The sequence below is a fragment of the Aegilops tauschii genome, chromosome 5, assembly GCF_002575655.3.
Source record: "Aegilops tauschii subsp. strangulata cultivar AL8/78 chromosome 5, Aet v6.0, whole genome shotgun sequence".
In the NCBI taxonomy this organism is placed as follows: domain Eukaryota; kingdom Viridiplantae; phylum Streptophyta; class Magnoliopsida; order Poales; family Poaceae; genus Aegilops; species Aegilops tauschii.
Window position 1 is genome coordinate 60,759,735 of NC_053039.3, and position 72,089 is coordinate 60,831,823.

The window sequence follows — 72,089 nt, forward strand, 5'->3', positions numbered from 1 at the left end:
GAGTGTTCCCTTTCAAGACACTGCATATCTGTTCTGTTATAGGGCTTTGTTAGATATGCTGATTTACTGAGTATTATTCTGTTGTAGATTGTTGCATCTTCTGGTTGTGAGTAGACCCAAGAGTTAACATGGTACAGTATCTTCTCGAAAGATGAGGTATTCCTTCATAAAAGAAAGGATGTTGGAGAAGTTATTATTGAAGAGGAATTCAGTTTCATGTGATTCTCAAGAGCTAAAATGGAACAAGAAGTGCATGCCTCTCATGCCAACACTAACTAATCAGGTGGCATATGCAAAATTTTCAGCATACTACATTCAGATATGACATTTGAATGTAAAAACTGGCAATTCTATATAGTAGACAGTTTCTAAGAATTCTGCATTAGAGGCTTGTAGCTTCAATTCTTCAATCAGTCAGTTTCAATTTGTTGTTTTATAACTAATAGTAAGCGTGCACATGCAACGCACGTATCATAATTTATAAAAAAAATCCATTTTAAATCTTATTTTTAGTGAGCTTTTTTTACAGGGCCATTGAAATATGTCTCATGCCCAATGAGAGCGTGCGTGTAATACACGATCCACATACATGTTTTCGCAAAAAAAATTCACGATCACATAAATTTATTATAATTTCTTACCTAATTTCTTTTAAAACAACAACCAAACAACATTATGTACTATGCCCTCTGTAATAGAAAAATGTCTCATATTAACGTACATAGGTAATATTTATCCAGGAGATCCTCCTCCGCCTTCATGTATTTTTAGAGGGATAATAAAATATTCGATTGCTTTTAGAGAGATAAAAATAATTAATTGAGTCTCAACTGAAAAATGAAAAATATATTCATGTAATAAAATTTAGAAAACATAAATCCAAATAAAAGAGGTGATTTTTTTTCTCGAATACGCATAGCATGCGTATCTTGCATTTTAGAGAGAAATGTTGGGGAACGTAGTAATTTCAAAAAAATTCTACGCACACGCAAGATCATGGTGATGCATAGCAACGAGAGGGGAGAGTGTTGTCCACGTACCCTCGTAGACCGAAAGCGGAAGCGTTAGCACAACGCGGTTGATGTAGTCATACGTCTCCACGATCCGACCGATCAAGTACCGAACGCACGGCACCTCCGAGTTCAGCACACGTTCAGCCCGATGACGTCCCTCGAACTCCGATCCAACCGAGTGTTGTGGGAGAGTTTCGTCAGCACAACGGCGTGGTGACGATGATGATGTTCTACCGACGCAGGGTTTCGCCTAAGCACAGCTACAGTATTATCGACGTGGACAATGGTGGAGGGGGGCACCGCACACGGCTAAAAGATCAAACGATCAGTTGTTGTGTCTTTGGGGTGCCCCCTGCCCCCGTATATAAAGGAGCAAGGGGGAGGCGGCCGGCCTAGGAGGAGGGCGCGCCAAGGGGGGAGTCCTACTCCCACCGGGAGTAGGACTCCTCCTTTCCTTGTTGGAGTAGGAGAAGGGAAGGGAGAAGGAGAAGGAAGGAAGGGGGCGCCCCCCTCCCTAGTCCAATTCGGACTAGTCCATGGGGAGGGGTGCGGCCACCCTTTGGGGCCTTTCTCTCCTTTCCCGTATGGCCCATTAAGGCCCAATACGAATTCCCGTAACTCTTCGGTACTCCGAAAAATACCCGAATCACTCGGAACCTTTCCGATGTCCGAATATAGTCGTCCAATATATTGATCTTTACGTCTCGACCATTTCGAGACTCCTCGTCATGTCCCTGATCACATCCGGGACTTCGAACTCCTTCGGTACAGCAAAACACATAAACTCATAATATAACCGTCATCTAACTTTAAGCGTGCGGACCCTACGGGTTTGAGAACTATGTAGACATGACCGAGACACGTCTCCGGTCAATAACCAATAGCGGAACCTGGATGCTCATATTGGCTCCCACATATTCTACGAAGATCTTTATCGGTCAGACCACATAACAACATACATTGTTCCCTTTGTCATCGGTATGTTACTTGCCCGAGATTCGATCGTCGGTATCTCAATACCTAGTTCAATCTCGTTACCGGCAAGTCTCTTTACTCGTTCCGTAATACATCATCCCACAACTAACTCGTTGGTTGCAATGCTTGCAAGACTTAAGTGATGTGCATTACCGAGTGGGCCCAGAGATACCTCTCCGACAATCGGAGTGACAAATCCTAATCTCGAAATACGCCAACCCAACAAGTACCTTCGGAGACACCTGTAGAGCACCTTTATAATCACCCAGTTACGTAATGACGTTTGGTAGCACACAAAGTGTTCCTCCGGTAAACGAGAGTTGCATAATCTCATAGTCATAGGAACATGTATAAGTCATGAAGAAAGCAATAGCAGAATACTAAACGATCGTGTGCTAAGCTAACGGAATGGGTCAAGTCAATCACATCATTCTCCTAATGATATGATCCCGTTAATCAAATGACAACTCATGTCTATGGCTAGGAAACATAACCATCTTTGATCAACGAGCTAGTCAAGTAGAGGCATACTACTGACACTCTGTTTGTCTATGTATTCACACATGTATCATGTTTCCGGTTAATACAATTCTAGCATGAATAATAAACATTTATCATGATATAAGGAAATAAATAATAACTTTATTATTGCCTCTAGGGCATATTTCCTTCAGTCTCCCACTTGCACTAGAGTCAATAATCTAGTTCACATCGCCATGTGATCTAACATCAATAGTTCACATCACCATGTGATTAACACCCATAGTTCACATCGTCATGTGCCCAACACCCAAAGGGTTTACCAGAGTCAATAATCTAGTTCACATCGCTATGTGATTAACCCCCAAAGAGTACTAAGGTGTGATCATGTTTTGCTTGTGAGATAATTTTAGTCAACGGGTCTGTCACATTCAGATCCGTAAGTATTTTGCAAATTTCTATGTCTACAATGCTCTGCACAGAGCTACTCTAGATAATTGCTCCCACTTTCAATATGTATCTAGACCGAGACTTAGAGTCATCTAGATTAGTGTCAAACTTGCATCGACGTAACCCTTTACGACGAACTTTTTGTCACTTCCATAATCGAGAAACATATCCTTATTCCACTAAGGATAATTTTGACCGCTGTCCAGTGATCTACTCCTAGATCACTATTGTACTCCCTTGCCAAAATCAGTGTAGGGTATACAATAGATCTGGTACACAGCATGGCATACTTTATAGAACCTATGGCCGAGGCATAGGGAATGACTTTCATTCTCTTTCTATCTTCTGCCGTGGTCGGGCTTTGAGTCTTACTCAATTTCACACCTTGTAACACAGGCAAGAACTCTTTCTTTGACTGTTCCATTTTGAACTACTTCAAAATATTGTTAAGGTATGTACTCATTGAAAAAACTTATCAAGCGTCTTGATCTATCTCTATAGATCTTGATGCTCAATATGTAAGCAGCTTCACCGAGGTCTTTCTTTGAAAAACTCCTTTCAAACACTCATTTATGCTTTGCAGAATAAGTCTACGTTATTTCTGATCAACAATATGTCATTCACATATACTTATCAGAAATGTTGTAGTGCTCCCACTCACTTTCTTGTAAATACAGGCTTCACCGCAAGTCTGTATAAAACTATATCCTTTGATCAACTTATCAAAGCGTATATTCCAACTCCGAGATGCTTGCACCAGTCCATAGATGGATCCCTGGAGCTTGCATATTTTGTTAGCACCTTTCGGATTGACAAAACCTTCTGGTTGCATCATATACAACTCTTCTTTAATAAATCCATTAAGGAATGCAGTTTTGTTTATCCATTTTCCAGATTTCATAAAATGCGGCAATTGCTAACATGATTCGGGCAGACTTAAGCATAGATACGAGTGAGAAACTCTCATCGTAGTCAACACCTTGAACTTGTCGAAAACCTTTTTGCGACAATTCTAGCTTTGTAGATAGTAACACTACTATCAGCGTCCGTCTTCCTCTTGAAGATCCATTTATTTTCTATGACTTGCCGATCACCGGGCAAATCAACCAAAGTCCACACTTTGTTCTCATACATGGATCGCATCTCAGATTTCATGGCCTCAAGCCATTTTGCGGAATCTGGGCTCATCATCGCTTCCTCATAGTTCGTAGGTTCGTCATGGTCAAGTAACATGACCTCCAGAACTGGATTACCGTACCACTCTGGTGCGAATTTCATTCTGGTTGACCTACGAGGTTCGGTAGTAACTTGATCTGAAGTTACATGATCATCATCATTAGCTTCCTCACTAATTGGTGTAGGAGTCACAGGAACAGATTTCTATGATGAACTACTTTCCAATAAGGAAGCAGGTACAGTTACCTCATCAAGTTCTACTTTCCTCCCACTCACTTCTTTCGAGAGAAACTCCTTCTCTAGAAAGGATCCATTCTTAGCAACGAATATCTTGCCTTCGGATCTGTGATAGAAGGTGTACCCAACTGTCTCCTTTGGGTATCCTATGAAGACACATTTCTCCGATTTGGGTTTGAACTTATCAGGATGAAACTTTTTCACATAAGCATCGCAACCCCAAACTTTAAGAAACGACAGCTTAGGTTTCTCGCCAAACCACAGTTCATACGGTGTCATCTCCACAGATTTAGATGGTGCCCTATTTAATGTGAACGTAGCTGTCTCTAATGCATAACCCCAAAACGATAGTGGTAGATCGGTAAGAGACATCATAGATCGCACCATATCTAATAAAGTACGGTTATGATGTTCTGACACACCATTACACTATGGTGTTCCAGGTGGTGTGAGTAGTGAAACTATTTCACATTGTTTTAACTGAAGGCCAAACTCGTTAACTCAAATATTTTACCTCTGCGATCATATCGTAGAAACTTTTATTTTCTTGTTACGATGATTCTCCACTTCACTCTGAAATTCTTTGAACTTTTCAAATGTTTCAGACATGTGTTTCATCAAGTAGATATACCTATATCTGCTCAAATCACCTGTGAAGGTCAGAAAATAACGATACTTGCCGCGAGCCTTAACACTCATCGGACTGCATACATCAGTATGTATTATTTCCAATAAGTCAGTTGCTCGCTCCATTGTTCCGGAGAACGGCGTTTTAGTCATCTTGCCCATGAGGCATGGTTCGTAAGCATCAAGTGATTCATAATCAAGTGATTCCAAAAATCCATCAGCATGGAGTTTCTTCACGCGCTTTACACCAATATGACCTAAACGGCAGTGCCACAAACAAGTTGCACTATCATTATTAACTTTGCATCTTTTGGCTTCAATATTATGAATATGTGTATCACTACGATCGAGATCCAACGAACCATTTTCATTGGGTGTGTAACCATAGAAGGTTTTATTCATGTAAACAGAACAACAATTATTCTCTAACTTACATGAATAACCGTATTGCAATAAACATGATCAAATCATATTCATGCTCAACGCAAACACCAAATAACATTTATTTAGGTTCAACACTAATCCCGAAAGTATAGGGACTGTGCGATGATGATCATATCAATCTTGGAACTGCTTTCAACACACATCGTCACTTCACCCTTAACTAGTTTCTGTTCATTCTGCAACTCCCGTTTCGAGTTACTACTCTTAGCAACTGAACCAGTATCAAATACCAAGGGGTTGCTATAAACACTAGTAAAGTACACATCAATAACATGTATATCAAATATATTTTTGTTCACTTTGCCATCCTTCTTATCTGCCAAATACTTGGGGCAGTCCCGCTTCCAGTGACCAGTCCCTTTGTAGTAGAAGCACTTAGTCTCAAGCTTAGGTCCAGACTTGGGTTTTTCACTTGAGCAGCAACTTGCCTGCCGTTCTTCTTGAAGTTCCCCATCTTCCCTTTGCCCTTTTTCTTGAAACTAGTGATCTTGTCAACCATCAACACTTTGATGTTTTTCTTTGATTTCTACCTTCGCCGATTTTAGCATCGCGAAGAGCTTGGGAATTGTTTTCATCATCCCTTGCATATTATAGTTCATCACGAAGTTCTAGTAACTTGGTGATAGTGACTAGAGAACTTTGTCAATTACTATCTTATCTGGAAGATTAACTCCCACTTGATTCAAGCAATTGTAGTACCCAGACAATCTGAGCACATGCTCACTGGTTGAGCTATTCTCCTCCATCTTGTAGGCAAAGTAGAGGTCTCATACCTCTCGACACGGGCATGAGTATGAAATACCAATTTCAACTCTTGGAACATCTTATATGCTCCGTGGCGTTCAAAACATTTTTGAAGTCCCGGTTCTAAGCCGTAAAGCATGGTGCACTTAACTATCAAGTAGTCATCATACCGAGCTTTTGTCAAAACGTTCATAACGTCTGTATCTGCTCCTGCAATAGGTCTGTCATCTAGCGGTGCATCAAGGACATAATTCTTCTGTGCAGCAATGAGGATAAACCTCAGATCACGGATCCAATCTGCATCATTGCTACTAACATCTTTCAACTTAGTTTTCTCTAGGAACATATAAAACTAAACGGGGAGCAACATCGCGAGCTATTGATCTACAACATAGATATGCTAATACTACCAGGACTAAGTTCATGATAAATTAAAGTTCAATTAATCATATTACTTAAGAACTCCCACTTAGATAGACATCCCTCTAATCCTCTAAGTGATCACGTGATCCATATCAACTAAACCATGTCCGATCATCACGTGAGATGGAGTAGTTTCAACGGTGAACATCACTATGTTGATCATATCTACTATATGATTCATGCTCGACCTTTCGGTCTCCGTGTTCCGAGGCCATATCTATTATATGCTAGGCTCGTCAAGCTTAACCTGAGTATTCCGCGTGTGCAACTGTTTTGCACCCGTTGTATTTGAATGTAGAGCCTATCACACCCGATCATCACGTGGTGTCTCAGCACGAAGAACTTTCGCAATGGTGCATACTCAGGGAGAACACTTATACGTTGATAATTTAGTGAGGGATCATCTTATAATGCTACCGTCAATCAAAGCAAGATAAGATGCATAAAAGATAAACATCACATGCAATCAATATAAGTGATATGATATGGCCATCATCATCTTGTGCTTGTGATCTCCATCTCCGAAGCACCGTCATGATCACCATCGTCACCGGCGCGACACCTTGATCTCCATCGTAGCATCATTGTCGTCTCGCCAATCTTATGCTTCTACGACTATCGCTACCGCTTAGTGACAAAGTAAAGCATTACAGGGCGATTGCATTGCATACAATAAAGCGACAACCATATGGCTCCTGCCAGTTGCCGATAACTCGGTTACAAAACATGATCATCTCATATAATAAATTTAGCATCATGTCTTGACCATATCACATCACAACATGCCCTGCAAAAACAAGTTAGACGTCCTCTACTTTGTTGTTGCAAATTTTACGTGGCTGCTACGGGCTGAGCAAGGACCGTTCTTACCTACGCATCAAAACCACAACGATAGTTTGTCAAGTTGGTGCTGTTTTAACCTTCGCAAGGACCGGGTGTAGCCACACTCGATTCAACTAAAGTTGGAGAAACTGACACCCGCTAGTCACCTGTGTGCATAGCACGGCGGTAAAACCAGTCTCGCATAAGCATACGCGTAATGTCGGTCCGGGCCGCTTCATCCAACAATACCGCCGAACCAAAGTGTGACATGCTGGTAAGCAGTATGACTTATATCGCCCACAACTCACTTGTGTTTTACTCGTGCATATGATATCTACGCATAAAACCAGGCTCGGATGCCACTGTTGGGGAACGTAGTAATTTCAAAAAAATTCTACGCACACGCAAGATCATGGTGATGCATAGCAACGACAGGGGAGAGTGTTGTCCACGTACCCTCGTAGACCGAAAGCGGAAGCGTTAGCACAACGCGGTTGATGCAGTCGTACGTCTTCACGATCCGACCGATCAAGTACCGAACGCACGCCACCTCCGAGTTCAGCACACGTTCAGCCCGATGACGTCCCTCGAACTCCGATCCAGCCGAGTGTTGTGGGAGAGTTTCGTCAGCACGACGGCGTGGTGATGATGATGATGTTCTACCGATGCACGGCTTCGCCTAAGCACCGCTACAGTATTATCGACGTGGACTATGATGGAGGGGGGCACCGCACACGGCTAAAAGATCAAACGATCAATTGTTGTGTCTTTGGGGTGCCCCCTGCCCCCGTATATAAAGGAGCAAGGGGGGAGGCGGCCAGCCTAGGAGGAGGGCGCGCCAAGGGGGGAGTTCTACTCCCACCGGGAGTAGGACTCCTCCTTTCCTTGTTGGAGTAGGAGAAGGGAAGGGAGAAGGAGAAGGAAGGAAGGGGGCGCCCCCCTCCCTAGTCCAATTCGGACTAGTCCATGGGGAGGGGTGCGGCCACCCTTTGGGGCCTTTCTCTCCTTCCCCGTATGGCCCATTAAGGCCCAATACGAATTCCCGTAACTCTCCGGTACTCCGAAAAATACCCGAATCACTCGGAACCTTTCCGATGTCCGAATATAGTCGTCAAATATATCGATCTTTACGTCTCGACCATTTCGAGACTCCTGGTCATGTCCCTGATCTCATCTGGGACTCGGAACTCCTTCGGTACATCAAAACACATAAACTCATAATATAACCGTCATCTAACTTTAAGCGTGCGGACCCTACGGGTTTGAGAACTATGTAGACATGACCGAGACACGTCTCCGGTCAATAACCAATAGCGGAACCTGGATGCTCATATTGGCTCCCACATATTCTACGAAGATCTTTATCGGTCAGACCGCATAACAACATACGTTGTTCCCTTTGTCATCGGTATGTTACTTGCCCGAGATTCGATCGTCGGTATCTCAATACCTAGTTCAATCTCGTTACCGGCAAGTCTCTTTACTCGTTCCGTAATACATCATCCCGCAACTAACTCATTAGTTGCAATGCTTGCAAGGCTTAAGTGATGTGCATTACCGAGTGGGCCCAGAGATACCTCTCCGACAATCGGAGTGACAAATCCTAATCTCGAAATACGCCAACCCAACAAGTACCTTCGGAGACACCTGTAGAGCACCTCTATAATCACCCAGTTACGTTGTGACGTTTGGTAGCACACAAAGTGTTCCTCCGGTAAATGGGAGTTGCATAATCTCATAGTCATAGGAACATGTATAAGTCATGAAGAAAGCAATAGCAGAATACTAAACGATCGTGTGCTAAGCTAACGGAATGTGTCAAGTCAATCACATCATTCTCCTAATGATATGATCCCGTTAATCAAATGACAACTCATGTCTATGGCTAGGAAACATAACCATCTTTGATCAACGAGCTAGTCAAGTAGATGCATACTACTGACACTCTGTTTGTCTATGTATTCACACATGTATCATGTTTCCGGTTAATACAATTCTAGCATGAATAATAAACATTTATCATGATATAAGGAAATAAATAATAACTTTATTATTGCCTCTAGGGCATATTTCCTTCAAGAAAAGGGTACAAGAACCCTCCACCGAAGTTGTTACAACACACCCATGCCACCGAGGGTGTTACAAAACACCCACGCCACCGTACACTATTCTAGCCCTACGTCTCGTCCATTGCCCACATGTGAATCTGCCCGAAGAAGTGCTCCATGTCTTTCCTTATGAGGCCCGCCGTCCTCCGGGCTCTACCCTCCGTAAGGCACCTACCAACTAGCCTATTGAGCGAAGGGGAATCCCCGTCGAAAACGATCCTGTTGCGATGCTTCTATAGCTCCCAAAGAGCAAGTATGATGATGGCCCTCATGTCCTTATCCGGCGTGTCCTCTATATTCTTGTTGAGCAACCACTCCGGTAACGTGTCGTCTGGTCCTGGAGTCCACCCTGGCTTGCCCAACGCCGTGCATATCTGGAACCAAAAAGCTCTAGAGAAAGCACAGTGCAACATGATATGATTCATCGTTTCCTCTTCCTGGTCGCAAAGCGGGCAAGCGTCCTGGTGCGGCAGCCCCCTCCTAGCCAACCAGTCGGAGGTCCAACAGCGGTTGCGAACAGTGAGCCACAGGAAGAAGCGACACTGCAGCGGTGCCCGGTTCTTCCATGTCACCATCGCCGTCGGAGCCACTTCCCTGCCCATGAACTTGGCAGCATACGCTGAGCGGGCAGAGTATCTCCCACTGCGCTCCCACGCCCAAGTGATCACATCTGGCACTCCCTCCCGGAGTTGCACCGCGTCGACTCTTGCCCACAGTTCCATGAATTCCCCAAGCATAGGCCCGTCCATGTCGGGGCCAACCTCGTGTGCCCATGATAAGCTTGTTATCGCGTCGTTAACGTGCAGCAGCTTGCGAATGCGTTTGGGGATTCAGGAATGAATGTTGGGGGCGATCTCCTCAATTCTGTAGCCATCAAGCCACCGGTCCTCCCAAAACAAAGCACCGCTGCCGTCTCCGATTGTCGTGTGCATTGCCGCATTGCACAGCTGCCTGGACGCTTTCGGTATTGGTAGCGTGAACTCGCTCCACGGCCTCGAGTCGTCGGTCCGAGCCAGCCATGGCCACCTGGCCTGCATGGCCGTGTTCATCCACCTGATATCCGGCACTCCAAGGCCTCCAGCCCACTTAGGGGCACAGACCACGGGCCATGCCACCGCACAGTTGCCCCCTTTCGCCTCCGCTTTACCACACCACAGGAAGCCACGTAAGATTTTGTTGATAGCTTTGATCATCTTGGCCGGAAGCTCGAAAGCTAGCATCGCATGAATTGGCATTGCCGACAGAACTGATTTGACGAGGAGTAGCCGGCCGCTCTTCGGAAGCACTGATGCTCGCCATGTGGGTAAGCTTGTCGCGATGTGATCCACTAATCCTTGAAGCTGCGCCGCTGATTGCTGGCGGATGGTCAACGGGAGGCCTAGATATTTGATCGGGAACCGCCCAATGGAGCAGGGAAGGACGCTAGTGACCATGTCCATCTGATCTTGCGTGCATCTGATCAGGAGTGCTGCGCTCTTCGTCAGGTTGACGCAAAGGCCCGAAGCAACAACAAATATGTATAGGATCAATGAGCACGCCCGCAAGTCCATCCGGTGGGGTTTAAGAAAAAGCATGACGTCGTCCGCAAAGATGAAGACTCTGGTCCGCAGGCCAGTCGGTGCCAAAGGCGCGAGCAAGTGCATCTCTGATGCTCGCTGAAAGAGGCGATGCAATGGCTCCATGACAAGGAGGAAAAGCATGGGCGATATCGGGTTGCCTTGCCTTAGACCACACTTGTTGTAAATAGGCTTAGCCGGCACCCCATTCAGCATGATCCGCGTGGATGAAGTAGCGAGGAGTCCACAAATCCAGCCTATCCACAAAAGAGGTGATTTTGTTGAAAAATAAACATGCTAATATCACTCAACTTAGTGTAAGTCAACTGAAATCTAACTACACATTTACAAATACTCCCTTCGTCTCAAAATTCTTGTCTTAAATTTGTTCTTATACGGATGTTCCTACTCACATTTTAGTGTTAGATACGTTCGTATGTAGATAAATCTAAAACAAGAATTTTGGGACGGAGGAAGTACTTTAATTTTGGATATGATTCATTCGTTGCCTACCTAGCAGCTACTAGCTTGGTTTCTGATTCAAGAACGCAACCGCTAATTAGCCGGTAAAAAACTCAGCCGAGCGCTAGGCATTGGGCATCAGACGAACGGCTGGGCTGGATTGATTGGACTTTTGGTAATTTTCTGGCCCATATCGATGGACAGGGAGCCGGTTCCCTCAGTTAGGCCCCTCACACCGTCACCTACCGAGAACATATCTGGTGATACGGCTTGTTAGGTGATACGATGCTCCAGTGAATCCTTGACCATTAGATCGCCTTCAATGCGATCTGATGAATGCGCATGTGTAGCCAGCTCCTCCACTTTGAAATATGTGAAAAACCCCTGGACCATGTTCTTAATTGAGGGTGAGACCTTTTTCCATTATCGGTCAAGCAGCCTCACTTTCGTTGACGGTAGGAAAAAGGTCTCTGTTTCAAAAAAACATATTTGCGGGTGAATCCCTATTTCAATGTCCAAACACACAATCAAGCCCGAAAATTCAACAAAATAAATTAACTATTATTTTGTTAGTTTGTCGACGAATAATAAAAGCACTGGTTTGATTTGTTAAATCCATGAATTTCATACTGTATTGGTTTATTTTATTTTATTTTGAATTATGATCTATAAAAGTACTATTAAAAGATGAACTTGTTTATTATTTGCAGTTGGTCATCACAAATTTAATATCTGTTCTAGCCTGTACAACATAAAATTCTGGAGTAGCTAGAAAGAAAACTGACCTATATACATTATATTTGCTTCCAATAAAGCTATTTGAGTTTTGTAGAGAGCATGCAAATAAACTTTTTGGCATTTATCTTAAAGAGGAACCAAATCTATTTGAGTGAATCTCGTCGTCAAGTAAAATGTACGTATGCTGCTAAATAAAAATAGGCAAATTTGAGGAATTGCAAAGAAAATATCTCCTGATTGCTTCAGCCTTGCGCTCAATTAAGAATATAATTCAGGGTGGTTTTTGAACATTTCGTGGTGGAGCAGCTGGTCATACGTGTGCATGCATCATGTCCCTTCGAGCATGATCCAACGGCTCATAACACACTGGAGCATCGTATCACCTAGGTGGTCGTATCACTAGATACGTTCTCGTCGCGTAACTTCCCACCGCTTCACCTCAAATAAAAAATCCCACCGCCCCTCGCATTTCTCCCCATCGTTCCCCATTCTTCTTGGTCGCCAGCTCCCTTTCCACCTCGTCAGGCCACCCCCTCCCCTTCGTCCCCACCGCCAGCAAGAGGTTCGCAACCACTGCTCTTCCTCGCCTTTTCGTCGAATCCGGTCGCCCAAGTGGCCGACGAGGTCCCCGAGCTCGGCATGCTCGCGAGCATCCCAGCGCTAGGCTTCGTGGGAGGCGCGAGACTTCCATGCCTCTTCTCTTCCCCGTCCTTCTTCGGATCCGCTGGCCGAAGTGCCCAAGGATGCGCTCGAGCTCCGCATGCTCAGGGCATCTCCAATGCTGGGCGCTTGGAGAGGCGCCAGGGATTTTTTCCTGCTGATATCCCGGTCGATGGGCAGTTGGAGCTGTCAAATCCTGGCATCGGAGGCCAGCGGGCGCAAAAGGTTGCGTCGGACGCTTCCTTCCTTTTCTCCCTCGCATGCGCCGCATAGTCAGTTTAATTAGCGTACAATTAGCGTCCATGGTTAGCATCTGGCGTTGGAAGGTCAGGTTCTTAGATTTTTCTAATTTAATACTATTATTTTGTTTCCTTCGTAAGCGCCTGGTCAGGCGCCTGGCATTGTAGATGCCCTCACGGGCGACCCAGCGCGAGGGCCTGCAACAAGACAACAAGGAGCGGGCGTGGGTGAGCAAAAATATCTGGGCACAGTTCGATGCCTCCACTGGTATGAGCAATGTTATTGTGAAATGAATTCTCATTTCTCTATTGACCATCAGGATTAATTCTGATTTGATCTTAGTCCTTAGACATTACTTCATGTCAACTCTCTGTATTATCCAATCTTTTCAATTAAATTTTAGTTAGTACTGTGCAGTTTACCGTGTGCTAATGTACAAACGTAATTTCAATTAGGTGTGCCTCTGTTTGATGTGCTATTCAAGATCCCTCTACAATTGTGTTATTCAAGATACAATGGCACTCGATGATGCTTGCTAAGAAGGTCTGCAATATGCAATGGACTGTTGCTTGCCAGATGACTGGAAGATGGGTACTTCATCCTCTCCTTTTTTGTTCAATTGAAGCAAGATAAATAAGATTCTTGCATTGTAATAAAGGTGGCAGAACCCCTCGACCTAACCCCTCCCGCGACACCCGCGTTGCCTCCCCCGGCGGCGGCGGGGGAACCCTAGCCGCGCCGCCGTGGCCCCCTCCGCACCTCGCCCCACCTCCTCGCCGCCGCCTGAGGCGGCCGCCGGGCAAGCGCGGGGCGCCATGGATGGTAGCGGCGGGGCCTCGGCTTCCTTGCCTGCGTGGCGAGTCCCGGATCTGGAGCGGCGGCTCCTTTGGCGAGGCACGGCAGGCTCTGGCCAGCAGCCGTGTGGGTGGATCTGGCGTCCTCGCCGCGCGGGCGGCAGGATCCCCGTAGTCGTTGGCGCCTGGTGCCGGCTTCTGTGGCGGCCGGTGCGCGCGATCTGGCGCCTCCCCTCCTCCCCCGTTCGGCGTGCAGACCAGCCTGGTTGGGCCGCGCCTCCCTTGGTCGCTGGTTCTGTACAGGAGACACTGCTGGTGGCGTTGATCTAGTTCGGGCGAAATCCCTGGCCGGCCATGACCGGTCGCGCCGACGGCGCCGCCTGAGCGCGCGGTTCTCCTCCTTGGAGGCGTCGGTATGGACTGATCTCCTCACTTCCCGTTCCCCTAGGTCTCCCGGGTGAGCCCTAACTTTGTTGGGCGGCGGCGGCGCTCATGGCGCCCACTAGTGCAGAACCGGCCTTTATCACCGGTTCGTAAGGGCCTTTAGTGCCGGTTCTGTAACCGGCACTATGGAGTGGAGACTAAAGGCCCTCCCTTTAGTACCGGTTTGGCACGAACCGGCGCTAACGTGCCACCACGTGGCACGAGCCAAGCCCGGGTGCGTGTAGGACATTAGTACCGGTTGGTAACACCAACCGGTACTAAATGTTTGGGTGTGTTTTGGTTTTAATTTTTATTTTTCCTTTAGTTTTGTGTTTCAATTTAATTTAGTGATTGTTTTACATTATAATGAGTTGTTAAATCATTAGGTGAAAGTACCGCAGATTAGTTTCGACTAGATGCATGTGGATCCTAGCTAAGTTTCGACTAAAGGCCCCCCTTTAGTGATCTAAGTAATATGGATATGGCATATACTTGATCACTTAGCTAGGATCCATCCAGTTGAAACTAATATGTGTTTTTTTCATAAATGATATAATAACTCATTATCATCATCATATTATAAGCGTTCATAACACCACAAAAGCAAATCACTCTTTGAGATTAAGTTCAGGACGAAGAACACGGACACGCATGAGAGGACAACAAGTACTAAGAGCATGATAACTAGCTAAATCACTCCTGCTGCTCTCTCACAGGTAAAATAGCATAGAACATGTATAGCTCTCCTGATTCATCATATTGGAGCATGCAGATGAACCTGTCTCCTAATCGTGGGCTGCGCTTCTGATTGCTGCCCCCTAGTACTTCTCTGCGATCGTTAGCAATTTTGCTCCAATCTTTCACTATTAAGCATTCATCGCTTTCAGAAATCCTGAATGCACTCATGTGCACTGTAGGATATCTTGACCACAATTGACATGCGACCTTTAGTCTCGATCCACTGAGGCACAACTGTCATCGGGAGTCCCTTTTGAAGAACATCGTATAGTAATTAATACACTTAGCAATGAAAGTTTAGCTTGAAAAATAATTTATGCAAAAGATGCAGTGGGGACTAATAGTAAAAATCTTACCATCTTTCCTAAATACATGTGACCGTAGTTCAATACGATCACTATTGGTCGCACGTTTTGAGTACTAAGATTTTCAAATTCAGGAAAATGATTTCTCTTAACAGCATCAAGATCCTCAAGCCATGAAACATAATGACTTATCTCCTGGCAGTTTAGTTCAGCTCCGGGACAGTAGTAGGTCCTGTCTACCAAGCGCCGGACATGTTTGCTTGAATGGAAATAAGTTGTCAATAGAAATTAGTTGTGAACTATTTTTGAATAAACAATATCAAAGACATAAATATGGTTGAGAAACTCACATAATGGTAGAACTGGAGGCGTCTGCACATCGACCCAGATGTCTCTATTACCTTCAATATCATCTTTCGGACGAATATCAAAGGTGATAACCATATCAGGCTCAAATGCATAAGCCTTGCATAGTGCTTGCCAAGTTTTGCATTCAAAATAGGTGTACGTGTCTGCATTGTATAATTTGACGTTGAAAGTATAACCATGCTCGGTCTTCAGGTAAACTCTCTTTACCTCCATAGTTTCCATAGCACTGAAACCTATCTTATCCAAGACAAAAATTCTTGCATGGCAGGGGATGCGCTAGTAGAATAGTGAAAATTTAAAATTATAAGTTGAAGCAAATGAAGCATATATAAGTCATGCTTAATTACGAAAAAAGACTTGTCGTTGTGACTTACTATATCCACTTCGAAAGTCTCATCCAGCTTGATGCTGAAGCGCCTATCATCAACAAGAAAATTTCTGTCGCACAGGCCGCGCTGGTCTTCACATAATTCGCACTTAATGAAATCTTTTTCGTCGTCAGACGACATTTCCTATGTTCATATAGGGGAAACATTAAACACGTACTAGTTCTATTAATTCAACTAATTCAACTACTTCTATTAGTTCAACTAGTTCTATTAATTCAACTAATTCAACTAAGCATTTAATAAAAATAAACGTGTTCTATTAATTTTCTTACTAAAATAAAGTAGCTAGTTCCATATAGTAATATTTTAATTAGATCATCAAATCTCAGATATCTAAATTTTCTTACTAAAAATAAACTAGTTCTATTAATTCAACTAATTCAACTAAGAATTTACTAAAAATAAACTAGTTCTATTTTTTTACTAAAATATATAAAGTAGCTATATATAGTAATATTTTAATTAGATCATCAAATCTCATATACCTAAATTTTCTTACTAAAAATAAACTAATTCTACTAATTCAACTAGTTCAACTAAGCATTTACTAAAAATAAACTAGTTATATTAATTCAACTAGTTTAAATAATCTCATATACCTAAATTTTCTTACTAAAAATAAACTTGTTCTATTAATTTTCATACTAAAAATAAACTAGTTATATTAATTCAACTAGTTCAAATCTCATATATATACCTAATTAATATCTAGCTAATTCATCTAAAATTGACATTAATATTTACCATCTTTTCCATATAATTCATCTAACATTAACATTCTAACATACTTATCTACATAATTTATCTAACATTAATCTAAACAACAGAAAACAGAAAATAAGTAAAAACAATATGTGTGTGTGTGTGTCTGTGTGTGTATGTGTGTGTGTATGTGTGTGTGTACGAGCGGGGGGCGGCGGCATACGGGCGGCGGCGCGAGACGGCGATGCGACGGGGACGGCGCGACGACGAGCGGCAGGCCGGGGGCGACGGCGCGATCGAGACGGCGACGTGGTACGGGGCGGCGGCGACGGGTGACGGCGACGACGGGCGGTGACGGCGACGATGGGCGGTGAGGGCGGCGGCGATGTCGCGCGAAGTAGTTGGAGAAGAAGTGGTGGTCGATGAAACTGAATTTTTCGTAAGTGCCATATATATAGGAGGGGCATTTAGTACCGGTTGGAGCCACCAACCGGTACTAAAGGCCAATTTTGGCCAGGTCAAGCGGCGGGAAACTGCCCCTTTAGTATCGGTTCGTGGCTCCAACCGGTACTAAAGGCCCCCCTTTAGTACCGGTTGGAGCCATGACCCGGTACTAAAGGTGTGCGCTGGTGCAGGAGCGGTGCGGGCAAGTTTAGTCCCACCTCGCTAGCCGAGGGGCGCCCGCACCAGTTTAAAAGCCCCCGGCGCGGCTGCTGTCTCGAACTCCTCTCTATAGCAGGCTTCTGGGCCTAACTCTGGCGCGCTGCCCGTTGAGCCTGCTGGCCCTTCTGGGCCTGTATTTGCAAACCCTAGGGTTGGCAGGCCCAGCAGGCAGCGCCCCAACATTGAAGTGCCTGTGTAACAGATGAGTTCTCGTCTGAAACCCTGATACTCCGAAAGAGATTGTTTAATTTGTACACGAGGTGCGTCTAGTTTCGCCGTGACGCTCTCTACTCTTTTGCACATGCTATGCAGGCGAAATGATGATACCATGCCAAGTTCCAACATTTTCAGAGTTCATTTTGTAGTGATTTTCAATTTCACCGTCATTTAGCTCTCTAAACAAATCGGTAAATGACTGAAAAACAGCAAATGATGTCAGAACGTGTTGGAAATTGATGACGTCGCTTTGAATGATGCATACTGAACGCAAAAATAGGCTGGAGTTCAAATAAGTTTAAAAAACATTGAAGTGCCTGTGTAACAGATGAGTTCTCGTCTGAAACCCTGATACTCCGAAAGAGATTGTCCAGTTTGTACACGAGGTGCGTCCAATTTTCGCCGTGAACCTCTCTACTCTTTTGCACATGCTATGCGGGCGAAATGATGATACCATGCCAAGTTCCAACATTTTCAGAGTTCATTTTGTCGTGATTTTCAATTTCACCGTCATTTAGCTGTCTAAACAAATCGGTAAATGACTGAAAAAAGCAAATGATGTCAGAACGTGTTGGAAATTGATAACGTCGCTTTGAATGATGCATACTGAACGCAAAAATAGGCTGGAGTTCAAATAAGTTTAAAAAACATTGAAGTGCCCGTGTAACAGATGAGTTCTCGTCCGAAACCCTGATACTCCGAAAGAGATTGTCCAGTTTGTACACGAGGTGCGTCCAGTTTTCGCCGTGACCCTCTTTACTCTTTTGCACATGCTATGCGGGCGAAATGATGATACCATGCCAAGTTCCAACATTTTCAGAGTTCATTTTGTAGTGATTTTCAATTTCACCGTCATTTAGCTCTCTAAACAAATCGGTAAATGACTGAAAAACAGCAAATGATGTAAGAACGTGTTGGAAATTGATGACGTCGCTTTGAATGATGCATACTGAATGCAAAAATAGGCTGGAGTTCAAATAAGTTTAAAAACATTGAAGTGCCCGTGTAACAGATGAGTTCTCGTCCGAAACCCTGATACTCCGAAAGAGATTGTCCAGTTTGTACACGAGGTGCGTCCAGTTTTCGCCGTGACCCTCTCTACTCTTTTGCACATGCTATGCGGGCGAAATGATGATACCATGCCAAGTTCCAACATTTTCAGAGTTCATTTTGTCGTGATTTTCAATTTCACCGTCATTTAGCTCTTTAAACAAATCGGTAAATGACTGAAAAGCTGCAAATGATGTCAGAGCGTGTTGGAAATTGATGACGTCGCTTTGAATGATGCAAACTGACTGCAAAAATAGGCAGGAGTTCAAATAAGTTTAAAAAACATTGAAGTGCCCGTGTAACAGATGAGTTCTCGTCCGAAACCCTGATACTCCGAAAGAGATTGTCCAGTTTGTACACGAGGTGCGTCCAGCTTTCGCCGTGACCCTCTCTACTCTTTTGCACATGCTATGCGGGCGAAATGATGATACCATGCCAAGTTCCAACATTTTCAGAGTTCATTTTGTAGTGATTTTCAATTTCACCGTCATTTCGCTCTCTAAACAAATCGGTAAATGACTGAAAAACAGCAAATGATGTAAGAACGTGTTGGAAATTGATGACGTCGCTTTGAATAATGCATACTGAATGCAAAAATAGGCTGGAGTTCAAATAAGTTTAAAAACATTGAAGTGCCCGTGTAACAGATGAGTTCTCGTCCGAAACCCTGATACTCCGAAAGAGATTGTCCAGTTTGTACACGAGGTGCGTCCAATTTTCGCCGTGACCCTCTCTACTCTTTTGCACATGCTATGCGGGCGAAATGATGATACCATGCCAAGTTCCAACATTTTCAGAGTTCATTTTTTCGTGATTTTTAATTTCACCATCATTTAGCTCTCTAAACAAATCGGTAAATGACTGAAAAGAAGCAAATGATGTCAGAACGTGTTGGAAATTGATGACGTCGCTTTGAATGATGCATACTGAACGCAAAAATAGGCAGGAGTTCAAATAAGTTTGAAAAACATTGAAGTGCCCGTGTAACAGATGAGTTCTCGTCCGAAACCCTGATACTCCGAAAGAGATTGTGCAGTTTGTACACGAGGTGCGTCCAGTTTTCGCCGTGACCCTCTCTACTCTTTTGCACATGCTATGCGGGCGAAATGATGATACCATGCCAAGTTCCAACATTTTCAGAGTTCATTTTGTAGTGATTTTCAATTTCACCGTCATTTAGCTGTCTAAACAAATCGGTAAATGACTGAAAAACAACAATGATGTCAGAACGTGTTGGAAACTGATGACGTCGCTTTGAATGATGCATACTGAATGCAAAAATAGGCTGGAGTTCAAATATGTTTAAAAAACATTGAAGTGCCCGTGTAATAGATGAGTTCTCGTCCGAAACCCTGATACTCCGAAAGAGATTGTCCAGTTTGTACACGAGGTGCGTCCAGTTTTCGCCGTGACCCTCTCTACTCTTTTGCACATGCTATGCGGGCGAAATGATGATACCATGCCAAGTTCGAACATTTTCAGAGTTCATTTTGTAGTGATTTTCAATTTCACCGTCATTTAGCTCCCGAAACAAATCCGTAAATGACTGAAAACAGCAAATGATATCAGAACGTGTTGGAAATTGATAACGTCGCTTTGAATGAGGCATACTGAACGCAAAAATAGGCTGGGGTTCAAATAAGTTTAAAAAACATTGAAGTGCCCGTGTAACAGATGAGTTCTCGTCCGAAACCCTGATACTCCGAAAGAGATTGTCCAGTTTGTACACGAGGTGCGTCCAGTTTTCGCCGTGACCCTCTCTACTCTTATGCACATGCTATGCGGGCGAAATGATGATACCATGCCAAGTTCCAACATTTTCAGAGTTTATTTTGTAGTGATTTTCAATTTCACCGTCATTTAGCTTTCTAAACAAATCGGTAAATGACTGAAACACAGCAAATGATGTCAGAACGTGTTGGAAATTGATGACGTCGCTTTGAATGATGCATACTGAACGCAAAATAGGCTGGAGTTCAAATAAGTTTAAAAATCATTGAAGTGCCCGTGTAACAGATGAGTTCTCGTCCGAAACCCTGATACTCCGAAAGAGATTGTCCAGTTTGTACACGAGGTGCGTCCAGTTTTCGCCGTAACTTCTCTACTCTTTTGCACATGCTATGCGGGAGAAATGATGATACCATGCCAAGTTCCAACATTTTCAGAGTTCATTTTGTAGTGATTTTCAATTTCACCGTCATTTAGCTCTCTAAACAAATCGGTAAATGACTGAAAAAAGAAAATGATGTCAGAACGTGTTGGAAATTGATGACGTCGCTTTGAATGATGCATGCTCAACGCAAAAATAGGCTGGAGTTCAAATAAGTTTAAAAAACATTGAAGTGCCCGTGTAACAGATGAGTTCTCGTCCGAAACCCTGATACTCCGAAAGAGATTGTCCAGTTTGTACACGAGGTGCGTCCAGTTTTCGCCGTGACCCTCTCTACTCTTTTGCACATGCTATGCGGGCGAAATGATGATACCATGCCAAGTTCCAACATTTTCAGAGTTCATTTTGTAGTGATTTTCAATTTCACCGTCATTTAGCTCTCTAAACAAATCGGTAAATGACTGAAAAACAGAAAATGATGTAAGAACGTGTTGGAAATTGATGACGTCGCTTTGAATGATGCATACTGAATGCAAAAATAGGCTGGAGTTCAAATAAGTTTAAAAACATTGAAGTGCCCGTGTAACAGATGAGTTCTCGTCCGAAACCCTGATACTCCGAAAGAGATTGTCCAGTTTGTACACGAGGTGCGTCCAGTTTTCGCCGTGACCGTCTCTACTCTTTTGCACATGCTACGCGGGTGAAATGATGATACCATGCCAAGTTCCAACATTTTCAGAGTTCATTTTTTCGTGATTTTCAATTTCACCGTCATTTAGCTCTCTAAACAAATCGGTAAATGACTGAAAAAAAGCAAATGATGTCAGAACGTGTTGGAAATTGATAACGTCGCTTTGAATGATGCATACTGAACGCAAAAAAAGGCTGGAGTTCAAATAAGTTTAAAAAACATTGAAGTGCCCGTGTAACAGATGAGTTCTCGTCCGAAACCCTGATACTCCGAAAGAGATTGTCCAGTTTGTACACGAGGTGCGTCCAGTTTTCGCCGTGACCCTCTTTACTCTTTTGCACATGCTATGCGGGCGAAATGATGATACCATGCCAAGTTCCAACATTTTCAGAGTTCATTTTGTAGTGATTTTCAATTTCACCGTCATTTAGCTCTCTAAACAAATCGGTAAATGACTGAAAAACAGCAAGTGATGTAAGAACGTGTTGGAAATTGATGACGTCGCTTTGAATGATGCATACTGAATGCAAAAATAGGCTGGAGTTCAAATAAGTTTAAAAACATTGAAGTGCCCGTGTAACAGATGAGTTCTCGTCCGAAACCCTGATACTCCGAAAGAGATTGTCCAGTTTGTACACGAGGTGCGTCCAGTTTTCGCCGTGACCCTCTCTACTCTTTTGCACATGCTATGCGGGCGAAATGATGATACCATGCCAAGTTCCAACATATTCAGAGTTCATTTTGTCGTGATTTTCAATTTCACCGTCATTTAGCTCTCTAAACAAATCGGTAAATGACTGAAAAGCAGCAAATGATGTCAGAACGTGTTGGAAATTGATGACGTCGCTTTGAATGATGCAAACTGACTGCAAAAATAGGCAGGAGTTCAAATAAGTTTCAAAAACATTGAAGTGCCCGTGTAACAGATGAGTTCTCGTCCGAAACCCTGATACTCCGAAAGAGATTGTGCAGTTTGTACACGAGGTGCGTCCAGTTTTCGCCGTGACTCTCTCTACTCTTTTGCACATGCTATGCGGGCGAAATGATGATACCATGCCAAGTTCCAACATTTTCAGAGTTCATTTTGTAGTGATTTTCAATTTCACCGTCATTTCGCTCTCTAAACAAATCGGTAAATGACTGAAAAACAGCAAATGATGTAAGAACGTGTTGGAAATTGATGACGTCGCTTTGAATGATGCATACTGAATGCAAAAATAGGCTGGAGTTCAAATAAGTTTAAAAACATTGAAGTGCCCGTGTAACAGATGAGTTCTCGTCCGAAACCCTGATACTCCGAAAGAGATTGTCCAGTTTGTACACGAGGTGCGTCCAGTTTTCGCCGTGACCCTCTCTACTATTTTGCACATGCTATGCGGGCGAAATGATGATACCATGCCAAGTTCCAACATTTTCAGAGTTCATTTTTCGTGATTTTCAATTTCACCGTCATTTAGCTCTCTAAACAAATCGCTAAATGACTGAAAAGCAGCAAATGATGTCAGAACGTGTTGGAAATTGATGACGTCGCTTTGCATGATGCAAACTGACTGCAAAAATAGGCAGGAGTTCAAATAAGTTTAAAAAACATTGAAGTGCCCGTGTAACAGATGAGTTTTCGTCCGAAACCCTGATACTCCGAAAGAGATTGTGCAGTTTGTACACGAGGTGCGTCCAGTTTTCGCCGTGACCCTCTCTACTCTTTTGCACATGCTATGCGGGCGAAATGATGAGACCATGCCAAGTTCCAACATTTTCAGAGTTCATTTTGTAGTGATTTTCAATTTCACCGTCATTTAGCTGTCTAAACAAATCGGTAAATGACTGAAAAACAGCAAATGATGTCAGAACGTGTTGGAAATTGATGACGTCGCTTTGAATGATGCATACTGAATGCAAAAATAGGCTGGAGTTCAAATATGTTTAAAAAACATTGAAGTGCCCGTGTAACAGATGAGTTCTCGTCCGAAACCCTGATACTCCGAAAGAGATTGTCCAGTTTGTACACGAGGTGCGTCCAGTTTTCGCCGTGACCCTCTCTACTCTTTTGCACATGCTATGCGGGCGAAATGATGATACCATGCCAAGTTCGAACATTTTCAGAGTTCATTTTGTAGTGATTTTCAATTTCACCGTCATTTAGCTCCCGAAACAAATCCGTAAATGACTGAAAACAGCAAATGATATCAGAACGTGTTGGAAATTGATAACGTCGCTTTGAATGAGGCATACTGAACGCAAAAATAGGCTGGAGTTCAAATAAGTTTAAAAAACATTGAAGTGCCCGTGTAACAGATGAGTTCTCGTCCGAAACCCTGATACTCCGAAAGAGATTGTCCAGTTTGTACACGAGGTGCGTCCAGTTTTCGCCGTGACCCTCTCTACTCTTTTGCACATGCTATGCGGGCGAAATGATGATACCATGCCAACTTCCAACATTTTCAGAGTTTATTTTGTAGTGATTTTCAATTTCACCGTCATTTAGCTCTCTAAACAAATCGGTAAATGACTGAAAAACAGCAAATGATGTCAGAACGTGTTGGAAATTGATGACGTCGCTTTGAATGATGCATACTGAACGCAAAATAGGCAGGAGTTCAAATAAGTTTAAAAAACATTGAAGTGCCCGTGTAACAGATGAGTTCTCGTCCGAAACCCTGATACTCCGAAAGAGATTGTCCAGTTTGTACACGAGGTGCGTCCAGTTTTCGCCGTAACCTCTCTACTCTTTTGCACATGCTATGCGGGCGAAATGATGATACCATGCCAAGTTCCAACATTTTCAGAGTTCATTTTTTCGTGATTTTCAATTTCACCGTCATTTAGCTCTCTAAACAAATCGGTAAATGACTGAAAAAAGCAAATGATGTCAGAACGTGTTGGAAATTGATGACGTCGCTTTGAATGATGCATGCTGAACGCAAAAATAGGCTGGAGTTCAAATAAGTTTAAAAAACATTGAAGTGCCCGTGTAACAGATGAGTTCTCGTCCGAAACCCTGATACTCCGAAAGAGATTGTCCAGTTTGTACACGAGGTGCGTCCAGTTTTCGCCGTGACCCTCTCTACTCTTTTGCACATGCTATGCGGGCGAAATGATGATACCATGCCAAGTTCCAACATTTTCAGAGTTCATTTTGTAGTGATTTTCAATTTCACCGTCATTTAGCTCTCTAAACAAATCGGTAAATGACTGAAAAACAGCAAATGATGTAAGAACGTGTTGGAAATTGATGACGTTGTTTGAATGATGCATACTGAATGCAAAAATAGGCTGGAGTTCAAATAAGTTTAAAAACATTGAAGTGCCCGTGTAACAGATGAGTTCTCGTCCGAAACCCTGATACTCCGAAAGAGATTGTCCAGTTTGTACACGAGGTGCGTCCAGTTTTCGCCGTGACCGTCTCTACTCTTTTGCACATGCTACGCGGGTGAAATGATGATACCATGCCAAGTTCCAACATTTTCAGAGTTCATTTTGTAGTGATTTTCAATTTCACCGTCATTTAGCTCTCTAAACAAATCGGTAAATGACTGAAAAACAGCAAATGATGTCAGAACGTGTTGGAAATTGATGACGTCGCTTTGATGCATACTGAACGCAAAAATAGGCTGGAGTTCAAATAAGTCTAAAAAACATTGAAGTGCCCGTGTAACAGATGAGTTCTCGTCCGAAACCCTGATACTCCGAAAGAGATTGTCCAGTTTGTACACGAGGTGCGTCCAGTTTTCACCGTGACCCTTTCTACTCTTTTGCACATGCTATGCGGGCGAAATGATGATACCATGCCAAGTGTCAACATTTTCAGAGTTCATTTTGTAGTGATTTTCAATTTCACCGTCATTTAGCTCTCTAAACAAATCGATAAATGACTGAGAAACAGCAAATGATGTCAGAACGTGTTGGAAATTGATGACGTCGCTTTGAATGATGCATACTGAACGCAAAAATAGGCTGGAGTTCAAATAAGTTTAAAAAATATTGAAGTGCCCGTGTAACAGATGAGTTCTCGTCCGAAACCCTGATACTTCGAAAGAGATTGTCCAGTTTGTACACGAGGTGCGTCTAGTTTTCGCCGTGACCCTCTCTACTTTTTTGCACATGCTATGCGGGCGAAATGATGATACCATGCCCAGTTCCAACATTTTCAGAGTTCATTTTGTAGTGATTTTAAATTTCACCGTCATTTAGCTCTCTAAACAAATCGGTAAATGACTGAAAAACAGCAAATGATGTCAGAACGTGTTGGAAATTGATGACGTCGCTTTGAATGATGCATACTGAATGCAAAAATAGGCTGGAGTTCAAATGACTGAAAAACAGCAAATGATGTCAGAACGTGTTGGAAATTGATGACGTCGCTTTAAATGGTGTGTACGGAACGCAAAAAAGTCTGGAGTTGTAATAAGTTTAAAAAAATGAAGTGCCCATGTAACAGATGAGTTCTCGTGAGAAACCCTGATACTTCGAAAGAGATTATCCAGTTTGTACACGAAGTGCGTCCAGTTTTTGCCGTAACACAAGAAGTCCGGAGTTGTAATAAGTTATTGAAGATAAAAAAAGAGGCACAATGCTCGTTAATTAGCTTCAAGTCTTTCGAAATAGTGCAAACTGCACTGCACATAGCTCCGTGCAGTCTACACTATTCCTCAAGGCTTAAAGCTAAGCAACGTGCAGATGAGCATTGCGCCTCTCCTTCATCGTCTCTGCACTCAGGGCTTATAAACCGCTCCTAGTGCCTCTCTCTTCGCGAGGTGGGACTAAAAAACAGCTTACTAAGAAACTATAGTACCGGTTCATGGTACGAACCGGTACTAAAGGTGCCCGTGGGGCCCCAGCCTGACCACAGCCTGACGCAGCATCAATAGTATCGGTTCGTGACACAAACCGGTACAAAAGGTTGCTCACGAACCGGTACTAATGATCTCCGCCCGCCTAGCCGTTGGAACCAGCACTAATGGACACATTAGTGCCGGCTCAAAATCAAACCGGCACTAATGTGCTTCACATTTGACCTTTTTTCTACTAGTGGCCGTTCCCTTCTTGAAGGCGCCGCTTTGGGAACCTTGGGGTTGGGTGGCGCTTGCGGGTGGTGGGCGACGGCGGTTGTGCGGTCCTATCCTAGCATGGATCTACGTCCGTTGCTTGGAGATGGACTCGTGTTCATGGAGGTCGATGTTTGGCATCATGGTGGCGTTGATGGCGGAGGACCGGCCAAGGCTCGTGTAGGTGGAGGTCATCATTTGGCATCGTGGTGGCATCGATGGCGGAGGACCTTCCAAGGTTGACACCTCAATCTGCTCTGAAGATGGACCAGTGAAAGATGGCGGCGATGACACATGTGAGTGCGTCGGACCGGTTTGTGACCCGGACCTGGCAGATGGCTCGGTCAGGGCCTCCGGCTTTAGATGTTAGGCTTAGGTGAGAGGTCTAGGTATGTGGTCCAACTTGCACCCCTTCATCATATGGATAGGAGTAGCGGCAGATTGCCAAGATGGTGGATTCAGGCATATTGTTGTTCTACTTTATAAGGTCCCCGAGAATAATCAATAAAATGGCCGCATGCATCTCCTAGATGCAGAGGCCGGGGATCATCTTCCTTTTCCAGAAAAAATTGCAATGAAAATTGCAGATTTAGCTAAACTCAACTGATGGTGTAATATCTCTTCCTATGAGCAGCAGTAATGGCATCTTCTGTAGGAGTAACAAGGCGTTGCTGAATAAATATACTTGACTTTCAAATGAGCGTGTTAAGAGGTTTAATTAGTGTCAATCCCTACTCTAATTATAGTTGGATATTTCATTCCTGTACTATTTGAAACTTATCAATCAGACGTAAAGAATAAAAGAAATTTGCTACTCCCTCCGTCCCAGTTCGCAAGGCAAAATCCCAAAAACTATTTGTCCCAAAATCTTCCACCCCCTAGGCACATTTGTATTCAATTTGACACTAGTAGTCCATCAATGTTTGCATGCAAAAGCTGATCCACTCCTCTTTCACCGTGGGAAACCACTCCACTAAATCTGCATGCACCACAACACTTACTCCTCTTCCCACGCTGCATGCACCACAATTCTAATGCGTGTTGGAGTACTTCCTCTCATCTTCCTCTTCCACAATGCAGTGTGAAACGGTTACTGTTTTGCATGCTGAAACTTGTATAAAATGGCAACACATGTTCCTCCTCTTCCCACACATTCAGTTCATTGCCTCATCTCCCCCCAACTATCATGGACGTGGAGGGCATGGAGGAGGTCTGTGCCGAGGTGGGGGAGGTAGATGCCGAGGTAGAGGAGGCAGATGCCGAGGTGGAGGAGGCAGATGGCGAGGTGGAAGTCACACAAGGCGAGGTGGAAGAACTTGAGGATGAATTTGAGAGGATTTACACAACCATTCAAGATCTTTTTCAGAAAGTAGATCGTGGAACGAACGTCGGAGCTAGTGATTCAAGGTTCTCGGCTAGGGCAAGGTTCTCGGCTTGAGCTCCCATTCTCCTCTCCCTCTACATTGAAAGAAAAAAATATGTTACTTTAGCAAACGAATTTCACATTTCATGTAGATCATGCTTAAAAAAACATCATGGTAGTTTACCTGTTAGCACTCTTCTTTTGAGCTTGCACCCAATCAACAAATGCCCACACACCTATTTTTCCATCAAACACACAATTTCCTTGAGAATCATACCTTGGCCTTGCCATAGCCGACAAGAACATGATCTGCTGGATGTGGTTTTTATGTTTGCATTCTCTTTTTGGTGCTTCCTCTCTATGACTCAAGTACATTTTCTGTGTCTTCCTTGTACGGTAGAAGATCTTCTCATCCAAATGAACCTTGTTAAAACTAGCTTTAAAAGTGGGATTGTCCTCCAATGAACTTGGCTCCAAATTCTCAAGGCAATACGCCACACGTGCCTTCTTGTTGGCTTCAGTTAATGAAGGTTTCAGTTCATTTGAAACTCGTCTCATTACCTTCTCCTTCAACCTAGACAGAAACAAGAAAAGTTGATCATGATTTCAGTCATCATCGAAATGTAAGAACTAATGCTTTTTTTCATACCTACGATGAACTGTGCTTTTGGACATGTTAAGTCCAGCAGCAACTTGTCGAATTGTGGTCCTCTCACCAGGTGGAATGGCTTCTAATGCCTCAATATCCAAACTCATTTTCTTCCTTCCCGTTTTTAACTTCAAATTGTTCTTGATAGAGTTAACGCCACCTCCTGTCTTCGTTTCTTTCCAAATCCTACTCACGCACCTCCGAGAACAATTTCCATCACGTACAACAGAATCCAAAACCCCCTTCTTTAACCTTCCACGCTCTCCATTTCGAGCAAGCAGCATAGCGTAAATATTACGCTTGTCTTCGACAGTGTACTGTTCTCTGTTATTCTTGTTAGCCAAAGCATCTACACACATGAAAACAAATCATAAGCACAAACCAAATATGCTGCTACTAAACAAAACTGAAAACAAATCATGGTTGAGTTGGAGATGAAAAACCTACTCAAATCAATCTCTTTTGCAGAAGGTGCTTCTACATGTTCCGGGCGTGGAGGATACTCGTCAGCGTTCTCAAAATTTGGATTATATCCAGCGCCACGCCAGCCGCCTTCTCTGCCGTTAGTAGATGCAGCAAACTCACTGGTACGGTCCACATAGAACAAATTATTTGTACACTTGAGTATGCAAGGATATCACAGTCACAGAACAAATTATTCCTAACAAAACATAGCGTCTCTCGCAGGCAGTTTCCTGATGCAATCGTCGAACGAGACAGCATATCCTGATCAGGCAAGAAGGACTACGTACCTCTCGTGCAGAATACGGACGAATTTGGTCCGACGCAGATGGAGCCGTTCATGATGTTCAAGCCGACGTAGGAGGACGTCCTTCCGGCGGCGCTTGCACTGCCGCTCCCGCCCGGCGAGGTGGCCCAGTTCGACGAGCCTGCCTGATTTGGAGAAGGAGGTCGAGGTGGGCGCGACAGACCGACGCGGCATCTCCCTCCGACGTTGGGGCTGGACACCGGTGTAGAGGCAGCCGTTCCAATGGAGAACGACGGCAGTGGTCCTCGACCTGCAAGACCGAGTGGAGGAAGGCCGCCGCCATGACGAGTACGAAGTGGAGGAAGGCCGCCGCCATCGCCGGAACGAGGAAGGAAGGCAGCGCGAGTCAGGCCTCGGAGGCCAAGAGGCGGCGGACGACGATGTCCCTCGTCTCCCCCGTCCGACGCCATGAAATCGAGGAGGAGAGGAGATGAGATTGGCGCTAGACTGGGCTGTTCGTCTCCGTAAGTCCATGGCTATATAAAGAAATCTGGGCGCTGCTTTCGTTTGAGTTTGGAACGAAATCCTTGCGCGCGGAATCAAATCTCTGGTTTAGGAAAGAAATCTGGGCGCGATAGCAAAATTTAAGGAGAAAATATCGCGCCGAAGGAGGAAGGAGCGCGCAAGGCGGAAACAGCGCGCGGGGCAGAGGAAGGAGCGCGAGATTGGCGCTGCATGCAGCGATCGGGCGGTTTTTTACGTGAAAAATCAGAGCCAATGGAAATTCACCTTGGGCCAAGATATTTGAAAACTTTGCCTTGCGAACTAGGACGGAGGGAGTAGATAAGCTAACGTTACAAGGGGAAGTAAACATTAAACATGTCATATAGTGATTGGGAATAACTGATATGTCATTCAACGAATATCCACAGGAGTGCACGAGTGCGCCTGCTCACGGAATCACCAAGCACACGTTCTCCTCGGGATATGCCATGAAGCAGTTAATTCATCCGTATAGCACATGGCTGGTCCCACGTGTATGCTGGACGGCCGTTAAGGGAACGACGGCGTCAGGGTCAAAACGGCACGCGACTTCGAACGCAAAACGGCACGTAAATGTATGCACGCCAGCACCCTAGGTCGGGTCACTACGTGATTACATTATATTTCTTTTTGCGGGGTGTGATTAGATTATACTCATACTACAAAAAAAATCCACTACGTGATTAGAATATACTATACTATAAAAAAGCTGCATATTTGATACTTGCAATTTTTCCTTCTATCAAGCAAGAACAGTTTTTGTATATTACTCAAAAAAAGCTGCAGATTTGATATTTGCAATTTTTTCTTGCATCAAGGAATTTTTTTTTACAGTTAACGCAAGAACAATTTAAACATTCAAAAGAAGGAACCCCTGTATTTTTAGGCCAAAGCTAATATGATTCCAAAAGCTTTAGCCATGCGAAAATTCATAGAAGCGTCCATCCTCGCCTAATCACTTTATCAGCCCTCTATTAAGGATTGGATTTTTCTATTGGACCTAAGCCCGGACATAAAAATTGAAGACCGAAGGTCGAATTAATCCGGAAAGACTGAGTCCAAACCCATAAAGGTCCAACTATAAAAGACCAAACTAAAATCGGTCGTCAAAATTGAAAGACCAATCTAAATCGAAAACACTAACGCCCATATGTATGGGCGTCTGGCAACTCGCCCACACGCATGGATCCTCGTTCAACCAATTTTGCACGAAACTTGGTGCGTTCTAGAAGTTTTTGTGTGCCACATAGGACTAAGCTGGGTGTGTGAGCATTCATCCGGTCGTCCACAAGTTCTTTTTCACCACACGGGGGGCTGGTATGTGGGCGTTTAGCAATTCGCCCACACACCAGTTTTCACGTACGCAGAGGGGGCTGGTGTGTGGGCGTTTATCACTTCGCCCACACGCCCGTCTCCTCGCCCACACCCAAAGCTGGCAGTTGCCATGTGTTTCTGCAGGGTACATGACAGCTGCCCTAGCTTTGCTTGTAAGCAGATGGCAACTCTCTTTCACCCGAGTTGCCATATGTTTTTGCATGGTACATGGCAACTGCCCTAGCGTGCACGTAAGCAGATGGCAACTCTTTCTCTTTACATGGCAACTGCCCTAGCGTGCTTGTGAGCACACGGCAACTCTTTCTTTTACCCGAACATGTGTTTTTGCCATGCCTTTTTATAGTGCTACATAGCAACTGCCTAGTGTTAGTGGGTGGCAACTCCTAAAATTTTAAAATCATGGCAACTGCAGTAGACCAGACCATACATGGCAACTGCAGTTGAGCAACCATGGCAACTGTAGTTGTCCGACATGGCAACCGAAGTTCAGTGACATGGCAACTACAGTTAAACGAACATGGACGAGGGTCTGGACCATCACTAGTAGAAAAAGGGCCTATTGTCCTGGTTCGTGGGGGCCTTCTGTCCCGGTTTGTGAACCGGGACTAAAAGGTCGTTACTAATGCCCTTGGCCTTTAGTCCCGGTTCTTACACGAACCGGGACAGAAGGTCCTCCACGTGGCCGCTGCGGCCAGCCCAGGACGGAGGGCCTTTGGTCCCGGTTGGTGACACCAACCGGGACCAATAGGCATCCACGCGTCAGCATTTCGGGGGCTGGGGTTTTTGTTTTTTTTTGAAAGGGGGGGGGGTTAGGGGGTTTTGGGGGGTTAATTTAGGTTGTTATTAGGTAGCTATTAGAGAGAAGTGTCCTCTCTTATATCTCCGTGCTTGGTTTACCAACGCTACGTACTGCTATGCCTAAACATGGCTTAGATTGAAGTGAAGGCAACATGTGGTGCATGTCGAAAGTAATACTAATCCTAACTTGATCAAGTTTGGATTGTACTACTTTCGACACGCACCACATGCATGTTGCCTTCACTTCAATCCAATCCATATTCATTTCACCCGCTGATATATAATAACTCTTCATGCGCGCATCATGCATCATCATATATAATAACAAGTCCTACTAATCATCATCATACAACTTCTACTCATTATTAATAACAAGTCATATGATCATCATCCTCACAGTCATCGAACCAACCCTACTTAATTGTTCTTAGCACATGATCATCAGTATTAGGTAGGACCGAAATACCCTCTTTAAGGTAAAATAGCATAAAATAATATAGACCCTGACTCTCCATTATGGAGAATGGAGATCATCCTGTCTCCAATTCTTGCGCTTCGCTTCCTTTTGCTTCCAAGAACCTCCTTGCGACTGTCCATACATTTTTTCCATTCTTTGATTTGCATGTCTCCACTTCTTTTATAAATCCGGTATGGACAGTTGAGATTCGTAGGATGACCTGGTTGTATATTCAAAACATCAAGCCTACCATTCTGATACATCAAATGAGGCACACAATCCTCTGGGATTATCTGTTGAAAAACATAGTAATAACTTCATAGTTAGCAATGATGTAATAGTTTTAGAACTATGCAAAATATGCACGGATGTCGTAATAGTAAGAAATCTTACCAGGGTATCTCCATAGTAGTTACCATAGTTCAACACGTGCACTAGTGGCACGTATTGACCATAATGTTGAGGAGTTTGATTGTAGATATTGTAATTCTCAATATCAGTTCAAAATCCGACCAGATGAGTTTTCTCCTTATAAGTTAACTCAGAGCCATCGGTGTAGTAGGTTCTGTCTACCATGTTCCGCACATTGTTTGAACAATCAAAATAAGCTGTCAATGAAAATAAGCTGTCAACTATTTTGAAATGAACAATATAAATTAGCTAATAACTATGTTTCAGAAACTCACATAGCGGTAGAATTGGAGGCGTATCAACAAGGATCCAAATATCCATATTGTCTTGCTCGATGTCAGGATCACCAAGATCCATGGTGACAAGCATACCCTCATCAAAACCATACATCTTGCAAAATGCTTCCCAATTTTTGCAACCAAAATAGGTTACGCTCTCAGAATTATACAACTTTACTTCAAAATCTATATCATGATGGGTCCTTAATTAGGTGAATTTTCTTTGTTTCCATACTTTCATGGTCTTCAAAACCCATCCTCTCCAAGACGTAGCGTCTTGCATGGCATGGGATAAGCTAGCCGAATTGTAAAAGATGAAAACTACACGTTGAAATAGTTGAAGTTGTGCTTAATTACGAAAAAATAACACTTGTCGTCGTTGCGTACCGTTTCAACATCGAAGGTCTCCTCCAGCTTAATACTGAAGCGTCGATCTTCGTCCAGGTGAGGCCTGTCGCACTGACCTCGGTCGTCGTGGCACCAGTCGCACTCCCCCGGGAGACTTTCGTCGTCCGAGTACGACATTTCCTATGTTCATAATTCAAATATTAAACATCTACAATTAAATATATGTACTAAAAAACCTAAGTTAGATCATTATTATTCATCACGGGTTGACTATCGGTTTGTCGAGTCTTTTCTTGAAAACTCTCAGCTCACGTGGTGTATACATTCGACCGTTGGTGATGGTCGCTCCTCCCTTTGTCCCCGTGTGCATTACACCAAAATGTCTAGCACACGGGAACAAAGGAGAAGCGACCCCCACGACAACAGTCGGGATTCTTCGTCCTCTCATATATATATGGTGGAACTCTCCCTCACTGATTCCTCTCTGACATTTGCGACCGTCGGTGATGGTAGCTCCTCCTTTCGTTCTCGAGTGCATTACATCAAATTGTCTAGCACACGGGAACGAAGGAGAAGCTACCCCCATGACAACAGTCGGGATTCTTCGTCCTCTCATATATGGTGGAGACTCGACAGACTTACAGTCAACCCAAAATATCGTTTAATTATTTTTCTAAAAGAGTATTTGGCTGGTCTCACCTCGATGTCGGAGGGGGCGGTGACGGGGATGATGACGGGGATGATGGAGGGGCCGGGGGCTCCTAGATTTCTGCGAAAACAAAAACCCTATAAGCTATCAACTAATCATAGTGCTCTCCAATTTTAGCATTCAAAGTAGGATCGGAGTAGTTTTCCACTTTGAGCATTCAATAAGCAAAATCAAATCACAAAATAAAGTAGTATTCAAATTAGGATGCATTCAATTATAAGCAAAACTACATCATCTCCATGCGTCCGTACATCGTCGAATATTATCACTAATACACCTCGAATACTATCATACATATAGCATCGCTGGTACAGCTAGAACAGTAGCGCTCGACGGATATCGGCGCGGGCGGTGGACACCCAAAGGGACGGAACCATCACAGGATCATAGCTCCAGGGAGATCCCTCAAGAACCTGCCAGGTATTGTCGAACCTGCCCTCCAACGCAACCATGTAGCGACGGACGTGCTGGTCCTCCTCGCTGACATGGTGACGTACCACCTCCGCGGTGTCCGGAAGCCTCGGCACCGTCACTGGCCACGCGAGCGCCACCAAACAAGGATCGGGTCAACGACGGGCTGGTTCCTCACCAACGTACGCCCACCGGAAGGTAGCACCTCCCAAAACCAGCCCGGCGGAGCCCAGTCCCGGACATGGCCCCTCTGATCAAGCCGGCCTCCTCCGCCGAGTCGACGACGAGGATGCGGGTTAGGCATCGTCGACGTCGATGCGGGAATAATTGCTTTAACTAAAAAAACAAAATAGTTCTATTAATTTCCTTGCTAAAAATAAACTACTTCTATAGTAAAATAAACTAGTTTTGTTAAATCAACTAGTTCAACTACTAATTAAGCACTTACTATAAATAAAATAAAGTAGTTTTATTAATTAATCAACTAGTTCAACTACTAAGCACTTACTATAAATAAATAAAATAAAGTAGTTCTTACTAAAAATAAACTACTTCTATATATAGTAAAATTTAATAAAATAGTTCTATTAATTAATCAACTAGTTCAACTACTAAGCACTTACTACAAATATATAAAATAAATTAATTCTTACTAAAAATAAACTACTTCTATATATAGTAAAATTTAATAAAATAGTTTTATTAAATCAACTAGCTAGTTCAACTACTAAGCACTAACCTCAAATCGATATGTACTAATAATTAACCTCAATAAAAAATTAATACATATATGAAAAAAACCTATATAAACAAAAAAATTGTATGAACATTATATTCATACATACATAGCCACATCCATTCATCATATAGCTACCACATACATATATATATACATTATATATATGAAAAAATGCAATGAACAAAAAAATAATACAAATTATATGAAAAAACAGAGCCGTGGCGTGGCAGCGGCTCACATCGGGTGACGGAGGGCGACGGCGTGGGTGGCGGAGGGCGACGGCGACCGCGGCGGGCCGGGGGCGGAGGGCGACGGTGACGTATGGGCGACGGCTCGGGGGCGCGCGGCGGAGGCCGACGGCGACGGCGGCGGCGGGGGGGGGGGGGGGAGGACGACGGCGACGGGCGATGGCGTGGGCTCGGGGGCACGGGCGACGGCGACGGCGGCGGGGCAGCCTGGCGGTGTAGATCGAGCTCGCGGCGTCGTCGGGCGGGGGGAAACTGGCGATGGAAATCTGAAAATTTCCTAAGTGCTGGCTTATATAGCAAAGGTTTTGGTCCCGGTTCAACGCACAAACCGGAACCAATGACCACCCTTTAGTCCCGGTTGGTGGCACCAACCGGGACCAAAGGCCTCTTTTCACCAGCCCAAAGGGCGGGAAGCAGAGGGCTTTGGTCCCAGTTGGTGGCACCAACCGGGACCAAAGGGGAGCATTGGTTCCGGTTGGAGGCACCAACCGGGACTAATGTGCTGGCGCGGTGCGGTGGGAAGTTTAGTCCCACCTCGCTAGCTGAGAGAGCTCAGCACCTGTTTATAAGTTGCGTTGCAGCTCAGGTGCTGAGCTCCTCTCTAATATGCAGGCATTACATGCCTACCTTTGTCACTGCCATGTTGGGCTTATTGGGTCTGTGGGTCTGCATCCTGGCCCATGTGCAGATGGGTTTCTAGTCGTATGCAGGCCGTGTGGCCCATTAGGCGGCATTTTTTTATTTTTTCCAGTATTTTTTTTGTTTTTTGAATTATTTATTTTCTTTTGATTTTTGCTTTATTTTTTTATTCTTTTTGCTTTTAGCTCAGAATAATTATAAACTTTCTGTTACTCCATTAGTTTCCAAATTTGAATAGTTTAAATTTTATACGAAAACTCGTCTGTTACAAAGGGATTTCATTTTTAAAACTTATTTGAACTCCTGATTTTTTGTGTGTTCAAAATGCACCATTCAAAGCCACATCATCATTTTTCAATCCTTTCTGACTTCATTTGTTATTTTTCATGCATTTACTAATTATTTTGAGCTATAAGACCCTAAAATTGAAAAGCATTTCAAATGAACTCTGAAAAGGTTGAAAGTTGGCATGATATCATCATTTCATCCACATAGCATGTGCAAGAAAGTTGAGAGGGTTACGGCAAAAACTGGATGCACTTCGTGTACAAAAAGGACAATCTCTTTCAAAGTATCAGGATTTCATCCGGAAACTCGTCTGTTACAAAGGGATTTCATTTTTTTAAACTTATTTGAACTCCTGACTTTTTGTGTGTTCAAAATGCATCATTCAAAGCAACATCATCATTTTTCAATCCTTTCTGACTTCATTTGTTATATTTCATGCATTTACTAATTATTTTGAGCTATAAGACCCTAAAATTGAAAAGCATTTCAAATGAACCCTGAAAAGGTTGAAAGTTGGCATGGTATCATCATTTCATCCACATAGCATGTGCAAGAAAGTTGAGAGGGTTACGGCAAAAACTGGATGCACTTTGTGTACAAAACGGACAATCTCTTTCAAAGTATCAGGATTTCATCCGAAAACTCGTCTGTTACAAAGGGATTTCATTTTTTAAAACTTATTTGAACTCCTGACTTTTTGTGTGTTCAAAATGCATCATTCAAAGCAGAGACTGATTTTGAATGGTGTATATTCAACACACAAAAAGTCTGTAAAGATCGCCAACCCCAACATAAAAAAATGAGCATAGATGCGCTTATAGAGAAAATTCAACCTAAATTCATAATAAATTTCTATGAATTTCAGAGAAACTCACTGTGAATTTAGGCCAAATTCCCTGTATAAGGGCATCTATTTTCATTTTGAGAGGAGCTCAACAAGGCAGAGAGGGACGTGTTTTTTTTCTCTTTTGCTTTATTTGTTTTGTTTTGTTTCTACTTACAACAAAAAACTTATTTATTTTATTTCTAATTACTTATGTATTTTACTTTAATCATTTTATTTTTATTTATTTTACTGCTGCTATTTTTATTTATTTTACTGCTGCTATTTTTACTTAATTTATTAAGGTTTATTTATTGTAGTTACTATAGTTTATTTTATTAAGGTTTATTTATTTTATAAATATAAAAAAATGAACATAGATGCGCTTATAGAGAAAATTAAACCTAAATTCACAGTAAATTTCAATTTACTGTGAATTTAGGTGAAATTCCCTGTATAAGGGCATCTATTTTCACTTTAAGAGAAGCTCAACAAGGCATAGAGGGACGGGCTTATAAACTGGTGTGAGCGCCCTTCGGTTGGCGAGGTGGGACTAAACACTGGCCGCAACTAGGACCAGCCCTTTAGTCCCGGTTTGTGGTATGAACCGGGACTAAAAGGTGGTGGGCCAGGAGCGTGGCCCATTGGTCCTGGTTTGTCCCACCAACCGGACCAATGCCCCCACGAGGCCCGGCAGGCCCCTGGCCGCACGAACCGGGACCAATGCTCACATTAGTCCCGGTTCGTGACTGAACCGGGGCTAATGTGAAAACTGCCCTGTGACCTAAGCCCTGTTTTCTACTAGTGCATGGCAACTGCGGGACGCGCGGTGACTGTCAAGCGGGGCGTGCGGGACCACGAGGTACGAGGCCTGACGTACGGGGCGTGTGGGCGTTATCTATTTCGCACGCACGCACGCGTGTGAGAGGGACCGGGAGGAAAAAAAGAGGTGTGTGGACATTACTTGTTTTGCCCACACGTAGGTGTGTGGGCTGTTCTTCTTATACACCACACAAAATGTGTGAGCAGACCCCTAATGCCCACACGTGTGGCACTTATCAGCGTCCATCTAAATTGAAATTTGACCGGATCGGGCTTCTTATCTGGATGACCACATAAACTAGATAGATTGAATTACCACAATTCTCTGAAAGTATATGGGACAACTAGCACAATCCGTGGTTATCTCTTGATGTTTATGACACAATTCGGTTGAATACCCAAGCCTCTATTCCAGGCAAGGTTTTCGCCATGAGATTAAACCACTTGGATGAAAGTGACACATAGTGAGTTGTGGTTATGGCGCGTGGTATTATTTTGGTATACGGCGGTGTAGAAATGAGTGGTGCATTCACTTATTTCATTCAAATTTCTTCAACGGGTGTGGCCATCGTGTTGGTGTATTTAGTAATTTGGTACTGCATGTGGGGCAGGTTCATGTGGTGTTGTGCCCTGACACGCTTTTCTGCTTGGAAGCTTCTCTGTATTTCAATTGGTTATTGGTTTCTGCCTCTGCCGCTGTTGCCCAATCGGTGGCTCGCTTTCGGGTTCTTGCCGCTGTTGGTCGTTCGTTGTGTCGCTTTCTTTTTGTCATCGGTTTGCATGCCTGCCGCTGCTGCCTGTTGGTCCAGCAACCTCTAGATTTGTCTCTCTCAGGCTCTCGCTAGAAGGCTCGAGTCCGATCCAGCGCCACCGCCGCACCGCCGTGTATGACTATAAAAAGTGACTCGCCTCCTCCCTTCCCTCCCACCCGCACCACCTAGCTCATGCCTCCCCTCCTGCCGCAGCCCTTCCCTACATCTCCTCTCCCCATGGCCAAGCTGCGCCACAGACGCGGCGGGGATGGTTACCGACACCGTGAGCCACAGAAGAACGATTGAGTCCTGCAGCGCCGGCTTAGCGCCTTCCCGGCCGCCGGCGTCCTCTTCCACTTCCAAGCCATCGAGGAGGACTGATGTGGCTCTTCCCATGGCGGCCTTGAGGTTTTGATTGGGTCCTTGCATCGGTTTTGACGGAGCCTGATAGGAACGCCGGGAGAGAAGTAGCCTTGGATTGGAGCATCGTGGGCATTTCATCCTGTTTGTGGTGGCCACGGGGCAGGCCATCGTCGAGATCCATCCCTGTGAGCCGCAGTTCATCTGTAAGCACACACGATTCCCCTTGCCCCGTCCCTCATCTGTAGAAAATTATTATTCTGATCCGTGTTGGGGGACGAGGCGGCTGCAGGCGATGGGGCATTGGGGAGAATTCGTGCTCGATCCGGCTGCCACCACACGCCATCTGGTGGGGAAGTAGAGGGGGTAGCCGAGCGGAGGAGCGGGCGCGGGTCGGCCGCAGCTCTGGGAGCTCCAGCGGCAGCAAGAGTGGTACATGATGACGGCCGCGCTGTATCCGTACCTCCTCCCGCCGCTCTTCGAAGACCTGCCGGCGGCGCTTTTGGCCGCGAGTGCTCTTTGGTCGTGGCCGCGGGAGCCATGCACGAGCCGGCGTTTCACTAGTGCGCGTGCAGCGCCCTTTCGCTCTCCGGACGGCCTAATCGAGCGCATGTACCCAATCCCCGTCTCTGTCCTCGCCACTGCCTCCGCCAGAAGCCCCGGCAGCGGTCTGCCGTCCTCCTTCCCTCTCAGCCAGATGTTCTTGTGCTGCTAGCTCATATCTCTCTCCCGTACAATACAAAGACGGGATGCGTTTGAGGTTTGAACACATCATGTGAGTTCAAGCCTCACCACAGACTGTTCTGAAGTTTCTTGAGATTTTCTGGTTAGGGAGATTTGGGATAAAATATGCTCTGAATTTTGGACAACAGTACTGCCATGAGTTCGAAGTAACATACTGTTTCGCAAAAAAGGCAGAAGTAACATACTGAACCGTGAACCGATTTAGGCTTGCTCAGTTTGTGGCTGCTCAATTGTGGTGGATGAACTTATTACATGATTTGTTCTCCAATTCTCCCTTTTTGTGATAGAGTTTGTGATTATTAAGATTTAGGCAATGTGTGTCTGTGTCCTTTGCAAAACTTATCAGTACGAATCTCCACATCATTCATATTGATATTGTTTTTGACAGGGTATGCTGGCTGGAACTCAAGGCGGGATTTTCCGACCAAGTTTTTGGCCATCCAATTAACTCTGCTTGGAGGCTTGGACCTTCTAATAATTTTATAAATTTCATTTGCTTACATCATCTCTACTGATTAGGTGTTTAATTTAAGCACTTAACTCTTTATTCTGATGGTTAATTGTTGACTGGATGTAAATTTTCATTTTAACAATGATTCAGCAATGCAAACTATCTTCCTAAGAATATACTTCCGCTTTCCAAAAACTTATTTCCTTTATGGCCTTCGACCTCGCTTGCTGCTTCTGGAGTATAGATACAGTTTGAGGTAGATAGCAGAGAGCAGTCCAGCGGTAAGAGTTGGAACTAACTTTTTTTTATATCAGTTGGAACTAAGCTGCAAAACGAGCTATACCTATCGTGCCTCTCGAGCTCACTCCTGTGCCTATACCCATCTTGGCGGTCGGCGCCTATACCCATCTCGGCGGTCCTTGATGGGTATAGGCGCGGAAGTGGGTTCCCATTTCTTTTGCCTTTTTGATCAGCACAATTGGTCCTGGATGTATCTAATCTTTGTCCTGGGTTTCCATTTCTTCTGTCTAGGAAGCATCATTATCAAAATCAGCAGGATCTTTGAGGCCTTGCGACGCTTAACTTTAGTGAGTGGTGTAGGATCTTGGATTTTATCCTAAACTACTATTAAACTCACAAGAGGGAGCATTTGGGCAATATCTGCATAAATATGAACTATAAAATTATATTATGGGAGGGGGTTGTTCATTTTTCAGAACTAAGGAAGTTGGATAAGCTTAAATCACTTATTCAGCAGTTAACTGAACTTTTCAAATCCACAAGCGGACAAAATCATTACTCTTTCCCATCATTTAAATCAGATGGACGGGCTCCAAACTCCCAGTGCCATTTGTCGTTTTTGTGTTTTGATTTTTATTCGAGTGCCTTTGGTGCTTCTCCTCTCTTGTCGACATACAACTCGGTCTGCCGCCATAGAACACCACTCTGGGCCACCAATTTGTCAACTCCATCTCGGCATTATGCATCCATGGTTGCAGTACTAACCCATATTAATATTCTCTTGACGTTGTTGTTATTAGCTTATATGTTGATGTTTCCCTGTAGTTTCCACTTCAGTTACTGAGATTTTAGTTGTGTGATCAAAACGACAGTTCTAGGATTAATGTTTATAGTTTGTTGCCAAGTAATTTCCCTTGGTGGGCATATTTCTAAATATAGTTTGGCTGATGAACTTGCGTGTTGTACAGCTTATCTTGCAGAGAATATTCTGTTTTGTTTCTTCATCTCATCATTTGGCCAGTTAAATGTTTGTGTTTGTATCCACTGTACATGGTATTTCTAAAACGATATTGCTAAGGCATGCATCGAATTACCCATGATCCACCTGTTATTTGGAGCCCACTAGCTTAAGTAGCCTGTAACTCAGATGTCTAGATTGTTAGATTGATCTCTCCACCAACGGGCCCAACGGCTCATTGGGCCCTTGACCCACGCCCTGATCGGGGGCGTCCAGCCCAAGCAAGGCTTGTGGGCCCCTATCGCGCAGTGCTATAAAGAGGAGGTGGGGACCAGGGGCACTGGGTACGAGGTTCGTCAGCTCCACTGTTCCCCACTCCTAACCCTATCCGATCCAGAGGGAGGCACTGAAGCGATGGGAAGCTCCACCGCCGCCACTCACGCACTCTCTGCCATCACCGCCGTAGCCATCCACCATGGCCAACGGCGGGAGCTCCTCAGGCCAAGAAAAAGGTAATACCTATCACTACTGTTGCCGGAATCCTAGCCTAACCGATCTACAACGTCTATCAATGGTATCAGCCAGAGATTGGTTTAGGATTTTCGGTACAGAAAAGAAAAGGAAATCCCCTCCCCCCAAGAACCCTAACCCCAAAATGAAAAAGAGGGGAAAAAGAAGGGCAAGAAAAGTGCGCCGCCGGAAGGCCGCGCCGTTCCTCTCGATCCGGACGCGCATCGGCAAGCCGAGGCGTTGGACGAAGAACCACCGGAGCTAGCTCAACTGCTTGCCGGAAAAGAAAAGTAAAAGACAAAAAAAAGGGCCAGCACCGCGGCCAAGTCCCTCGACGGCGGCGCGCTCACCGCTGAGGGAGGACGCGCGACCGGCGAGGAGGATGGCCACGGCGCGATCTGGCCGCGCACCCTTACTCTCGCTGAAAAGGAATGGGGTAGCCCCGCCGATTCTCTCTGTTTTCTCCTCTCTCGCAGAATCGAAGTGGGGAGGGGGAAGTGGATGGCTCGCAGGGGACCGGCCACAGCTCGCCGCGCTGCCCCAGCTCGCCGCTCCGCCCTGGCTCGCCGCGCCGGCGTGGCTTGAGGAGCCGGATCCGGGCGTTGCGGGCGAGAGAGGTGCGGTGGGTGGAAAGCGAATGGGGGGAAGGAGACAGAGGCGCGCACGGCACGGTGGCGCGGTGGCAACCGCTGCCGGCGGCCGGGTAGTCGCCGTCTCTGGCGACGTGAGCCAGAGATCAAGAGAGAGGCAGAAGGGTCGAACGAGATGAATGGGGGCGCTAGGTTTCGATCGTGAGGAACCCTCCCAGTTTTCTTCCAGCGAAATCGGCGCTGGGCCGTCCGATCCTGATCGACGGTCAATGATGAAACCCTAGCGCAGACAGGCCAGTAGGCTAAAAGTGGCTTGGGCTTTTGGACGGCAGACAGGCCAGAGAGCCGCGCCCCGCGCCGGGCCTTATGGCCGAAAGACTGCTGGGCTGAGAGCCTGCAGACCAGGCCAAGGAGGCGCGCGGTCGCGCCAGGCCTTTGGGCCGAAAGAGAAGGAAGCCCAGCCGCGCGCGCTGGGCTGCCGGTTTTATTTTATTTTTGTTATTTGTCCAGATTTTGGGCAGATTTTAAATAGTTTTTTTGTGCAAAAAAAATCAACGAAATTTTTTGTTCAGAAAATAAAAAAGTAAACAGGAAAAGTTTCTGAAAATGAAAATAGAAAATTTTCAGCAAAAGAAATGTTCATGACTTTTACAAAGAAAATAAAAAGTACATGAATTTTTATTCATGTTTTTCCGCTGCGTAAATAATTAATAGTGCTCTTTTACAAAGAAATAAAAGTTTTATCCTCCAATTAAATTGGAACCAACAGGAAAATTTAATTGGAAGAACGGTTTTTGAGAGAAGTTTTTTCACTTGTGGGTGAAATCAGATTCAGATAGCTTCTGCTGTGACAGTAAAAAGATATTTTATTAAAGTTTAATTATGGTATTGTAATTTTCTGACCAACGTTGAAGATGACAATATTATAATTCAATGAGTCTTATAGTTAAAAGTTTAAATCTCTGATAAATTTTGTATCAATGACCAATTTTCAGAGAATTTGATAAAGATTGAGAAATGTATATTGCTAGTTTTCCGCTGCAATAAAGTTGATAATGATGATTATTTCCTTAGCAAAGTTACTTAATAGAAATTTTATCATCAGATTATTTATGAGTTATATGCGGTTTTTTTTTCATTTCTGCCCAATGGTGATGTGGAATTAATGTAAAAAGGTGGTGTTTTATTCTAATTCTGCCACAACGGTGATTTAGAATATAAAAAAAAGTTTCAAAAGTCTAATGTGCATTTTTTTTGACCGGACCAATGTAGGGTTATTTTTATGCTCATTATTGTTGATTATTGGCTAAGTTTTCTCAGACTAAAAGTTTTCCATGCTTCCATTTGTGAAAGCGAATGGCTGGGTACTTGTGACCCGAAAGATGACCAAGAAAGGTCATAACATGAGGGAGTATGTTCTCTCTAAAGAATGGCTTCAAAAGAAAAGAGATAGATCATTGAGAGTCTTGGTTGACGAATGTCTTTCATGTACTCTCTATGAAGAAGATTATTCAGTCAACATGATTTGAGTTGAAACAAGCAACATGCGTGTTTAATTTGACCAACGTCGGATCAAGCATGTGTGTCAAAGAGCATTCGGATTTATTCCTAAATTTGATGATTGAATATGCAGTCAAAAGAGCCAATTCTGGCATTTATGTCCCGTACAGGGAATTACCCGCATGGCGGGAAAAGATGTTTATGATAAAACCCGCATGGCAGGAAAAGTCTGGGAAAATCCCAGCATAACCCGTATGGCGGCAGAAATTTTCTCAGACTTATCCTGTATGACAGGAGAAAGACATGGTGACTCATGTGCTTTTAATATGTCCCACTCTGGGAGAAAAGTATGGAGTAGCTATTATGCCTTCCTAGTATCGACCGTACATGTTATGTGTAACGGTCATTAAGCACTCAATAAATTCGAAGAGAACAAAAGTTACAGACGAACCTAAAGATAAGAATGATATGCAAGTGTGACTTGCAAAAGTACTAATGAGAAAGAACTTTGTTGAGTTTCTGAAATGGAATAAGGAAAAAGTACTCCCATACCAGTTAACAAATAACTTCATTATATATGAAGTAATCAGATAAATGAAGTAGATACTCAAAGTTTCCTCAATTCACAAGAGTTGTGAATGGTTTTTCGAAATTGTGGCAGAAAAGTTCTTGCCACATTTCGAGGGGGAGAAAGAAATATGAGATATCCATTAATGAAGAATGTGATCGTCTGGGGGAGTACGACGATCATAATAATACCCCTAAAGAAAAGAAATAGTTGTATTCCTAGAAGAAAGCAGACTAAGGAATACTAAGACGGTGCTTAAAGTGCCATAAAGAAGAATGTTTTAACAGAATAAACCCAAATAATAATCTTAAAGATACGCCATTCTTAGTGAAGATGGTGTAATCTGGGGAGCATGGTATGAAGATACCTAAGACTCAAAAAGATTGTATCTAGGGAGCATGTTGTATGACCTATACAACACCCGTTGTTAGCTCTATAAAGGAGGAATGATTAAACATGGATCTTGTGATAAAGGTCCCTGTAAAAACTATTGCCTCTTGGAAATGAAAGAGTATACAATTAATTTGCCTCTTGGCAATGACAGAGCAACAACAACCCCATATGAAAGAAGTGCCAGTACCCGAGACACAGATGGTCTCGAGGAATGAGAAAATCAGATACTCCTTATTACCATAAAGTCTATGTTAATGGAGGTTGATTCCACCTCGTTTAAAGCGGTCAATCGAGTTTTGAGTAGTGTCTGTTTTGTCTAAATGATAAAGGGACTATGTGAGATGAACTAAAATTTGTGAATCCCGACGATGTTTGGGACTCATAAGTAATTTCCAATGGAGTCAAAACAGTAGGCTGTAAAGGGTCTACAAGTTCAATGTGACTCCAAAGGAAATATGTAAAGGTGTAAAGCGTGACTTAAATCGAAAGATTTTGTGAAAAGAGAATGAATAGATTACAATAAGTGTTGGTAGCACATCATGATCTGAGTTACATCAGATGAAAGATATTATGATCTGAGTTACATCAGATGAAAGTAAAGAACACAGGGGATACTGCCTGAAGAAGTCTTTTATGGACTAAAGCAATCAAATGTTGTTTTGGGTTAAAGAAAATGAGAGGACAATTGTATCCATGCAAAGTTATAGAATGGGAAATTCATTTCATAATCCTGTGCATGTGGATGACGTCCTACTTGCTAGTGGTCATGTCAATCTACTGCAGGAGAAGAAAAGAAGTTCTTGTTCTCAAAGTTCAAAAGAATGTTCTCGGTAGAGTGTCTCTCGTTATAATTATCGAGATTCACCAAGAAAATAATAAAAGGGGTATTAGTAATGTCGCATGGAAATGCTTAGAAAGGTCTCTAAAGTATGCATGCGAGAAAACCTACACCTGTTCTTATAGTCAAGGGTAATGGAACTGGAAACTATGGTGTTCCAAAAGTTGATGAGAAAAGATTGAAAACGGATATGGTACCATATGCTTCAGCTGTTGGAAGCTCAATATATTACCCTGACACAATTCACGTATCCGGGTTGTTTTGGCAATGTCCAGTACATATATAGATCACTGGAATGGAGTCAAAGATATCAGCCTCATGCTGAAAGAAATAAGTGCTCTCAAAAGATTGTGAGTACAAAGACAGGACATGTGAAATGTATAGCGAAATCCACAATTGTCGCTAACTTTCATACTTAGAGGTTTTTGTGTGGAAAAGCTCCAAAGAATGAAACAATTATCACCAATGTGATGCAAAGATATTTTATAGCTTGATATGAGGCTGAGGGACAGGCAAAAAGGTTAAGGAGACATGTACCCGGAGTTAATAATGGTTGACAATAGCGATAACCATTTTAAGTTTTTCGCTCCTATGACAACGAGTCAAGTGTTGATGCCAAACACACTGACACAGAGTTATGCGTTGTAAAGGAGAAAGTCCGGAATTATGTAGAAATGCTTGAAGCATAAAAGCAATAGACAAGTATTTGCAGATCTGCTTATTAAAGGCTTACCGCCGAGTGTGTTCAGAGAACACACGGTCGACATGGGTTTTATGGTATAGTCTAAGATTTCCGGACAATAAAAGGGCCCAAGGTTAAAGATTCTGTTTCAAAACAGAAGAGTGTGTTGTAGGTGTTGATTCTATCGGGAATGAACCGTGATGATGAGACATGCTCTACATGCAAATCTGTGATGGAACGAGTACTTTGAAAAGAGTTATTTCAAAGTATAAAGTTCAAAAGTATATGATGAGACCAAGGGGGAGAATGTTAGATTGATCTCTCCACCAATGGGCCCAACGGCTCATTGGGCCCTTGACCCACGCCCTGATCGGGGGCGTCCAGCCCAAGCAAGGCTGGTGGGCCCCTGTCGCGCAGTGCTATAAAGAGGAGGTGGGGACCAGGGGCACTGGGTACGAGGTTCGTCACCGCCACTGTTCCCCACTCCTAACCCTATCCGATCCAGAGGGAGGCACTGAAGCGATGGGAAACTCCACCGCCGCCACTCACGCACTCTCTGCCATCACCGCCGTAGCCATCCACCATGGCCAACGGCGAGAGCTCCTCAGGCCAAGAAAAAGGTAATACCTATCACTACTGTTGCCGGAATCCTAGCCTAACCGATCTACAACGTCTATCATAGATGTCTCTTCTACCTGACCTTTGTGTATCTCGTTCAGTATGTTTTTGTCAGAGCAAGTGTATGTTCAGGACCTGCAATAGTCATGGTCATGTGCTATATGTGTATTCTCTGTATATATATGCAGCTGCATACACTTAGTATGTGTAGGCAGGGCAACTAATTTCTGTATGAAAAGAAATAATGTGTCTATTTTTTAAGAGCAAATGAGTAGTTTATGACAATGCCACTAGACTCCTGTGGAACTCTGACTTTACCATTGTTTTATCGCTATTTATAAAAATACCATTGGTACATTAATTTTTATTTTTGTATTTACAGCCGTTACTGTGGAGTCAAAGTACTTCGACGGGGGTAGGCTGTGTTTTGATTAGAAACCGGCTAGGGTCTTTACTCTGTTTTGTATTCTCCTGAACTAATATTTGTAATGGGTAAGCTCTGACTGAAACATGCAGCTGATTTGCTTATCCAAGACCATTAGTTCATCCATGAATGTAAATAAATCATGATGTGATTTGCCTGCATTCATATAATCGTTGTTGGTCCAATTACCCCTTGCTTAATGACACAAAAAACTCCCTTTTAGTACCACGTTGCCTAGCTTAACACATGGAAAAAAAATGAATTGTACCTAAAAAACAGTAAAAGGATATAGCCTAGCTTGACATGTATATACGATACATATATGGATCTACTCTTTTATGTGTCCCTTTGTCTAGAAGGGTAGGAGAGCCACAAACTCTTAACATCAATGTTACTTCTAATTATTCAATTGATCAACTGAGTCATTCAAAATTTTACCGCCTTCAATTTTCACCACATCAAATAATACATAGTACTCTGAACGTATAAACCACTTTCCTTTAGATAAAAAAATAATAATTTTTATATGGTATGCAACAACATATATCATTGTGTACAAACGAGGTGCGGCGGCACGCCGCACGGGTTTGGCTAGTACACCTACTACACACACGTTGTTTCAACTCTAAAATTTTGGTTGCATACACCTATTACTTTTTGTTTTTTAAAAAGGAGGATGACCCCCGGCCTCTGCATCTGGGCAATGCATAAGGCCACTTTATTAATTATTCTCACAAGACCTTACAAAGTCATACAACAGTAAGACTAAATCCGCCGTCTAAGCAACAAATGTCACTACACCTATCCAATTGATGAAGGGGTGCAGATAGCCTGGGCCTAATACCAAACAGACATCATAGCCAAGCCTAACATCTAAGACCTGAGACCCCAACCTAGCCACTTGCGGGGTCTGGGGCACACACTGGTCCGGCGTGCTCTCAGAGGCCGCCGCAGCGAACTGCCACCGCTCCATCTTCAGAACTGTACTGATGCATCAACCTTGCTCGGTGTAGCTATCGTCGACGCCACCACGGCGCCCAACGGCACCTCCTCCCTGCGCGCAAACAGCTGAGCACGTCGCGGTCGCCACTGATACACCTCAGCGCCATGCTGCCAAGTACCACCAGCCGACACAGCTTGAAGTCCTTGGAAGATCTGTCGTGCGTAGCACCTGCCGACCAGGCATGACAAAGCGTAGCACCTGTCGGTCAGGCATGACTTGACATCTCCACTGAAGCTCCGTGCAAGACGAAGCCGCTCCACCTCCTGCCTCTGGCTTCCAGCGCTGCTCCACAAACGATGCTCCCAAGAGAGAAACGACACCGCAGTGCCGCCATCGTCCAATCTGAAACACCAGATCCTAGGGTTTTCCCCGGAGCAGCATGAGTGGGTCGACAGTAGTTACACGACGATGCCTTCATCAAGGTAACGGCGTAGAACGCCGCCATCGCCTGCCGTCGGCTCGGTTTTCACCGGCAACCATGTCTCCCCAACTCGCAGCCGGGACTAGATGATGGATCTCGAGATCCGATCACCAAGCTTCTGGCCGGCCACCGCCGACGAAGAAGATGACCACCACCACTGGCTACACCGGCCAGATCAGATCTGCCATGGGTGCCATCAAGCAGCCCACCAGGCCCTCGACGCCGCCGCCGATCTAAAGCCAGATGACATGCCGCCGAAGACCACATCGCGCCGCCACCCGATCCAGGCCAGCCGCCGCCCGTGGCCCGAGGCAAGGCCGACCGCCGCCGCCGTCGGAGCCAACGTCGTCGCTTCTAGATCGGCCGCACCTCCACGCATGTTGGGGCCCCGCCACCCCTGAGACGCGGGAGGGAGGAAGAGCCCCCGCCACCGCCGTCGGCCTCCGGGCGCAAGCCGGCGGCGTCCTCCGGCGGCGGCGGGAGGAGGGGAGGAAGATTGGCTAGGCCCCGGCGGCGTCTAGGGTTGGAGAGCCACCCGAGTCGCCCGAGCGGGGGGCGACGTGGGGGCCTCTGGGGGCAACGCATATACCTATTACACATACCCATTATCTCAATTTTGTTTGCATACATATGTACTGTAATGTACATGAATTTTAGTTGTAGTATGACATTTGGTCTATTTGGTCGGGACCGAACACCATCCCATAGAAACCGAAGACCGAATAGAGAAAAACCGATAAGACCAAATAATTTCAGTGTTAATTATGAAATATCGAATTCTTGTAAAAACAAAAAAACTGGAATCAGCGGGCACTTGTTCGCGTCGGGATATGGGCCACCGTCCGAATTGTATACTTATTTCGACCGTGTAGGGTACTGTTTGGCCCCATGTGCTAGCAAACGACGTTTCTTGAAACACGGCATTGCGGGTCATGTACCCACCTGTGCCAACGGCCCGCTTTCCAGCCAAAATGGGATGCACAAGCCGGCGGTAAGGGACCCCACATTAACCAGTCATTTGTTTTAGCCAGCCACCCCACGACTTGCATATTCCTGCAACACGATTTCTCCAACAAAGCTCAGGTGTAGACATTACTAGCGTGCAATTCCAATCCTGTGTTCTTTTTGGCACCGGGGCCTGAGTACATTTGAATCCACCAAAGTACGGTACAACCTGTGACGGTAGGTTTGAACATGCACTTCAAAACAATACATGTTTGACAAACTTATTACTTTTGTTCACCTCTTTCTGTAGTTCTCTCTCGCCTCCCGGTCGAACAACAGTCGCATGTATTGTCGGACAAAGAAATGCATGGGGCGGCCTTTTTATCATATTGTTTGCACGAAAAATACATAGGAGCGGACGAGCTTGCCTGCTCACGGAACCGGTGAACATTTGTCAAACACACGTTGAATATTTCTCAAATATACTATGAGTATTTATTAAACATACGTTGAACATTTTTCAAAGACACGTAAGATATTTTTCTCAATATATGGTGAATAATTTTTAAATGTGCTGATGTTTTCTAAGATACACACTGACAATTTTTAAATACACGGTGAACATCTCCTAAATACATTGAACATTTTGTAAGATATACATTGATTTTTTTAGATAGACCATGATTATTAGTTTTAAAGACATGATGAATATTTTTTCCTTTTCTATTTCTTTCTTGGAAAAACACAAGCATTTGATGATACACACACAAGCCCAATATAATACACGATTAATTTTCAAATGCAGAGTGATTTTTTAGTAATGATGTATTTAAAAGATATGCCATGCACATTTTCTAATACAAGGTGAATATTTTTTAATTACATTTGAATATTTTTTTATACACGATGAACACTTTCAAATATACGCTAAATGGTTTTGAAATACATTATGAACAATTTGGAAAACACCATGATTCTTAATGATGATGTAACTATAAAACGTGTTAACGCAAGATGAATATTTTGATATTACACAATGAACATGTATGAATTACACTATGAATAATTTTTACTGCATGATAAACAAGTTTACAATGTACATCATGAATTTTTTTAAATATATGAGTTGATTTTTTTAACACGATGGATATTTTTAACACACGCATAAATTTTTTTGACGCACACATGAAAGTTTTGCATATCCACGAACATTTCTTTGATGTGTGTGAATGTTTTATATTTTTAGCATCTGTATTTACACAAAAGAAAAAAAGAAATTAAAATGTAAATAAAAACCGAAAAGAAAAGAAAAATAATAATACTAGTGTGTTCGCTCCACTAGTTTTTTTTTTACGAAGTGCGCTCCTAACCTTTTCTGTTTCGAGAAAGTGTGTAGCTAACCCTATCGCCGGACTCTTCATTGTGTGTTTCCTGTGGTAGATAAATTTGCTTGCAAGGCTCTTGATGATATATCCACTTTCATCAACTGCTTAAGGGTATGGTCAATTGGAGAAGACATTACTAATTACTATGACTACAAATATCTGTTTTTTCAGGTGAGGAATTGTAACCTTATATTCTTTATTACTTGGAATTGAAAATCACTGGAAACAATCCGTAATTACTTTGGAGAGAATCTTTTATTCTTTTCTGTCTTGCTCTTGTTTAGCATAGGATGTATATGATTATCACTATCATGGTATATTATTGCCATTGAGAAATCTTCCCATGTAGCAAATTTACCTAGAAAGTACCCAACTTTGGCAGATCACCATCAGGTGCAGACATACTCTTTGTCCCACATACTACAACAGTATCCCTACAATCAGATGTACAAAATTTTACTTGCTAAAAAACTAATCAATAATCCATGAAATTTAACTGGATTAATTAAGGATCAAGCCACTCACCTTGCGGCTACAATCCACCAGATTCATCTCTCCACGTTCCTGCATGTGAAGAATTGATCAGTGCCCCAAGTCAAAACTACTGCATACCTTATACATGAAGCCCTTACTCAAAATTTAGAAAAATATGCAGAATATCCATTTTTATTGACATGGCTATCTGCAGTCCTAGACAAACTGTGACCATAATCCACACTACTACACATGAATTACTATATAGCTACCTTATGGGGCCTATATGCCTGATCCTCATATCTTCTTATTTGGCAAAGATTTCACCATTTGCACTTAGTCTTGAATGGAGAAGATTTCACATGCTATTGTACAACTGGGCAATGGTGTGGATCTCCATAAGCGACGGCGGCGACTCCAGCTGTCCTTCTGGCCTATGCGTCCCGACAGAGAAGCTTTAGAAACTAATCTGTCTATTCCTTGTTCAGGATCAGTAATGAACATATCAGATAGATTGGGTTTAGAAGCAACAGAATCACACAAACATATAGTATAGGAAGATGTGTTACCTTCCTAATAAAAATATCGATGCTTGTCGATTTAGTTGCTGACCAGCATTGATGTCGTCTGTCCTTGCTACTGCGGCGTGCACTGCCATAGAAATATATACTATTCATGAATGGAAAGATCATTGATGCAACTTGGAACGACATGTTCTAGTAATAATCCTAGATATACTAAGAGAGGCTTAGTTTAGCAAAATCAACCCAATTACACGTCAAACTATCAAACATTGCACTATATCTCAAGAATATACAAACAAGGCAACATCAATCTAACAATTTAACAAGGGTTGACTGATGATGTCTTAGTCCTTTTGGTTCACTACTATATAATATTTTTGAACTCATTCGTTTTTGAGAAATTGGTTCTAAACCTGCAGTGCACAGGAAAGAAAATTGGGAATAAAAGCAGCTTGTACATACCTATAGAAATTGGTTCTGAATCTGCAACACAGAGTTTCTTCTAATTGTTGTTGTAGCGATTCCTGTCAAAACAGCAAATGAGAAGATAAAATTCAGAAAACTCTTACATTCATGAACATAACTATTGACAGGTCAACTATATAAAAGAAGGCACTTTCTTTTCATCTAAAAGGTGTTTACCGACACATCAATACCATGTATGCAATCTTCTAAAAATGCAGTAACGGGGGAACGACAAAACGGGATCACATACAACATATACCCACCACTCATTATTCAACTGGAAAAAACCACTTGAGTCTGAAGAAAGATGACCGTTTTATCTAGGACCAGAGAAGGGTGCAGGGGACAAGCTGCAACTGTCACTACTAGGAAGTACCTTATAGATAGAAGCTTAGCAGTAGCGAGGCGTATATGGGCCGCGCTGCTGCTAATTAGTAGTAGCGCGGGATATAAACCCACGCTACTACTAAGTTGATAGTAGTAGCGTGGGGTATCACTGGTAGAAAAAGAGGCTTCCATACGCCCCCATTAGTCCCCAAAACAATCGAACCGCGACAAAAGGGGTCTTTAGTCGCGGTTCGGGAGGAGACCCGCGACCAACTATCTGGGCCCAGCGCGCTCGGTAGACAGCTGGCGGACGGGAGGGGCTTTAGTCCCGGTTGGCCTGGCCAACCGGGACTAAAGGTCCCCGAAGGCCTTTAGTCGCGGTTGGCCAGGCCAACCGGGACTAAAGGCCCATCCAGCTGGCGGACGGGAGGGGCTTTAGTCCCGGTTGGCCTGGCCAACCGGGACTAAAGGTCCCCGAAGGCCTTTAGTTGCGGTTGGCCAGGCCAACCGGGACTAAAGGCCCATCCCTATATATAGGACTCAGCTCACTTCACTTCACTCAGCTCACTTCACAATTTTCAGAAGGGGGTGGTGGGTTTGCTTTTGGTTCCACCTATGCACACAAGGTGTTCGATGAAATGCCCGAGAGCCTGAAACAAACATGATATGAAGTGTCCGAGCCACACTTGAGCTTTCTCATTTATTTTTCCTCCGCGATCGCGGTTAGCAACTTGAACCTTTCATGTGTCATTGATAAAGATGCATGTGTGTAGTTCATTGTTTAATTTGTATTATTTCTAGCTAGTTAGTTTAACAAATGCATGATGGTTAATTATATACTTTATATAATAATAATGCAGATGAATCGGCAATGGATGTACGGTCCCCGACTCTCCGGCGAGTTCACTACGGGTTTGAAAGATTTCCTCGTAGTGGCAAATGCGAACAAGCAGCAAGGTTTTATTATCTGTCCATGTGCTGTCTGTAAGAATCAGAAGGGTTACTCCTCCTCAAGAGACGTTCACATGCACCTGCTTCGGCACGGTTTCATGCCAAGCTATAATTGTTGGACCAAGCATGGAGAAAGAGGGGTTAGAATGGAAGAAGATGAAGAAGGGGATGATATAGATGACAACTATCATGATCATTTCGGTGATACTTTCATGGAGGATGATGCTGAAGGTGGGGAAGGGTTAGGTGAAGGTGAAGAAGAGGCACATGATGAGCCCGCTGATGATCTTGGTCGGACCATTGCTGATGCACGGAGACGCTGCGAAACTGACAAGGAGAGGGAGAATTTGGATCGCATGTTAGAGGATCACAAAAAGTCGTTGTATCCAGGATGCGATAATAGTCTGAAAAAGCTGGGCTGCACACTGGATTTGCTAAAATGGAAGGCACAGGAAGGTGTAGGTGACTCATCATTTGAAAATTTGCTGAAAATGTTGAAGAATATGTTTCCGAAGAATAACGAGTTGCCCGCCAGTACGTACGAAGCAAAGAAGGTTGTCTGCCCTCTAGGTTTAGAGGTTCTGAAGATACATGCATGCATTAACGACTGCATCCTCTACCGCGGTGAATACGATAATTTGAATGAATGCCCTGTATGCACTGCATTGCGTTATAAGATCAGAGGCGATGACCCTGGTGACGATGTTGAGGGCGAGAAACCCAGGAAGAGGGTTCCCGCCAAGGTGATGTGGTATGCTCCTATAATACCACGGTTGAAACGTCTGTTCATGAACAAAAAGCATGCCAAGTCGTTGCGATGGCACAAAGAGGACCGTAAGTCCGACGGGGAGTTGAGACACCCCGCTGATGGAACGCAATGGAGAAAGATCGACAGAGTGTTCAAAGATTTTGCAGCTGATGCAAGGAACATAAGATTTGGTCTAAGTACTGATGGCATGAATCCTTTTGGCGAGCAGAGCTCCAGCCATAGCACCTGGCCCGTGACTCTATGCATCTACAACCTTCCTCCTTGGTTGTGCATGAAGCGGAAGTTCATTATGATGCCAATTCTCATCCAAGGCCCTAAGCAACCCGGCAACGACATCGATGTGTACCTAAGGCCATTAGTTGAAGAACTTTTACAGTTGTGGGCCAGACCTGGTGTACGTGTCTGGGATGAGCACAAAGGAGAGGAATTTGACCTACGAGCGTTGCTTTTTGTAACCATCAACGATTGGCCTGCTCTCAGTAACCTTTCGGGACAGACAAATAAGGGATACAATGCATGCACGCACTGCTTACATGAGACTGAAAGTGTACGTTTGGTTAATTGTAAGAAGAACGTGTACCTGGGTCATCGTCGATTTCTTCCCCGAAATCATAACGTAAGAAAGAAAGGCAAGCATTTCAACGGCAAGGCAGATCACCGGCCGAAGCCTGCGGAACGTACTGGTGCTGAGATATTTGATATGGTCAAGGATTTGAAAGTCATCTTTGGAAAGGGTCCTGGCGGACAATCAGTTCCGCGGGGAGTTGACGGGCACGCACCCATGTGGAAGAAGAAATCTATATTTTGGGAGCTAGAATATTGGAAAGTCCTAGATGTCCGCTCTGCAATCGACGTGATGCATGTTACGAAGAATATTTGCGTGAACCTGCTAAGCTTCTTGGGCGTGTATGGGAAGACAAATGATACAAAGGAAGCACGGCAGGACCAACAACTTTTGAAAGACCCAGATGACCGGCATCCGGAATGGTTTCAAGGTCGTGCCAGCTACGCTCTTACCAAAGAAGAGAAGGTCATTTTTTTTGAATGCCTGAGCAGTATGAAGGTCCCGTCTGGCTTCACGTCGAATATAAAGGGAATAATAAACATGGCGGAGAAAAGTTCCAAAACCTGAAGTCTCACGACTGCCACGTGATTATGACGCAATTGCTTCCGATTGCTTTGAGGGGGCTCCTACCGGAAAATGTTCGAGTAGCCATTGTGAAGCTATGTGCATTCCTCAACGCAATCTCTCAGAAGGTAATCAATCCAGAAGATCTACCACGGTTACAGAACGATGTGGTCCAATGCCTTGTCAGTTTCGAGTTGGTGTTCCCACCATCCTTCTTCGATATTATGACGCACCTCCTGCTCCACCTAGTCGAAGAGATTTCCATTCTCGGTCCTGTATTTCTACACAATATGTTCCCCTTTGAGAGGTTCATGGGAGTATTAAAGAAATATGTTCGTAACCGTGCTAGGCCAGAAGGAAGCATCGTCAAGGGCTATGGAAATGAGGAGGTAATTGAGTTCTGTATTGACTATGTTCCTGACCTTAAGCCGATTGGTATTCCTCAATCGCGGCACGAGGGGAGACTAAGTGGAAAAGGCAAGATCGGAAGGGAATCCACGATATGTATGGACGGTCATTCTATGACTGAAGCACACCACACAGTTCTGCAAAATTCCAGCTTGGTGGCTCCGTACTTCGAGCAACACAAGAATATTTTACGCTCGGACAACCCGGGGAAGCCTAAATCCTGGATTAGAAAGGCCCACATGGAGACTTTCGGCAGTTGGTTGCGAAAACATTTAATGAATGACAATGATGTTGGAGATCAGCTGTACATGTTGGCCAAGAAACCATCTTCGACTATAACGACTTTCCAAGGGTACGAGATAAATGGGAATACATTTTACACCATCGCCCAAGATAAAAAGAGCACCAACCAAAACAGTGGTGTCCGCTTTGATGCAGCAACCGAGAATGGGCAAAACGTCACATATTATGGTTACATAGAGGAGATATGGGAACTTGACTATGGACCCTCCTTTAAGGTCCCTTTGTTCCGGTGCAAATGGTTCAAGCTAACAGGAGGTGGGGTAAAGGTGGACGAGCAATACGGAATGACAATGGTGGATTTCAACAATCTTGGTTACCTTGACGAACCATTCGTCCTTGCCAAAGATGTCGCTCAGGTTTTTTACTTGAAGGACATGAGTAGCAAACCGAGGAAACGGAAAGATAAGAAAACGATCAGTACATCATGCGATGATCCAAAGCGCCACATTGTTCTTTCAGGGAAAAGAAACATCGTGGGAGTGGAGGACAAGACAGACATGTCAGAAGATTATAATATGTTTGGTGAAATTCCGCCCTTCAAAGTGAACACTGACCCAAGCATTAAGTTAAATGATGAGGATGCTCCATGGATACGGCACAATCATAAGCAAGCAGGGACACAAGGGAAGAATTGATGTGTAATAATTTATTGTACCAAACTTTGTATTTGGTCGATGAACTGAATGATGTATCAAACCTTTTGTGAAACCTTCAAGGGATTTTAAAATGAATTAGTTTTATTTTTCTGATTTTTTTGATATATAATTGTATTTTTAAGATTTTAAAATGAATTAGTTTTATTTTTCTGATTTTTTGATATATTATTTGTATTTTTAAGAATTTAAAATGAATTAGTTTTATTTTCTGATTTTTTTGATATATAATTGTATTTTTAAGATTTTAAAATGAATTAGAAACAAAATAATATAAACTTTAATAAATTTTAATAACATAAATAAAATTGATTCAACTAAAATTATCGAAGTATTTTCTGTTCAAAATCATTGAAAGCTAAAAGAATTTTCATAAAGAACTTTTTTTGTTAGAAACTTTAATAGCAAAAATAATTATCATAAAGTAAAATAAATAAGTAATTAGAAACAAAATAAAATAAAATAAATAAGTTTTTTGTTGTAAGTAGAAACAAAACAAAATAAATAAAGCAAAAAAGAAAACAAAAAACAGGCAAAAAATAAAAAATATGCCTCCTACTGGGCCACCACGGCCTGAATACGACTAGAAACCCATCAATGGGCCAGGATTCAGGCCCGCAGAAGGCCCAGTAGGCCCACAAGCACATAGTGACAGAATAGGCCCGTAAGCCTGCATTTGAGAGGAGCTCGAAGTGGTGAGCGCAGCCGCGCTTATAAACCACTGTCGAAGCCTCTCGGCTAGCGAGGTGGGACTAAACATCCCACCGCACCGCGCCAGTTCCAGCACAGACCCTTTAGTCCCGGTTGGGGAGGCGGACCGCGACTAAAGGGTACCCTTTAGTCGCGGTTGTTGTCCCCAACCGCGACGGTTGTTGTCCCCAACCGCGACTAAAGGGTCTTTCTGCGCGGGAACGAAAGCGGCGCCAAAACCCTTTAGTCCCGGTTGGGGAGGCGGACCGCGACTAAAGGTACCCTTTAGTCGCGGTTGGTGTGGCCAGCCGCGACTAAAGGGTACCTTTAGTCGCGGTCCGCCTCCCCAACCGGGACTAAAGGTGCGTCTATAAATACTGCACTTAGCAGTTTCCGCCACTTCCCATTCTTCCTCTCTCGACGCCGAAGCTCTGCCCCGACGCCGACGCCGACGCCGAAGCCCTGCCCCGACGCCGACGCCGACGCCGAAGCCCTGCGCGCCGCCGCCCCCGTCTCCAGTGAGCGCCGCCTCCACCCGTGCCCTGCCCGCCGCCCGCCGCCCGCCGCCCGCCGCCCTGCCGCCCGCCGCCCGCCGCCCGCTGGCCCTGCCTGCCGTCCTCCGCGCGCCGGCAGAAGAAGAAGAAGGAAGAAGAAAAAGGAAGAAGAAGAAGAAAGAAAAAGGAAAAAGGAAGAAGAAGAAAGAAGGAAGAAGAAAACAAAAGAAAAACAGAAGAAAAAAACACAAGAAAAACAAACAGAAGAAAAAAACAAAAGAAAACAAAAAAACAGAAGAAAAACAAAGGAAGAAGAAAAAACAAAAGAAAACAAAAAAACAAACAGAAGAAAAAAACAAAAAAAGGAAAACACAAGAAAAAAGAAAAAGGAAAAAGAAAGAAAAAAGAAAACAAAAGAAAAACAAACAGAAGAAAAAAACAGAAGAAAAAAGGAAAAAGGAAAAAAGGAAGAAAAAAACAGAAGAAAAACAAAGGAAGAAGAAAAAAAGAAAGAAGAAAAAAAAAGGAGGAAGAAAAAAAAGGAAGAAGAAAAACAAAGGAAGAAGAAAAACAGAAAGAAGAAAAAAAAAGGAGGAAGAAAAAAAAAGGAAGAAGAAAAACAAAGGAAGAAGAAAAAAAGGAGGAAGAAAAAAAAGGAAGAAGAAAAAAAGAAAGAAGAAAAACAAAGGAGGAAGAAAAAAAAAGGAAGAAGAAAAACAAAGGACGAAGAAAAACAAAGGAAGAAGAAAAAAAGAAAGAAGAAAAAAAAAGGAAGAAGAAAAAAAGAAAGAAGAAAGAAAGAAGAAAAAGGAAGAAGAAAAAAAGGAAGAAGAAAAAAGAAAGAAGAAAGAAAGAAGAAAGAAAAAGGAAGAAGAAAAAACAAGAAAGAAAAAGGAAGAAGAAAAAAAATGAAAACCAAATGAAAACCAAAAGAAAGAAGAAAGAAAAAGGAAGAAGAAAAAAAGAAGAAGAAAGGAAGAAGAAAGGAAGAAGAAGAAAGAAAGAAAAAAGAAAAAGGAAGAAGAAGAAAGAAAGAAGAAAGAGGAAGAAGAAAGGAAGAAGAAGAAAAAGGAAGAAGAAGAAAGAGGAAGAAGAATGGAAGAAGAAGAAAAAAAGAATTTTTACTTAAAGAATCTTATTTTTTAATTCCTCCTCCTCTATGTCCCCTTAATCTTATTTTTTAATTCCTTTATACTTAAAGAATTTTTACTACATGCAGGAGTGACATATGGCGGACGATAGAGCCGAGCCGCTTAGGGATCCGGAGGCTGAACGTTATTTAATGGGCATCATCAACAACGAGATTCCTTATGTGCCGGGCTCAGAATATGAGCAACAAGAGGATGTAGTCTCTTCTTTTCTGAACCTTGACGGTGGAACAGAGATTGTCGATGATCAAGAAGGTGAAGGAACGGACATTGTCGACGAAGGTCAACCGTCAACAACCGACGATCTCGAATTGCAAGTAGCAACCACCTCCGGCGAGGTATATATATACATTGAGCCTCTCGTGATACAAACTTACTGAAATGTGAATACATATGTATTAACGCGCGCGACTCTCTTTCTTTTTTTAGCCCTCCGGATCGAGTACGACAAAGCGTGGCAAATCCAAGGCGATGAAAACAGGAGAAACATATGCCATTGAGTTTGTCAGTGAAACCGGCAAGCCCCTACAGCACACCTCAAAGTTTATCAACCAATGCGGAGTCGTTGTTAGAGACAACGTCCCGATCACCGTCCAGGAATGGAAGGAGCCAAAGAAGGCACGTCTTGGTTTCAGTTTTGTCGACAAGAGAACGAAAAAGGATTGCTGGAGAAAGCTTATGGAACATTTCATTCTACCTCCGGAATACAACAAAGTCGATGAATTCGGTAACGAGGTTCCGGGTGGACGTCAGAGGAGGAGGCTAGTTAAAGAGTTCGCTCTTCAGAAGATGGGCGAAGCATTCCGGAACTTCAAGAAAAATTTAATCCGTGACTATGTCAACAAGGGCAAGACTCCGGATTTCAATGGACAACATGAGAAACTGAAAGATGATTGGCCAGAATTTGTGAGGAAAAAGCAATCGGAGCATTTCAAGGAAATATCAAAAAAAAATAAGGATAATGCGAGTAAGAAAAAGTTCCATCATATTATGGGGCCAGGAGGATACCGCCTTTCGGAGCCTAGGTGGCAGAAGATGGAGGAGGACCTGAGGGTGCGAGGAATCCCTCTAGGTACAGAGGGATGGGACCCAAGGGCCAAAAGCTGGTGGTACGGGCATGGGGGATCGCTAGACCCGGAGACAGGGGTGTGTGTTCACCGGCAGAGACAGTTTGCTCCCACCCAAGCCCTTATTGACGCAATGACCCAAGCTCAAGAGGGCTTGATCAAGTTCAACAGAGAGAAAGACGCACTGACAACAGCCCTCGGGAATGATGAACACGGAGGACGTGTACGAGGCAAAGGCAAAGTTCCGTGGAAAGTAGGGTTTTCCCAGGACAATGACCCGTACTGTTACAGAAGCCGTAAGAGAAAGACGGACCGGGATGCAGATCTTATGACGAAGTTTGCATCGAAACTCCATGAGTTGAAGCAGACCGTGCATGAACTAGTGAAAGAAAAATCGGCTGCAGGGCTGCATGAAGATCATGAAGCGGATCGCGGAAGCCAGCAGCGGAGAAGCAGTGTGGCTTCCACGGATGCCCCGCCTGGTGCTAGTGCACCGATGATCGAGATTCATGCACCGGAGCCTCACTACCCCGTGGATGATGTAAAGGAGATGAAAGAATGTGATCTGCATTATCCCGTGGGGAACGTTTCCACGAAGGTAGCTAGCGGCAGTGCTTTACCCTGTACACCTGGAGCACTCCACCACAACAACCCCATTGCATATGGCTATGCTCGTGTCACGGTGGAAGACATAGTCCAAGGGTTTGAGGACCTGGAGATTGACAAACCTACACCCGAAGGGGAGAGAAGACTTGGAGATGTCAAGCGCCAGTTCATTCTATGGAAAAAGAAGTACATAGTGTTTCTAGGCGAGGCGCCAAGGCTAGCAAGTCCACCCCCCTCCGATGGTGGTGGTGGTGATGGTGGCGGTGGTGGCGGTGGTGGTGGTCGTGGTGGTTCACCTACACCTCCTTCACGCCATTCGACGCCGTCCCCCGATCCACAACCTCCGGCGGGTACGACGCCCCCCAATCCTCCTCCGGCAGGTACGACGCCCCCCAATCCACCTCCGGCGAAGAAGCAGAAGCAGGCGGACAACAAGGAAACCCGCTCCTGGACTATTAACCCGGACCCTTATGTACCTAAGACCACAAGGGTACCGGAGCCATCACTGAAGCCTCTCCTCCCAAGGCCCGGGGAACTTAGTGAAGCTGAAACCAAATTGGCCGCGTCTGCTGATTATGAGAAATGGAAGGCGGATATGAAGGCGAAAAAAGAGCCTGAGCCCAAGCAAGTATTCACTGAGAAGCAAAAGAAGTGGGCTAAGGATTTTTTGACGACACCGTCCCAAGCCGAGCTGAATATGCCTGACGACTATGGACATGAACTTCGTAGGCAAGCAAAAATATTGAAGGAGGAGAAAGAAGAAAGTAAAAAAAGCGGGAAACAAGTTGACCAGCTCGGGATGCAGAAGAAACAATCGATCCCCCCGCTCATAGTGAAAGCCGGTCCGGAAGAGGACCCCGAGATCATCGCAGCTGCGGCAGCACTTGGATTGACTGTAGCGAGTGCCATGAAACAAGCGTCCGAGATGGGTTTGACTCTTCGTGCCTTCTTAGGCCTTGAGGATGCGCCAGTATGTGAGATAGCATTACAATATGTGCGGAATGGGCCTCTCGTCAAGCCTGCGCGGGAAAAGAGTCTACCACCACAAATGCGAAATCTGCTACGTTGGTACAAGCAATTCATAACATGGGCCGACAAAGAATATATTTATGCGGATGTTACAGATGAGCATCACACCAAACGGTACTCTGTAGAAGTTCATATGAGTGAATTGTTCCAGCTGTTCAATCTGCGCGACCTCGACAAATCTATGCTGAGTTGCTACGTTCTGTAAGTGATTTATTTCTACCTCATCTCGTTCTTCATTGCCTGCACTATATATATATATATTGTCCTAACTATATTGTTGCGTACGCTATTATGCAGATTGAAGATTTGGGAATGCAAAATAAGAAACATCCATGATGTTGGGTTCATTGACCCACATATCGTTAATGGACATGTGTTACAACATCACCCCGAAGACGTGGAGAAAGACTTGTACAAGTTTCTTAGAAAGCATCAACTCAAAAGTCATATTCTATTTCCTTACCATTTTGGGTGGGTGTTTCTCTCTTGTGCCCATTCTCTTTTGTTTACTCCATGCATGGTATGTCTAATCGATGAGTTATGCATGACTGTGCATGTAACGTGTGCACAGGTTCCACTGGATTCTGCTAAATATTGAACTTCACACCTCCAGAGTTCTAATCATGGACTCTATGGATTCGGATCCAAAGCGTTGGGCCGACATGAGAAAAATGCTGCAAAAGTAATTATTTTCAATCATTTGAGCTCTATATCGATCGGTCTCTTTCGTTCATTTCCTAATATCAAGTAACTAATAACTCCCTTGTTCATTTAATTTTCTTTGCCCTGTAGGGTTTGGAGACGGTTCTCAGAAGAAATTTTCGGTGAATTCAAACATGAGCTAGATTTCAGAAGGTTAGTTAATGTGGATAAGCAGCCACCGGGGACCAATCTATGTGGATACTATGTTTGTGAGAACATCCGGAGACACACCTCTGAGCGGAAGGCATCGGATAGCGTGCGGAACGCGACGGATAACTTGCGGAGGAGGCTTAGTCCAGAAGCTCGCTTCCGACCAATTCAAGAAGAATTAGCAGGATTTTTCATGAGGGAAGTCATCAATCCTAAAGGAGAACACTACACCGAGGACGAAGAAATTTATATGCATACCCGAGATTGAAACTTGTACGAAGTTGTATATGGTGATCCATCCTAATTGTGTATGGAAACTTGTTCGAAGTTGTATATGGTCACCCGAGATTGAATATATATTATATATTCCTCTTGAATTCTTCTTGTTTGAAATTTCATATGCATGTATATAGTAGCGTAGAATATGTGTACTGAAACTTTATCAAAATTAAAATAAAACACAAAATATAATATAAAAGAAATAAAACACTCCAAACTAAAAAGAAACCAGGTTTAGGGGGGCTAAAACCCTAAACCTGCGGAGGAGGCCTTTAGTCCCGGTTGGCCACGAGAACCGGGACTAAAGGTCCTCCGCCCCGACGGACCACGGGCGCCCACGTGGACGGGCCTTTAGTCCCGGTCAGCGACAAGAACCGGGACTAAAGCCTTTAGTCGCGGTCCGTAAGAGGCGCGACTAAAGGGGGGGGGTCTTTAGTCGCGCATATTTAGTCCCGGTTGCACAGCCGGGACTAAAGGCTGTTGCGAACCGGGACTAAAGGGCTTTTTTCTACCAGTGTATAAATCCCACGCTAATACTAAGTGATTCCCACTGTACCCCCAGGATCGGCCATAGTAGTAGCGCGGGGTATAAATCCCACGCTACTACTAAGTTGATAGTAGTAGCGTGGGTTATAAGGCCTACGCTACTAGTACTAAGTAGACCACCCGGACATGCTATAGTTGTAGCGTAGGTGAAACGTGTCGTGCTACTACTATTTTGTCGCTGGCTGCGTTGTAACTACAACCGTGTACTTATAAAATACCTATGCGTCCCGTCGCCTCGGTCTCTCCCTCCCCCACATCTTCTCCTTATCTGGCCTCTGCATCCTCATCCTCCTCCACCACTGGATCCGGCCACCGCCAAGGTTTCCCCTCACCCAGCTCAGAGCGGCGAGGTACGCTACTTCTCCAACCGTCGGCGTGGTGTGGACGCCGGCCGCTGGCCGACGCGAGGGTCGTGTCGTTCCTTGTGCAACAGCTCACGGTGACCTATACGTCCGCCACCGGCGAGGACGCGGCTGACACGCTACTCGGCATCTCCCTCCCCGCAGCTCATGTCATCCCCCGTCCCGGTTGTCTCCCATCCGGCCAGCAACAGTGAGCCCCCTCTTCTTCCCGTCTCACTCTTCTTCATGCTCCGTGAAAGAAAAATTAACAAGGGAGCCCCGTGTTTTTTTGTGGTAGATCTCGTCCTACCTTGCTTGGATCTGTGTACGGCGAGTGGATCAGGCAACTTGGATGCCTGTCGCTGCGGCTCATTTCCAACCCAATGCACCGTGTACTAGTTAATGCAAGTGATCAATTGATGTTTGGAGCGCGTATACATCTCAAAAGCAAACATTTGTGTTGTCTGTCCAGATAATTAAGATACAGTTTGAGTTGTATACATCTCAAAAGCCTAAATTGGAATTTGTGGATTAAAAAAAATCCTAATTAGTTAGTAGTAGCGCGGGGCAGCATCCCGCGCTGCTGCTATTAGCAGTAGCGCGTGCGCAACCCACGCTACTACTATCACAACTAGCTGTAGCGCGGGGTAAAAGACGCGCTACTACTAAAATTTAGCTGTAGCGTCGTAGCAGTAGCGCGGGCACCAGTGCTACTGATAGCCAAAAAACCCCCACGCTACTAGTAGCCTTTTTCCTAGTAGTGTGTAGGCAACCTCATACTTAGTGTGCGAGGTTACGGAAGTTGAGGGATGTGCCGCTGCTGGCCAATGCTGTCATCGGTGTAGGAACCAACCCCCACCCAAACCCTAGCTACATCTATAAGGAAAAATAAATAGAACAACGTGAATTAGAGGGAGGAGCTCATGCCACGATGGGAAGATGAGGAAAGGAGGAAGAAAGGCTCACCTGTGCCGAGCTCCTCAACTGGGGTTGTGTTCCTCTTGCCTACCTCTCGAGCCGTCGCCTCCTCATCCACCCGTCCCACTGCCGTTGCCAGGAGATGCAGCCGCCGCATTCTGCTCCAGCTAGATGCGCTGTGCAGAGGAGGAGAGACAGGGGTTGCAGCGGCGGCTGGAGAGGATGAACGGGGGAAGGAGAGGTGGCGGCGAGGGAACGTCTAGGGTTGGTGAGGAGGAGGACGCGGGGATTGGTGGGCTGGAGGAGGGCGGGGGATTGGTGGGGAGGAGGATGCGGGATTGGTGGATGAGTCGTCCACGACCGGCGTGGTTAATAATCTTTTTCACCGAAGACGCAGGCGACACAACAAAGCACGCACACTGGCAAGCCAGGCCCGCAAGAGAACAAGGCCCACTCGTCATCCTCTTGACCAAGAAAAAGGCCGCGTGGAAATAAACTAGCCATGGGATTTTTGACACCGCGGTGAAAAACCTCCAGCGAGGCAAAATCAAGCGAACGAGATCGAAAGTGCGACGCGAGTGTCCCAGGTGAGCCGGTAGCCTAGCGTCCTTTATATGTTCGACTCGTTGTTTTTTGTTTCAGTGTCAATCTATTTCTTTTAGTGGAAGTGGTGACTATTAACATTTGATTAATCACTGTCCAGTACCTTAGCTGTCAGGAATTGTTGGTGTCAGTGGGCATGTAAATAATGGCAACGCAAAGATTAATGGACGCGTCTAGTGGGCGGCCGACTGCCCACTAGTGCGATCGAGCGGCCGGCCTGAAAAGGTAAGCCCCTATGTCCCCGCGGTCCAGAAAAGTAAAGCCAGCCACCGAACCCACTCGATCGAGCGGCCAGTCCCGATAGGCCCAAACAGAAGGAGAGAAAAGTCTCCCCACGCTCCCACGTGGCCAGCTGTACCTACCCAGCCCCTCCCACGCCCGCTCACCCCACGCCCCCACGCTGCCTTCTTCTCCATGAAAGAAGGGGATCCAAGGCCCTTCTTCCTCCTCCTACACAGCCGCCGTGGCAGCCCCAAAGTAGAAGAAGAAGCTGCTTCAAAAAAGATCTAAGGGCAGGGTGGTCAGAGCCATACCAGGCAGCAACATCACGTAATTCCATTCTGCCCCTCTTCACTTCCCCCCTTCTTCTACTGCATATGTCAACCCCCTTCTCCATGGATCTAGCACAAATCCATGGAGAAGCTGCTTCAAAAAGAAGTGGATCTGGCACATCACCCCATTGTCCACATCACATCCCCTCCATGAGTATCATGTCTGCAACTGAAAATAAGTACCACAAATTACTGTGCAACTAACCATGGATACAAGCCTAGTATTTTCTGGTTTGTGCAACTAAACACAAGTCATTAGGTTTAGTTGCACAAGCACTACATCCTGGTAATTTTCTGGTTTACTGTGCAACTAAATACAAGTCATTAGGTTTAGTTGCACACTAAACATGGTTTGTGACCAACTTTAACAAAACTGAACATGTTTTCTAACATGCATGCCACCCAAGTTTCCCCCTGGATGTGTTCAACAAGCACACACAGGGATGAGTGCAGATACCATGCTATTCTAGCCAACTAAAATATGTTTTCTGGCCAACTAAAACATGATTCTAGCCAACTCAACATGCATTGTAGCCAAAACCGAAAGTGCATTCTACCAACTTGTAGTTATTGTTTGCAAATGAACACATTGACTGTCCAAAAAATATGTGCAACGAAAAATGCATAAATGTGCAACTGAAATGCATCCCAGCCAACTGAACCTGTATTCTGGCCAACTCAGCATGCATGCTAGCTAAACTAAAACATGCATTGTACCCCACATGTACTGGATGATTGTGAGTGAACAATTTAGAAAATCTGAAGTATATGTGCAATAAAAAATGAATAACAATGACTATTTGGTTAGGATATCAAGCATAGGGGATGAGTTGCAGATATCAAGCATCATAGCCAAACTGAAACTCGTATACTAGCCAAACTCAACATGCATTGTAGCCAAAACTAAACATGCATTCTACCGACTTGAACTTGTTGTTTGCAAATGAACACATTAAAAACTTGTAGTATCTGTGCATCCAAATTTTCATAAATGTGCAATTGAACATGCATCCTGGCCAACTGAACATGCATCCTGGCCAGCTGAAAAACATGCATCCTAGCCAACTGAACATGCATCCTGGTCAACTGAAACATGAATTCTAGCCAAAACTAAAAATCTGTAGCACAACAGCAAAAACACAAGAACTTTTGTGAAAACCGCACAATGATTCATAACAACTTCTCCAGCAATTTGTGCAATAGAAAAATAAACCAGGGTAATGAAACCACAAACCATAGTAAAATAGTCACGCATATATTCTTGTCCCACACCTATTGCAAAGCTATAGTGTAAAATATGTTCAATATACTAGAAGTAAAAAAACAAAAACGGCGATGAAACATATATCTATAATCTGTCATCCAAATCTTCTTTCTTCTTTCACCTGGATTTTTCATCTCAATTGTAGCATCAAATTATGTCCAAATTATGTGCAGAAAAATCTAAATCAGCTCCTTGCCAACAGAAAACCTGCAGATCATTACAGCAATAGAGAAAAAAGTCAGAGAAACACTGAAGTAAAAAAGTCATGTTCTTTATCTGTGCCACCTATTTACTGCAAACTGTGCAACTAACATTACCACTCTATGCAAACAAAAAATGCATACCTGTTCTAAAAAAGATTCTGCTATAAACATGTAGTTTTTGCAACTAAGATTGTCATACTGGTGTGCAACTGCTTATGATTGTGTTGTAGCATAAAAAAACAGAAACGTTTTTAGGTTGTTTGAAACACTCTTTGATGATTAAACTGATGACATCACTTCCATCTTTTTTATGTGCAGGGGGTGTGTGGCAGCAGCAAAAAAAAAGAAATGATTGATCTCAATGAGTTGCCTCCTGGTCTCAATAAGCTTCCTCATGATATGGATCAGCAGCAACCCAGTGTACCACCAGGAGCTAATGCTGATTATGGGACAGAAAATGTGCGCTCTGTTGACTACACGCAGCCGAGCCGTGGGCCTAACCCTATGGGCCATGACAATGTGGCAGGTCAGTCATCAACCTGTGGTGCCCCTGTAGTGGTGTCTTTGCAGTCAGAGAGCCATACTCTTGATGACACGGGCACCGCAGCAGATGTTCCTGGTCCAACCAGGACTGAGCTAGGAGCTGGTGCTGTTGACGGTGTTGTGCAAGGAGAAGGAGAGGATGAGGCTGGTTCTCAGCCCATGGAACCCTATGTTGGCATGAGGTTTGATAGCCTTCAATTTTCTAAGGATCATTACAACAGCTACGCCCTGCGGATGGGTTTCTATGTCAAGTTGAACACCTCTAGGCGGACACCTCACACCAATGTATTGGTAAAACAGCAGTTTTGTGCAAAAAGTACAAGAAGCCCAAAGCTGATGATGGAGGAGCGGAGGCTGCTCCTGTCCTGGACCCTATACTAGATCAAAAAGCTCTTGACGGTGATGAGGAAATGGAAGATGAACCAGCAATCTTTGCTAAAGAGGAGGCTGGTCCTAGTAAGAAAAAGAAGAAACGGAAACGCGAGACAATAAAGCAGACTCAATGCAAGGCCAAAATGTTGGTGAAGCTGCTAGATGGGCGATGGGAGGTGACACACTTTGTTCGTGACCACAATCATCCGCTGGTGAACAAACCTTCATTGTCCAAATACTTGAGATCCCATCAAGGCATTTCTCCGGATGAAAAGGAGTTTTTGCGCATCTTGTATAACTGCAACTTGACTAGAGGTATGTTTCTATATCCCTTACAGAATTAAGTTTCCCTCTAGGCAGTCCAGTGTGCAACTGTTATGGTACTGATGTGCAAATAAAATGTATTAAGTGTGCAACTAGTGTCCAACTTTCCATGCTGGGCACCAGGTTTTGCTGTGGTATGTCACTTCTGTGCAACTATAAAAGCATTTGGTGTGCAACTAGAAACTAAAAAAAGTACCGAATGCAACTTCATTAGTTGGACACCAGGTTGCTGCGGAGGGTGGATTAGTGTGCAGCCACTTTGGTGCTTGTTGTGCAACTAAATTACCTTTACTATGCAACTAAACAATGTCCTGTGTACAAAGTGCAAGTGTTTTTAAAGGTGCAGCTAGGTGTCCATTTCCTGCAATTATCCTCTGTGCCAACACATGACCTATTACTGTGCAGCTGGATGTGTGCATTCATGCGACTAAAAAAAGATATATTATTTTCTTTTTGTATTATGCAGGACGTATGATGCATATAATGGCAGAGTTCTATGGATCTGAGTTGATGATGCGTTCGGACCAAAGGCAATAACAAATGTATGTACAAGTTTCCGTAGAGATGACATAAAGGAGGGTGACATGATTGAGACAATTGCACAATTCAAGGATATATAGAAAACTGATCCAGACTTCTTCTATAAGGTAAAATATGCTGAAGAGAACAGAGTTGTCAACATATTTTGGGTGGATGGCTTAGCTCAAAAAGCTTACGCAGAGGCGTACCACGATTGCATAACGTTTGACACCACCTACATGACCAACATGTACAATATGTCGTTCGTGCCCTTCATCGAAATAAACCGACATGGCAAATCTTTCATGCTGGGTTGCGCGTTTGTGAGGCAGGAGTTGGCATCAAGCTTTGATTGGGTCTTCCGAGCATTCCTAGAGGCTATGTATGGCAAACCTCCTAATAACTTTATAGCCGATCAGGACGGTGCGATGAAACAGTCAATAGAGAGCATCTTTCCCACCACCGTGCATCGTTGTCGTCGATGGCACATCATGAAAAAGGCTCAGGAAAAAGTTGGTTGGCTATTGTGCCGGAATCCGGGCTGTTTGATGATTTCAACTACTGTGTTGACTTCAGCTTCACTCCAGAAGAGTTTGAGCAGAACTGGGATGGGTTAATGATGAAGTATGAGGCTATAACACACACATACTTCGAGAAGTTGTACGAATGCAGGTCAACTTGGGTGCCCTACTACTTCAAACACAGGTTCTTCCCCTTCCTGTAGTCTACACTGCGTAGTGAGGGGTTCAACACCATCCTAACAAGATATGTGAACCCACACAACTCAATGCTGAACTTCGTCAAGCAATATGAAAAAATTCAGAACCACATCCTTGCCAAGGAAGGCTGCAATGATTACAGGACAGAACACTTTGAGATTGAGCTATGGCCCAACTTCCCAATAGAGAGGCAAGCTTACGAAACCTACACTAGAGGCCTTTACTGCAAGTTCCGAGAAGAGTTTGTGATGATTGGACATTATAATGCATTCCAAGTTGGTGCTGATATTTTTGAGCTCAGACCGAACTAGGAATTTGTTGCCAAATATGGTTCTCAAAACTACTTGGTGTGGGAAAAGGTGGGGGAGGGTTCCTATTTCTGTGAGTGCTGCAAAATGGACAAGGACGGCATGCTCTGTTGCCACATCCTCAAGGTGTTCACCCATCTTGGATTTTATGTCATACCGGAAAGGTACATGCTCCAACGGTGGACACCTACTGCTGTCCCTAGTGCGCCAGGGACCGGGTATGAGCCACAGGATGAAATGCCTCCTCAATCAAAGAAGCAGATAAGGGAGAGAAACATGACATATGGTTTTTGGAAACTAGCCAAGTTTGCGAGTGGCTCTGATGCAGCACATGCCATTGTATACAAGCATATGTACGGAGCTCGGGCCGAGATCAGCCACCTGAACAAGTCCAAGAAAAGAAAAAAACCGACTGCTGCTACGGGGCCATCAGATGATGGCAACCCTCGAGGACCTCCTCCACCTCCTGGCTCTACACGGCATGCTCCGCTACCTCCTCCCTCGCCTGGTCCAACAAGCAGTGCCCCGCCTGCTCCTCCCAATGGCCCTTCAGGCAGTACTCAAGGACCTCATGATACAGGTAATTACCTGCCCCAACTCCCCATCTAACTAGGTGTATAATTTCAGTTGCACACATCATGGTGCCCAGTTGCACAGAACAGGCTACCCAGTTGCGCAGAATAGAGTACTCAGTTGCGAAAACTCATTCGACCTACACACACCACTCCAAACCCCTGTTGAGCGTGCTATGTTACTTCGAGCATCAACATGAACCACTAACTTGTTTTTCCTGTTTTGGCTATAGGTGATTACCACGGCGGGTCCAACTGCCATGGTGGGTCGTGCTCCTACAGGTTTTCTTTTCAATTTAACTTGCACACAACACCCAGTTAGTTGCACAGCATGAGCTGTGCGGTTGCAGACAACATCAGTCCTGGTTGCGCAAAAAACAGACTAAACTTTTTATATCATTATTCCACAGGTGATCGAACACAACCTCGTGGTGGTCCAGCGCCCACGCACACTGGCCCTACTGCCCCGTCGGAGGCTGCATCCCCTGCACAAGCCTCTGATGATTTTGTGCCCAGGGATCCTCCAAGGTCTACTA

General features: G+C 44.2%; 3 long non-coding RNA genes and 1 pseudogene across 4 annotated transcripts in view; 3 read left to right on the plus strand and 1 right to left on the minus strand.

Annotated features, from left to right (window-relative positions):
- Window positions 1–410, plus strand: part of LOC109775125 (uncharacterized) — a 949-nt gene extending 539 nt beyond the window's left edge. The window contains exon 2 of the long non-coding RNA XR_002235762.4: window positions 88–410. This is a non-coding gene — a long non-coding RNA (uncharacterized lncRNA). The remainder of the gene's footprint in view (window positions 1–87) is intronic.
- A 12,917-nt stretch (window positions 411–13,327) lies between these two features.
- Window positions 13,328–53,346, minus strand: LOC109775128 (uncharacterized). 2 transcript variants are annotated; one of them, XR_012184104.1, is made up of 6 exons: window positions 53,063–53,340; window positions 52,646–52,727; window positions 52,349–52,555; window positions 52,128–52,166; window positions 51,961–52,036; window positions 13,328–13,352 (listed from the first exon to the last, which is right to left on the minus strand). It is a non-coding gene; the product is annotated as an uncharacterized lncRNA (long non-coding RNA). The 2 variants fall into 2 exon arrangements; XR_012184103.1 differs by having other exon boundaries at window positions 52,349–52,727; window positions 53,063–53,346.
- On the plus strand, window positions 39,151–40,889 carry LOC109775126 (uncharacterized). The gene is made up of 2 exons (XR_005756215.3): window positions 39,151–39,538; window positions 39,625–40,889. It is a non-coding gene; the product is annotated as an uncharacterized lncRNA (long non-coding RNA).
- Window positions 53,347–67,789: 14,443 nt separating the features above from the next.
- Window positions 67,790–72,089, plus strand: part of LOC141022562 (uncharacterized) — a 4,428-nt pseudogene continuing 128 nt past the window's right edge.